At 42.3% G+C, this 60,948-nt stretch overlaps 3 protein-coding genes across 14 annotated transcripts; 2 read left to right on the top strand and 1 right to left on the bottom strand.

Annotated features, from left to right (window-relative positions):
* The first annotated feature begins 5,719 nt into the window (after positions 1–5,719).
* On the top strand, positions 5,720–26,758 carry PCF11 (PCF11 cleavage and polyadenylation factor subunit). 6 transcript variants are annotated; one of them, XM_054002933.1, is made up of 16 exons: positions 5,720–5,995; positions 10,710–10,835; positions 13,091–13,279; positions 13,654–13,845; positions 14,622–15,730; positions 15,991–16,180; positions 16,275–16,908; positions 16,991–18,465; positions 19,845–19,932; positions 20,669–20,788; positions 21,314–21,422; positions 22,583–22,766; positions 23,177–23,332; positions 24,355–24,447; positions 24,993–25,028; positions 25,651–26,758. In XM_054002933.1, exons 1-16 carry the CDS (start codon positions 5,807–5,809, stop codon positions 25,858–25,860), a joined length of 5,100 nt encoding a protein of 1,699 aa, XP_053858908.1. In that variant the 5' UTR covers positions 5,720–5,806; the 3' UTR covers positions 25,861–26,758. The 6 variants fall into 6 exon arrangements, with proteins under 6 accessions (XP_053858908.1, XP_053858917.1, XP_053858933.1 ...); XM_054002951.1 differs by lacking the exon at positions 5,720–5,995 and adding an exon at positions 6,353–10,371; XM_054002942.1 differs by lacking the exon at positions 10,710–10,835.
* A 915-nt stretch (positions 26,759–27,673) lies between these two features.
* On the top strand, positions 27,674–46,250 carry ANKRD42 (ankyrin repeat domain 42). Of its 6 annotated transcripts, XM_054002990.1 has the most exons (14): positions 28,445–28,752; positions 29,523–29,679; positions 30,066–30,229; positions 31,764–31,871; positions 32,188–32,307; positions 32,885–33,020; positions 35,855–36,055; positions 36,375–36,500; positions 38,165–38,270; positions 38,879–39,054; positions 39,430–39,556; positions 42,159–42,303; positions 43,483–43,602; positions 45,779–46,250. In XM_054002990.1, exons 2-14 carry the CDS (start codon positions 29,664–29,666, stop codon positions 45,809–45,811), a joined length of 1,578 nt encoding a protein of 525 aa, XP_053858965.1. In that variant the 5' UTR covers positions 28,445–28,752; positions 29,523–29,663; the 3' UTR covers positions 45,812–46,250. The 6 variants fall into 6 exon arrangements, 5 of the variants coding, with proteins under 5 accessions (XP_053859007.1, XP_053858965.1, XP_053858975.1 ...); XM_054003000.1 differs by lacking the exon at positions 35,855–36,055; XM_054003018.1 differs by lacking the exons at positions 39,430–39,556; positions 43,483–43,602; positions 45,779–46,250 and having other exon boundaries at positions 42,159–42,241.
* CCDC90B (coiled-coil domain containing 90B) lies at positions 44,443–54,691 on the bottom strand. 2 transcript variants are annotated; one of them, XM_054003080.1, is made up of 9 exons: positions 54,393–54,691; positions 52,508–52,627; positions 50,275–50,378; positions 48,859–48,960; positions 48,205–48,246; positions 48,054–48,125; positions 47,919–47,972; positions 46,864–46,978; positions 44,443–45,710 (listed from the first exon to the last, which is right to left on the bottom strand). In XM_054003080.1, the coding sequence occupies exons 1-9, from the start codon at positions 54,484–54,486 to the stop codon at positions 45,655–45,657; spliced, it is 759 nt and encodes a 252-aa protein (XP_053859055.1). In that variant the 5' UTR covers positions 54,487–54,691; the 3' UTR covers positions 44,443–45,654. The 2 variants fall into 2 exon arrangements, with proteins under 2 accessions (XP_053859055.1, XP_053859046.1); XM_054003071.1 differs by lacking the exon at positions 54,393–54,691 and adding an exon at positions 54,190–54,304.
* Between the last annotated feature and the right edge of the window lie 6,257 nt (positions 54,692–60,948).

Here is a 60,948-nt window from a genome sequence, read left to right as displayed (position 1 = left end):
ACACAGCCCCATACCAGCCACTGTGAGAAAAATCAACTCTATTCCTGCCAAAACCAGCACACACTTACATGTTAAAGGACTTTATATCAGACCACACTGTAACACAAAAAAAAAAAACAAAACAGTCCATGACTTGAATAGAGGCTGGGCTAGCTGCAGCCACATTAAACACTAAAACAACCCAAATACTGTTTAACTACATGGAATTTACTCACAACATTCTTGGGTGTATCTTCTTGCTAATGATGGATGAGACTGGCTCATCCAAACACTGCTGTAGACTCCATCTATCCAATATTCAATGATATTTATCCCATACTCCTTAACATCTATCCCGAATTGGTTGACAATCATTGAAAATAGTTGCAAAAGGGGATGTTGTTGTAGGAGGAGGAAGAGTTGAACTCTCAGAACTGAACAGCAGAAGTGCGGCTGAGAAGGGGATGGATTAAACACTGGACAGATAGTTTGCATAGATGGAAGAAGTTGTAGTGAAAAGGGTTTACAACTTGTGCAGAGGGAATCCTCTTGAATTTGTGTGTAGAAACAGCATTTCAGCTCTCCAGCGTAATGCCAAGTTTTAATGAGCACTCGCAGTGCCCTGCGTAAACAGAGCCTTAGCATCACGAGTCCCTCACTGCTATGGGTACCCAGTGCTATCTGTGCCAACAGCTGCTTGTGGGCAGAGGGAGCCAGGCAGATCTGAAACACCAGGGAATCCTTCCTATGTTAATTCCATGGTGTTATATGACTGCGTGCTCCATCTGTGAGAAAGCCAGCTGCCTCCTTGGTGGCTGTACTGCACGAGGGATGGATGGGGGAGTGTGATGCCATGTGATAGGAGCAGGCTTAGTTAAACCAGGAGTCTTTCTCATTATCTTTCTGAAAAACAGTTGACAGAGAGGCACACTGGAGTTGCTCTTCTGAAAAAAAAAAAAAAAAAAACAAAAAAACATTAGTCTCTAAAGCAAAATGTTTCCAAAATACAGTCTACCTTAGTAAACATGCTTTAAAATCTCTAGATATTAGCTCCAGCTAATTGCAGCTTCTTTCCTTGGAGCTGCCAGCCTGTTTGTAGGGAAGGCATGGAGAACTGGCCAGCAAAAATGTGAATTATTTATGTTCTTGCTGAAAGCATGAGTCTTGTCACTAGGGCCTTGTTTGATTGAATGGATCTGTAGAGACAGTTTCTGTAGCAACCCCGAACCTTGCCCAGCAAAATGTCACCCAGTTAACACAGAAAGGTAATAAATATCTCTCTGGGTAGCTGAAGATGACACAGATGTGCCAGAGTAAAATATATCTGGGTTTTGAGTCCTCCAGTTTCCCAAGACCCATGAAGATGTCATTTCAGAAGGTGAGCTGGTGGCATGTCAACTTGGGTGCCAGTAACAATCTAGCTGTGACAACATGGGGTTTCCAAAGATGACAGAAGCCTTCCTGGGGAGGCAGCAAGTCTTTAGCACCAGGAACACAAGGAAAAAAGGTGCTGTCAGCAGGCTTTTAGTGGTAGCCCACATAGTTAAAGTCAGTGTAAATAAGGATGTGCTTCATAAGATTTACTGTCACATCTTTGGGCGCTATGTCCACATACCAAATACTGAGTTTGATAATACTGTACAAAATATTTCAGAGATCTTTTAATTGCCATGGTATTTAGTATAGATTGACAAAGACAGGAATATGTAGATTCAAGAGTTTCTTTCCTGTCTATCCTTAGTCTTTGATCTTGACTCATTGCTGTTTGAGGTCTGTCTGCCTTCCTGTAAAGATGAACCCATCAAGTTGAAAATCTTACATAGATTGCAAGCTGCCATGACTATCTTGCAGAACTTTGAAAGGCAATACAGGTTGTCTAGACAAAACATTTGTCTAGACATACTAAACACCTTTTTCACTATGTCTGTGTTTGAATTTTTCCTAATTATCAACCCAGCAAACGATCTTTTACTAAATATAGACTTCCTAAGGCTAACATATTAGAAAAGTTACAATATCCAGAATTTTGAAAGTAAAGAAATGTTAGTAGGTGGTTCATTCATCATGCATCTCCAGCTCAGGTGTACTCCCCAGAAAAGTAAACTGCAATTTTTTGTGCTTCCACAGATCTGTAATTACAGCATTTCCTACATTTTGACCTTATGAACAAAACTAGGCTCTCCGCATTCAGAACAACCCAAGTGCTTAGCTCTAAACAGGAGATAATCCAGTTAGAAAAAGCTTGTGGTTATTCAGACAGAGGTCACCAAGGTACAACTCTAAAGGTGAATAAAAGTGAGGGAAGCTGCATGTCACCTATGTAACCTGGGCAAGGAGGAATCTGGCTGGCAGAAGACAGGGATTTGGTTTATATTTAAAAGTTTTGCTGATTTAGCAATAGTGGGATGTAACAACACTCACCAATCAATACAGCTTTGCCAGCAAAAACCCACAGGTGTGGTTTCAACAGCAAAACACCCTTTGCAGTTCTGGTATAAGCAAGAGATAATTATTAAAGCAATTTAAATTGGATCCTGTCCCTAGGAGGGTTTACCAGGTCTTCTACTGCAGCTACATCGGCAAACTTTCTAGTCAAGGATGTTCCAGAAATCAACTGCTGGTGACTGCGAGGCTAGAGACAGCAGAGCTGCTTTGGAAGCTTGAGGAGAGTATAAAGCTTTGCACTCCCACCCTCTGGGAAGCCCACCAAGAAACAGGAGAAACACAGCCTGCTTCTTTAAGACAATCTCGGCTGGAGAACAAAGGACTTCAGCTCATACACAGAGGGGTAATTTGCATCTCATTAAACCAATATTTAAAAATCGACACTATGTTTGTTTCTCTTGTGTCTGTCTTTTCCACTTCCAGACATGTTAAAAAGGAAGCATTTTTTAATTAGTTGGGGTTTTTTTCACTTTTCCAAAATCAAAAGCAGCAAGAACTTTTCTGGATCCTCCCCCGCTCAACCCCCCCGATGCTTGTATAGCTATAAAATAGTTTAAAGGAATTTTATAAAACTTCCTAAGAAAATTAATCTCATAACATAAACACATAAACACAAGCATGACTATTCTCAATTATAAATGTTTTGGAATGTAATAAATTCTTAGAAGGTGCTTTACCTTGACATGTTTTCTTATGTACTACAATAATATCACAGCTATCCAGCAAAACTTCCTTAATCACCAATTGCTGGTGATTCTCAAGTCATGTGTGCTATATGTGGGTCTAGTTTAGAGGATTTTTAGCAGTTTTTGTGCCAGCAAAACCCACAGCTGCATCTATAAAAAACCCTCAAATGACCCAAAGATCCAAACTTTATCTGACAGCTATGTCAACCATGATAAGAAGCAGTGGAATACAGCTGCACCAGAGGCATTTCTAGGTGATGCTTTCAGCAAAGCTCTGCTTTTGATAGGAGGTTCAAGAACACATGTATGAAGTGTGCTTTTGTGGGCATAGAGAAACCCTCACTCTGCGCACACTGCTGGCACAACACAATTCCTGTAATTAACAATACAAATAAGACAAATAATAAACAATTCTGTAATAATGATCAACATTTTCATTAAGGAGTCCGAGGATAGACTCAATGGGTATTCCTGTGCCACTCTTAATGAGCCGTTTCAGAAATCGCTTAGAGCATGAAGTGTTCCCATGACTCATCGGCACACAGGGGCTTCTCACCACCAACCAGGTGAGGTGCCACTGGCTTCACGTGAAGACTGGAAAAGGCAAACTTTATAATTATAAAAGGCAAAATATTATTACACTAAAACATGAGATCTGCTCAGGCACTTTGGGTGTACTTGGTCTCAGGAAGGCTCTGCGTTCTGGAGGCAGCAAACTGCTTTGCCTCACAGCAGGCTCGGTCCTTTCCTGGTTAGTGAACAGCAAATCTGGTTTTGAGGGTGGCCTCGGACCACACGGTGTCCTCATCAAGGCTGCTTTGTTTCTATTATTGGTTTTGCTCCTGTAATTAAGAGGAACGAGAATTCTAACTCACAAACACGGACTTTGGAGGAGGAGCTAGATTTCCCCACCCCCACATTTTTCACCTAGCAGCAGAACAGTGTGTTCTGGTTTTGCCAAATAAACTGGGTATACATTATGGCTTGATTCCTGGTACATAATTAACATTCTTCATAGACAGTGTGTCTTCAAACAGCTGGCTAACATTTACTCTGAGAAAAGGTCTTGCGATCTCAGCTTTGGTCAGCCAGGGACGGAAACTTCAGTTTTATTCTCTTATCTTCTGGTGACACACTGTAAAGGCGAAGTGGTGTGTTCAAAGTACAGTGTTCTGAGGCTTACAGGAACAAACACGAACGTGCAATTCAACAGGCAAGTAGAAGATGCCGTTGCATTTCTTGTTCCCTCCTTCTCTGTTTTTCGTAAAGGGGATACAAATGTGAACACACAAACTACATTTTTTAGCCATATAAAACAACAGGCAGCAGTTCTTGTCAGAAATGCATCAGGCTTATGTTTTTACTATATTTCTACAATATTTGCAGAATATATTTATGTCTGTATATATATATATATATATAGACAATTTGCACTTTAAACAAGATCCCACACAATGTGTTTCATGCAGTGTATTTTAATGAAGCATTCACCCCTTGACTGGTTTCAAATGCTGACAGTTCTCCGGTTACCAAGGAATAGGAAGTGTGGGGGGGGAGGAATGGCTACACCTGAAAATGCTTTTCAAGCAACTTCACTTCCAAGAGATACCTTTGGGCAAATCTAATGACCAAGGCAAGGCAGGTTTTGTCACTTTGCTCTCGTCCCCCCTACTCCAGGCTCTGTGTAGACCTGGAAACACTGGTGCGAGGGGTGACTGGTTAAAGGGAGGGCATCAGAGAAACACGCAGGGCAGGGCCGCTTGCTGAGGCGAACGAGTCACAGAATCACGGGACTGTCAGGGTTGGAAGGGACCTCGGAGACCACCTATTCCAATCCTCGCACGCAGGCAGGGTCACTTGAAGCAGGTGACACAGGAACGCGTCCAGGTGGGTTTGGAATGTCTCCAGAGAGGGAGATTCCACAAACCTCCCAGGGCAGGCTGCCACCCTCAACGTAAAAAAAGCTTTTCCTCGCGCTGAGGTGGAACTTCATGTGGTTTTGTTTATGGTCACTGCTCTTCGCCCAGTCGCTTCCCCTGCAGCAGGGCAACCCCAGCGCTCTGGGAGCGGCCGCGGCCGCCGCTCCCGTGTGGGGGCTGAGCCAATGGCGGGCGGGGCGGGCCCGGCAGGAGGCGGGGCTGCGCGAGCCGCGCCGAGCACCAATCAGCGCTCGGGGCAGCGCAGGAAGGCGGGAGGAAGAGGCGGGGCATGACGGGAGATGCGGCCAATGGCGAGTCGGGACGCGCGTGCGAGAGTGGGACTTGACCGCAGGAGCCCGTCAGCGGTGAGGAAGGGCGGTGTCAGCCAATCGGGGGCCACTGTGGTGACGGAGAGCCAATGGCGAGCCGCGCAGGAGGGGCACCAGCCAATCAGGGCGCGTCAGGCGAACAAAAGGGCCTCTCCAACGCGCCGGCCCCTCTCCTGAGCACAATTTCACATGACGCAACGGCTGCGGGAAGCGGTTCGCGAGCCGTGCCCGCCGCCGCCATTTTGTGAGCGCGGAGACTGAGCCGGCGGCGGCCCGAGGAGCGGCGGCACCGGCGGCGAAGCCACCGGGAGCCTCAGCGTGGAGGATGCGGTAGAGGAGCCCAGCGCAGCGGCGGGGGGGCGGCATCGGCATCGCTCGGCGGCGGCGGCGGCGGGGGATCGCGGGGAGGGGGCTGTCGGTCGGTGGGTCGGGTCCTGGTCGGAGCAGCATGTCGGCCCCGGAGAGCAGCGCTGGCAGCAGCGAGGCCCGGGAGGACGCGTGCCGCGATTACCAGTCGTCGCTGGAGGACCTGACGTTCAACAGCAAGCCGCACATCAACATGCTGACCATCCTGGCCGAGGAGAACGTGCCCTTCGCCAAGGACATCGTCTCCCTGATCGAGGCGCAAATCGCCAAGGTTTTTATATTCCACCGACTACTACTCCTACCTATACTGCTGGGGGGACCGGCCGGGGCAGCGGGGTAGGGCGGCCCGGGGGCCCGCAGGATAGGCGCGGGGGGAGCCGAGCGGCGGAGGCGGTTCAGGGGGACACAGCAGGGCCGGGGGACGAGAGGGCCCGAGGGTCGGGAAATGGGGCGAGAGAGAGAGGGAGAGGCTCGGGCGGGGTGGGCATGGCTGGGCTGGGGCTGCGGGGGGGCCTAGGAAGTAGTGCCGGGGGGGTGTTGATAGTGAGGGGCCGAATAGAGCGAGCAGGATTTGGACGGATTTGGGGGAGGATGGGGGTGTAGGAGGCTGGGGGTCGCCGTGGGGGAAACAGGCGGAGGCGGGAAGAGTTTCTGAGCTGGGACCAGGGAGCAACGGGGCGAGGCGGCGGGCGGGGGCTCCTCCTTCCATCGCGAAGCTTAAGGGTGCTGCTGCTGCTTCTATTCCCCCATCGCATAGGGAGCAGGGGACTCGAGGGAGGGGAGCAGCCCCCATATCACCCTGTTGGGAGTAGGGAAGGGTTTGGGACTCGCCCCAGGAAGAGCTGAGGGAGGAGGGCAGCGTGGCTCGCTCTGGGAGCCCCGCGTAAATAGCAAGCACAACATGGCGGCCCGGCAGTGACTGGGCAGCTGCACTTCCTCGCCCTTGGAGCGGGGTTTTCCCCCGACATGCAGCCAGCATTCGATGTCCGAATCTGGTGACTAAACCCTTGCATTTAGGCGATTTCTATAGTAGTTGGATACTGCAACCTTTAGAGAGGACCTGAGTGGGGAGATCTCGTGGAGAGCTGGGTTTTTCTTGGGGGGTGGTCTAAAAGCAAAATAAGGTTAAGTTTCTAGAACGCAAATTGTTCGCCACTGAAGAGCTAAGTATAGTGACCTGTAAGTATAAGTTAAGGCTATTTCCCCAGTGCGGTCCCTGTGAGAGATTAATTGAGGGGTGGAGGCTCCCTTATATCGTAGAAAAGTTTGTGGGTGAAAGGTGATCATCTCTTTCGGTTAGAGAAGTGTGTGTGGTGGTGCTGGGGGTTGTTTTGCTCTGCCTCGCTAGAGAAAATTCTGTGGGCTTAGGGTAATCTGTTTGGATTTCAGGTGAACTGTGCCCCGAGTAGCACTAGTGTTGTGTGCATATTTAATTTATTTTGGCCAGAGAAGTTTATTAGTTGAGGATGTGGTAGAAGAAATTCTCCCTGACTGTAGAAACTACAGCAGCCTGTAGGATCCTAACATGGCGTCTGAAAGGCACATGATATAAAAAGGGAAAGAGGAGGCTCCCTCTGAGCCCAGCCCAGGCAGTTGCTGACATCAGTCAGCCACTGTACATGCATGGGGGTTTGCAGCACCTTTTTAGCGAGCATTTTAGAAGAAAAGGGTTCTTCTTTCAATCCACCCCCCCCCACCCCGTATTCGTGCCAGCCACCCCTCCCCCGTTGTTTCCCTTGCTCCCTCTGATCTCAGGTGTTAAAAGGCTTTTTTTTTTTTTTTCTTTGGCTTTAATCGTGGTTTATAATGGTGAGAATTGTACTATCTAATCATGGGGCTGGGAAACATCTTTTAAGATACTTAATCTATCTTTCTATCAATGCAGGATGTCTTTTTAGTGTGCCACAGACTTCTTCCAGTCTAGTTTTAAATGCTGCCAGTGGCTGAGTTTTGCCATTCCTTGGGGAGGTGACCTCATAATCTAATAGCTCTCACCATTATATCTCCTAAAGGGCAGTGGATGTGTATAAAATGGTTTGTGATTAATAACAATGCTGTCATTTTTTTTTTTTTTCATTTCTGGGTGATTTAGAACCTGCCCTGAAGTATGGGGTTTTTTTAAAAGATGTCTTAAAACCTGTATCAATGGTTAGTTCTGCCTAGTTACTGTTTATGACTGTAGTTTATTCAAGGCAAGTTTTTAGTTGTTTCTGGGAAAGTGATCTCCTTTACTAAGCCACTTTTAAAAAGTGTTGCCTGGAGACAGTTTGTTTAGTGTAAAAATTGAGTGGTCTGCTTTACAATTTAATAAATGGTTCTGAAATGTGTGACTGGTATTATAAAGTTTGTAAATAAAAAGTGTGAAATATGTATTTGTCTTTTTATTTACCATTGTATAGAGCAGAATTTGTTTCCAAGACCCATTTTGTATACAAAGTTGCTTTTTTTTTTTTAACAAAATTTTTCACAAGTTTGTGACTTGGGGTTGAAATGCCAGATTTTATTTTAAACTTGAAATCTTATAGGAAACTAATAAAAAAGAGCCACACATTTCCAACAATAGCTTTCCTACGTTTTTTGAAGGAAGAGCGGGAGTTTTGTAAAGAAGTCTTTAATATCATGCTGATGAGCTCAGAGTTAGTGTTCTTCTGCGTTCCGGTGATTATACGGTGCCTCCCTGCCTTTTGATTAGTGTCGTGCGGGCATCTTTCTTGCTTGGGGGTGTTCAGAGACCTCCTGAAAACAAAATGCATTCCGATGTGGGATTCCCTTTTGTGGTTATTGAAATACGTGCTAGATGCCTTGACATAATAAACACTTCCAGAAGAGAAGATTTAAATATTCCGACCATATTTAAGTCACGTTTCTTAAAATGCGACACCTGAATAGCTTATGTTTGAAGTAGGGTATACTGCTGAGCTGCTAATTGTGCTCCATAGTTGGATGTTGGCTTCCTTACCTAGATGATGGTGTTTCCGTGTGTGATTGCTGTAACAGTCTGATGCATGATGAAAGGGACAGTTAAACTTTTTTCAGTGCTTTTGCTACTAATGGTTCCCCAGCTCAAATTTCCAGCTTAGCAGAGTGTAGTGAGCTACTTTCCTGCATTGGTGAAATGGAAGAATTCAACTTGGGGAGTAGCTCTTGGGCATAGGTACTTCTGGGACAGCTCTTTGTGTGTCTAACACAGCTGACTAAAAGTCAGAAATGGTGCACTGTCATTTTGTTACAAAGGAAGGTGCTCAGAACTGGAGTGTTTTTAATGTGCCATTGTGCAGACTGCTTCAAAGAAGCCAGTATTCCACATTCATTTTAAATAGCTGCAGATCCACAGTCTTCTGACTGAGACTTAAGTGATGCTTTTTTCTAACACGCACATTAGCTTGTTTACAGCTCAGTATTACGTCACAGCATGAAATTGGCTTCTAATGTGCTGCAATCAGTTTTAGCTAACGTAGCTGGGTTTTTGTCTTTTTATGTACAAACTGCATCACCTGCCTTTTTCTACTTTTTTCCAATATGTTCCAAGGCAATGACACCCCCCTCTACCCTCCTGCCCCAACTAACACGGAGTTCTGCCCTCTTCAATAATAAGTTTCAGGTCATGGCAAATTAGTACACTTCTAAGGGTGAGGAAGTCCCATTGCCCATGTTAAAATACTTTTGAGTGGGTGCCCTTCTGTGAACCACCTTAAAGGGGAAGGAATTGAATTTAAAATGGTGAAGCAGTAGCCCTTCACACACTTGTCTGGATAATAGGCCTGCCAAGTAAGGTGTCCTTAATGAATCTAGTAGCCTATTCTGTTTAAAATGAACAGTGAGTGAAGTTGTTCTGCTTTTATCCCGAGCTTACTAGATGGTGAATGGAACTTAAAGTATTACAAGTGGATGCTCTTCAAGGGGTTCATGGTCAACACACACTGCCTGTGTTGTCTTTCATGTCCTCTTCAACAAGTCTGTGTACTTGCTGATGTTTTTTGGAACTTTGCTGTGCCTTCTGCTTTGTGAAAGCTACTGGCAGGCATTAAAATCACTTTTACTGGTCCAGTACTGCTTTCTGTAAATTGGAAGTTGCTATAGCGGTCCAGGGTCACCACACTTTTATTGCATAAACTTGGTATGAGTTTTGAAAAAGGATTTTAAAAAAACCCAACCAAAACCAAACAAAAAAAAAAAAAACTCCGGTAGCAAAACTGTGTCCAGAGTTTGAAGACAACCTTCTATGAAAATGGTCGTTGCAGTTCCTGAGCTTGTCTGTGCATTTATCCAGTCCACCAGATGATTGAGTTTTGACTGGATTTTGAACTCTATTCTGACTGTTTTTGCATGTACTCTGGAAATCAGAACTGTTACCATCTGCAAGTGCCAAGAGAGAATGGGACTCTCTGCTATATCCAGTTGGATTACAGTGAAATAATTGCAACCTTTTCTACATGTAATTTACGAAAAACTGTGATAATCAACATATAATTTACAGCTACGGAAGTTCACTGACTTGGGCTATTTGCCAGAAGTCTGATTTGTGTTCTGTGAAATCCAGAAAAATCCATCCAGGAGGTTTGAATTATAAACGATTTTTAGAAGTTCCTTGAAGTGCTGACAATGGTTTCCTGCTAAGTTGCTTCCTCAGGGAAAAGGTTACACTCGGTACACTAGTGGCAATACTGTCTTGTGGGCTTCTTTTTTCCTCCTTTTTTTTTTTTTGTCCCCCTTTTTCCAAAGCTTTGATACACAAACAAATTAATCTAAGGTGTTCCTTTTTTTTTTTTTTTGGGATAGACCCACTGCATTATACTTTGAACTGAGTGTCCATTTTTCAGACTAAGTTTTTGTATTAAAAAAAAAACCAAACCAAATCCCTTGGTATTTATAGTGGCAACCAAAAAGAGAGGTCTGTATTTCTGGGATTGGTAATCCCTTTATTTGAAAAGGTTGAAGTATGTTTTTGTTGTACTAAACTTCTCAGTTTCTTCTTATTACTCCAGGCTCCTGCATCAGAGAAGCTACCCGTTATGTACCTAATGGATTCCATTGTCAAGAATGTGGGAAGAGAGTATCTCACAGCATTTACTAAAAACCTAGTTGCAACATTTATTTGTGTATTTGAAAAGGTATATACACTTTCAGAAAAGTACTGTATTCTAAGCAAAATTTGTTCCTGGTAAAATTAAGTACGTGATTGCAGGTTTGGGTTTTCTTGTGTCGTGAACTATACAAATTGATTGGTTTTTATAAATATCTATACTGTGAAAGATTATTCCTTCTGCTGTCAAGCATGTAAGTTAGCTGAAAGATGCAAAGTATTACTTAATTTGTTGTGTAAACATCAGTAGCTTTCCAGGCAAGATTTTGCTAACAGGATTTTGATTGTTGATGGCTTAGCTGGATGGACATTTTGTAATGTATAGACCAATTAATTACGAATCATTGGTTTATTTTTAAGATAGTTAATAGTCCTTATGCCAAGAATAGACTGAGAATTGGTTTCTTGTGAATTTTTCAAAGCCTCACTCTCCTCTACTTAGATTTGTTTGATTTGTATAATTTTCATTGTGCAGAATGAGTGCTTAAACTCAAGAGGGAGTAGCACTGACACCTGGTTCTCTCTTGGTGGTCTGTCAGCTGAAAAAAATGCTGTGACTGTGTGAGAGAAGGACCTTAAAATGTGACTGTATTATAAATAAGTTTTAATTTCATTCAACATTGAAAGCTGCTGCCATATATTTTAATTCTGGCTCTTAATCTTGAAGCTCAGTGAAGTAATTGTGCCTACTCCTGAGTGAGAAAAGCATATCAAAGGTTTTGAAAGGCTGGACTTGAATGGGTTTAAGTTGGATCAGAAAAGAAGGGTTAACTTCTGTGGTTTCCTGTATGTTAGAAGAAAGTGGTGTTCCATAAGAATGAGATGAATGATGCTTTTGCATATTTATCATTACATATCAGTGAGGATCTGAAATCCCAGTACGCTTTGTATATGGTTTTCAGATGTAAAGTGCATGATGAAGAAAGGAATAGATTGGGATCGTGACTGTAGAAAACTTAAACTCCTTGTGTGTAGAGCAGATAGAGATAGATTTACTTGGTTTTTCGGTGTTAACTTGTGAACGCTCTTCTACTGAGTTGTGGTTAAAGTTGCAGCTGAATGAAGCTCTGGATAATAACTCACCTTCAGAGTTTTGTATGTTAACTTGCTAGTAAGCTAACTAGAACTATTTATGTGTACTAATTAGATGTGTAAAGTGGCAGTCATTTCTAATAGCTTAGTTGGTCATGTTAAAAAATGCGAGTAGAATTCCAGCACACAGGCATTGTTACAGATTTGGGTTTTATCAGTAAATAGTCACTAAGGTATCTTTAGATACATGAAGTCAGAACTGTTTGCTTAGTCGTTCCTGCACATTTTTGCAGTGAACTTCAGTGAAGCCTCTCATGGAAAATTGTATGGAGGCATCATCCCCCAGTTACTAAGTATTAATTACTTTTATTGAAGTTCCTGCTCTTACCCAAAAAGAATCTACAAACTTTCCAGAACATTCTGTGTCTAGGTGTAAAATTTGAAAATGGCAGCAAAAATCATCTACATGGGCAATGCTTAATGATTGAATTGGGGTTTTGAAATTTGCCAGCTGCATGTATTTTGTCCTTTAATGTTTTTTATTTATTGTTTAATTGAACCATTTAAGTTATGAGATGAACTAAATTTTACTTTATTGTAAATTTCTAATTTAGCTGCCATGAGATAATCCAATTGTTTGTAAAGAGATAAAATGGGCCTCTGGTCTTACAAGTACATTTCTGTGACTCATACATAGATGGGTCTAATTCTGCAGCTGAACTGAAGTAGTAATTGACTTCATTTTAGCTAATACTTGTTTTATTGCATTTGTTGGAAAAAATTCTTTAGTGACTAAACAGCTGAGCAAAACACCTTTTTTTCCATTCAGTTTGTTTTTTCTTGATTTGTTTTTCATTGTTATACTCTGGCACAAACACTTGAATGATGTATTGTCTTAGAGGCGGTTGCCTTTCAATACTTTTGTTACTGTATTTTTTTCCACAGAAGTTGGGCCAGTAAAATGAGAATTTTGCTAATGGAAAAGTTGAAAGAAAATTCTCAGAACATGGTAATACACAATAAAATCTTCAAATGGCCTTGAAACACCAATTGCACATTTGAACTTCTGTTACTGATCCCATTGATAGAGATGTGTTGTCTGCACTGCTTATAAATTTTGTGTAGCAAGTTCTGTATATTGTAATGGCAAGATAGAAGTAGGAAATGAATGAAATCTTAAGTTCTACAGAAAAGTTTAAGAAATTGTTCTATATTAACTTAACAAGCCATAGAATTGTTTTATTGTTTTAGGTGGATGAAAATACTAGGAAAAGTTTATTTAAATTACGCTCCACATGGGATGATATTTTTCCTTTGAAGAAACTATATGCACTTGATGTCAGAGTCAACTCATTAGATCCTGCCTGGCCAATTAAACCTCTGCCCCCAAATGTGAATACTTCTAGCATCCATGTGAATCCTAAGTTTTTAAATAAATCGGTAAGTTTTTCTGCCTTTTGGAAGAACAGATGGTAATACATGTAGTTTTCATTGTTTGTGTGCTGCTTTTTGACAATTTAGAATATTAAGAATGAATTATCTGACCTTTGTAAACAGGTAAGAGAAATTTACAAATTCAGAATATTTGAAGGGTCTGTTTTTTTAATTTACTAATTGAATTCTAGGTTTTGGAACATTAAAGAATTGATATTAAATTCCCTATACCTGTCAAAGTAGGCAAATCACAGTGGGGCAAAAAAAATGCAGTTTATAACTGCTGTATGAACTAAGTCCTGGTACTGCATCATGATAACACTGAAAGGAGTTGATTTCATTAGGATTTTGAATGTAACTGCTCTCTATTTTGTTTTTAGCCAGAGGAATCTAATGCACCTACCTCTGCTGTCACTTCTGGTGCCTCTACTCCTCCAGCTGTTCCTGAAATACAAAAGAATTTGACACAGGAGCAACTGATAAGGCAGCAATTGCTTGCAAAGCAAAAACAGTTGTTAGAACTTCAGCAAAAAAAGCTAGAGCTGGAGCTGGAACAGACTAAAGCACAGTTGGTGAGTAGGATAGTTGATAAAACTTCCATAGTTGGGGTCTCTCTTTTGGAGAATTCTTGACTGTACTGGTAAGTACAGTGCATTGGTTTTTCCCTCATGTTAAACAAGTGTAGCTATTTTAGGACTGTTAGAACAATGCAAGGTGATCTGGGGTTCCTGAACAGTTTTTGTTGTCTTGAAACTTTAAGTATTACTTAAAAAAAAAAGTGAAATTCTTGAGGTTTGGTTTTAATCTCTCTTCAGAATGATACCTGACTCTGATCTGCATCTTTCACCTCTTGCAACTAACAGTAAGATGGGCTGTTTCAAATATGTTTGTTCCTAAGGAACAAGGGAGCCTGATTGTTTGTAAGCAAAATCAATTCCTTGGTTGGCAGTAGTTGAAGTCTTGCTGTGTTAGCAGTTGACAATACAAAATCAAGCATCTTTGAACTGAAGTGTGAAAATAGGATACTTGGCAACTGAGTTGCCTAGAGCATGTGGAATATATAGCAAAGCTGGCACTGCAATTGGAACGTATGCCAAATTTGCATATTTTGCAGGATTTACTTTATATATTGATTTTGCACTGTATTTGAATTTGATTTGTAATGGTACTACATTATTTTCGTGCTTATAATTAGCAATTAGTGGGTCAATTTCTGTTAAATGGCTGAAGCTCATAATTTTCAAGACATGGCTATTACAGTTTTGGTTTTGAGACAGAATATTAGCACCTCTGGGTAGGAGTCGTGGCATACAGATTAATGCTGGATTTTTTTTTTTTCCAATTTCAGGCTGTATCTCTCAGTGTTCAGCAGGGATCATCTAGTATAGCTTCAGTTCCAGCACCTTCCAAGCAACACATGTCTCCCACACCTCATATGACAGTTAAACCACCTCATCAAACTGCTGTGCAATCTGAAAAAAACAAACCATCCCCAAGTCCTCCACTTCATGATATCAAAATAGTGAACAGGGATCCTCGGCTTAATAGGATGGGTCAACATTCTTCTCATACTAAAGATCAGTCTCACAGGAAAGAATTTTCACCAAGTGTGACCAGTCAGTCTGAGACCAAGGGAAACAAAACAGCACAGGCTGAAAAACAGAACTCAACAAAGCCAGAAAAATCAAAAGCAAGTGAAAAAACACAGAAGAAAGAACTTGAACAGTCTAAAGCAAAATCTAAATCACCATCCCCTTTAAAAAATAAGCTGCCCGATACTAAAGACAGTAAAAGCCAGGAATGTGAAAGCACTAAGGTTTCTGACATCAGCAAGCGGGATCCAAGACTGAAAAGACATCTTCAAGATAAGTCAGAGGGGAAGGAAGAGGACGTCAAAGAAAAGAGGAGAAGTACAGAGAAGAAGGAAAAAGAGGAGCATAAGACATGCGAACATAGACCGGTGGGGAGCAGAAATAAAGTGATAAATGGTGCTGTTCAGAAACAAGATGTGATTACGGAGGAGTCAGAAAAACAGGGTGGGAAACAAGGAAGATCAAGTAGTAGAAAACGGTCACGGTCACGCTCTCCTAAGGCAAGATCACCATCTACGCATTCTCCAAAAAGACGGGAGAGGAGATCACCTAAAAGAAGACTTCGGAGTTTATCTCCTACTTCATCGACTCCTAAAATTGGAAAGATACGTCAGATAGGCCCTAAGCAGTCTCATGTTGAAGAAGGCACACAAGCAGCAAGAGATGAAAGAAATTCTAATAAGAGAAATGTTAAACAAGAGGTGCGTGATCCAAGGAGATTGAAAAAAGCCCAAGAAGAACGCCCCCAAGAGACAGCCACCCAACATTCTGCAAAAGCTTCTCCAGATCCAAAGGAGAATGCAGAAAACTGGCAGGGATCCAAATCAGGCAAGAGGTGGAAATCTGGTTGGGAAGAAAGTAAAAAGTAAGTTACTATCTTTTAAACAACTTCTGTGTGAAGTCAGCGGGAATTCTCCTGTTGGCTTCAGTATAGTTGACTTTGAGAGGCAGTGTTCAGATTGTTAAAATTGATAGGTTTAACTTATTTCTATTAGTGAAATACAGAGATGATGCATACTTAGATTCTAAGGTGATAGCAATGTTTTGCCATGATCCGTTCTAGTACAAGCCATTACATCCTGAATAACAAAATAATCCATATTTTACGTATATTCTTGTTTGCAGCTCACAGCAGAATGATGAACACCAAGCAGTTGTTAAATCCCCTCATCAAAGACATCGGGAAAACTGGCCTGCTGGTAAAGGAATTCTATCACCCCGAGCACCAAAGCAGCAACACCGGTTAAGTGTGGATGCCAATTTACAGATTCCCAAAGAATTGACATCTGCAAGTAAAAGAGAATTACTTAAGAAGGTAATACTAATAAATCTGTCTTCATAGAAATGTCCCAGGTGTGGGGTTTTTTTCTTCTCTCTTTGGAAGTCTAAATTTAAACTTTATATTACAGGCTAATGACCGCTTAACATCTGGAGAAATAACACAAGATGAGTTTCTCATGGTAGCTCATCAGATCCGACAGCTGTTCCAGTATCAGGAAGGAAAGCACAGGTGTAATGTCTGGGATAGCCCTACAGAGGAAAAATGTGGTTTAAAAAAGAAACCTCTTCTATCGGATGCAGAATTAACGTATTATGAACATAAAGCTAAACTAAAAAGGACACAAGTTCAGCATTCATTGTCAAGGCTTGATCTGTTGGATCCTGATGATATTTTGGATTATCATATACCTGATGCATTGCTTTCTGGAATAGAATGTGAGCAGGCAAAAGCCAAGCGGGGAGTACAGTTTGATAGAAAAGAACCATTTGCAGAAAGATCAAGGAGACACTCTCCTGTAAGTGGCACTACAAGACCTTTTGCTGAAAACCTGTCGCCACTTGAGAGTCGAAGAAGACTTGAAGACCAGCGTGCTACTAAAGGAGCAAGAGGTTCTGATCCTTATGACAGCTGGGGAGAATCGGATGAATTTAGAGATGCTCTCAGACAACAGGGGAAAAGTACAGCAGAGTTCCAGAAAACAGATGGAGATGCACTCTGTAGGTTTGATAATCGTGAAGAAAGACAGCTTCTTGGGCAAGCTGGTATGTGATTTTACTTTATTTTATATCTGTTAAGTAATTGACAATGTATTAGTGGTTATGTGACTTGTTCTGGTTTTTTTAGGTGGTCGAGAGGAGCCAAGGTCACCATTCACTGAACGTTTCAAAAGAGCTAGGTATGAAGATCCAGAGAAAGCACCGTTTCCAGAAAGTCCAGGATCAAGATTTGGAGGTATTGAAGCAAAGCAGAGGATAAGTGCACTGATGGAAGACAGACCTCTGTTTGATGGCTCACCTAGACCGACTGCTGCAAGGGTTGGGGTAGATGGACAAGGCAGTCCTTTTGTTGATGGTCCTGCTGGTTCAAGTTCCAGAATTGATGGGCCAGCTGGACAGGCTGCTTTGAGATTTGAGGGGCCTTTGGTGGGGACAGGTGCATCTCAGTTTGATGGACCACTGGCAGGAGCAGGGGGAGCTGGAGCCCTAAGATTTGATGGGCCACCGGGGCAGCTGGCAGGGTCCCTGAGATTTGAAGGACCCCCAGGCCAGGTTGGTGGAGGAGGTCCACTGCGGTTTGAGGGACCTCTTGGGCCTTTGAGGTTTGAGGGGCCTGCAGGGCAGCCTGTGGGTGGTGCTAGATTTGAAGGTCCTGGAGTTGGTCTCAGGTTTGAGGGTCCTCATGGTCAGCCTTCAGGTGGTCTCAGGTTTGAGGGACCTCATGGTCAACCTATGGGGCCTCGGGGTCAACCAGGGGGTGGTCTCAGGTTTGAGGGACCCCATGGTCAGCCCTTGGGGCCTCATGGTCAACCAGGGGGTAGCCTCAGGTTTGAGGGGCCACATTTGCAGCCATTGGGGCCCCATGGACAACTTGGAGGTGGCCTCAGATTTGAGGGGCCACATGGTCAGCCCATGGGGCCACATGGGCCATCAGGTGGTGGGCTCAGGTTTGAGGGGCCACATGGACCGTCGGGTGGTGGGCTGAGACTGGAAGGACCACGTGGTCAGCCGGGTCTAGGCCCTAGGTTGATTGATGGACCAGTACACCAGGGAGCTGGTGGACTTAGATTTGATGGTCCTCTTGGTCGGGCTGGTCCAAGATTTGATGGCTGCCATGGAGCTGGATTTGATGGTCAGCCTGGACAGCTGTCTCTCCTGCAAAGATTTGATGGAATTCATGGACAGCCTGGTCCAAGGTTGGCACCTGGCCAACAGGCACAAGCAAGATTTGAAACAGCCATACCTCAAAGATTTGATGGACCTCACCAGCCAGCCTCTAGGTTCGACTTGCCCCTTGGCCTTCAGGGTGCACGGTTTGAAAATGTAGCTAACCATCCTGCCTCAAGACTAGAAATGTCACCATATGGACAAGGTGGTCCGTTTGTTGAACATCCTGGCCAGGGCTACAATGGACCAGCTCATGGAATGCAGTTCCAGAGACCTGATATATTTGATGGTTCGCCTGGACCAAATTTCAATGGGCCAGCTGGCCCAGGAGCACAGAACTTCCCACTGAGAGCAGCTGGACATTACTTTGAAGAAAAAGGTCTCCAGGGTCCTCAGTATGGAAATTTCAGTAATATGCCAATGGGAAGTAATCAGGTAAGAGCTGATTGCATCAAATACTTCGCTTGCAGAAGTGTTTTTGTTAGAGAATTAGTAGGATTTCTTCTTGTAAAAATGGAATATTTTTCTGAAGGGTTGGTAGGCAGAGAGTCACTTTCAAACTAAAAAAGTCACTAGATAGTTTAAGAAGGACATGCATTGCTGTGTTTCAAGAGTCTTTTTTTAAGTATTAAAATACTGGATCTTTGCAATCACTTCATAGTTCAGAATATGTCTTTGAAATCATTATTTTCAACATCAATACAAAACCAGGTTATTGGAAGCCTTTGGTATTCTCATTAAATTTCAACAAAAGTGTATTCTGTATAAAGCATGAAAGATAATGTAAGTGATTACATGATACATGTTTAATTTTTCTAAGAAGTGTGAAGTTAGGACCAAAAATTGAGTTTTGGACCAAAATAGTAATTGTCTTTTTGCAGCTGGTAGTACTGGTTACAAGTAAAGAGATACCCATAACTTGGGGAAATTGAGGAAGACAGGGCCATTGTTGAACTTTCTTGCTCAACTGCGTTGTTGTCTTTTAAAATTCTTTTGGCACCATCTTGCTTTGTCAGTTCAGTTGTCTTTGCTGTTGTCTCTTGGAAACACTCTCTTCAAAAGGAGTAAATGATACTTTACAGTGGTGAAACGGATGTAATTTCTTGCAGTAGATGAGAGATTTTAAAAAGCATTTTTAATATTAGGGGATAAAAAGTGAATGTGAAGAGTTAACTGATTGTACAAAAGCAGGTAATGTGTCCTGCAGACCTCTAATGGGATAAAATCTTAAATGGTGTGTAAATCCAGAAAACAGCCAGTTAAGGAAAAAATTCTAAACCTTTTAATTACAAATGTGTTATAAAGACATGTTTTTCTACCTACAGCTTATTGTAGTGATGTGCTGAAAAGTCTTGCTTTTGAGATGTATGTCTGTACTGAACGCTCGTTCAGTTCCTGATAGGAATTAATTGTGGCGTTTATTAATAGACATTTACAGGTTACTTGAATTTCTTGAGGAGCTCTGTTCTGGTGAACATGAGCAATTTAAAAGGAAGTACTGTGTTTGGAAAATGTGATTATTAAGTAGAAGGAAAGGTGTTGTGGTAGGGGTTGGTTTGTTTGTTTATTTTTTTAATATTAGGCAAAATGAGGATGTGATCTGAATTTTCCTAGTGGAAAATGAAAATGGGGAAAGATTATTTATTAGGACTGTGGTCCTTTTCAATACCAAATTGATAAGGTTTATTCCTGGAAGGAGTCCAATATATGTGAAATTATTCAGAAACATCTAGAAGTTAATAATAAAATAATGTGAAAAGTAAGTTTATAATCACATAATTATACAAAGTATGCATAAGTGTTTACTTTCACAGGTTTCTCTCATGTCTGCTCAACCAGGACCTTATGGCCAAGGTCAGCAGTATTTGCCAAATCCTGGAAGTTTTGTCCAGAACCCTGCAGGTGTGTTACAGTAGAATTCCTTCTATTTCTTTTGGATTGTTCATTTGGTGGTAGCCACAAAAATGACCTTTTTTAATGTCCCAATTTCCTGGGTCTGTGTGGATCAAGGGAAGCCTCCTCAGTGAAGTGGCTGTGTAAATATGATGTCTGTAGCACCTTCATCTCTTAAGGAACTTTTATCAAACTCTGGAGGCTTTTGTTAGTTTTCATTTAACCATGTGGTTTGGGTATAAAGTTGTGCTGAAAAAACAAAAAAAATAGTTTTGATCTGTTTTTGTGGAAAGCATCAGTCTGCAGGTCTAGCTTGCTGTGCTGGGGTGTGCAAACATTTCCAGTGTATGAGTGGTTAGTAGTGAAAAACTTCAATAACATCGTAAAAAGTTAAACTGGGTGATGAAGTAGCTTGAGTGTGGGGAAATATCTATGTATGAATCCAGGATAGTCCTGCATTTCAAGAACCACCATCCAGTAGAGATCTGTGTATGAACAACCAGCTTAGATAGCAGTTCAGAATACATGATGAAGGAAGGGAAAATCTTGTTACGAAAATTCCCTGTTTCAAGGGGAAAAAATAGCCAAACACTAGATAAAGCAGAGACTTGGTAAATAATTTGTAACAAAGAATTAAAGAAATGGGAGGCAACAGGAAAATTGTGTTGGGAGATACACAGATAAAAATGAAGTTGATTTCTGATACTAACCTTTTGCCACCTTGAATGTCTATGTTCTTACCCAGGAGCCCTTTCCCATTCATATCCTGATAACCACCTTGGACAGGTTGATGTGAATGAATTGTTTGCTAAACTGCTGAAAACAGGGATCCTCAAATTGTCTAAAACTGATTCAACTTCAGCGCGTATGTAGATTTATTATGTTCTAACTATCAAGTCGATCCACAGCTCAAGTGTAAATCTGAGTATACAAACTACTGTGAACTCCTGTATAGGTTTTCTTAAACTGAACTCTATTTCTGGGAAGGAATTTAGTGCATGTGATTGGGTAAATTCTTAGTATCTTGTTTAATTTACATTTCAGCTATCCAGAGCAGTCAGTTTTGTCTTTGGTGTTGTGCTTTCGTAACTTGTTCTTGATTATAATCAGGGTCTTTTCATCTTCTGAAATATTTCTGTATCTGTGAACACTGAATTTTAAAGCCAAATACTGAGGTGAAAATTGTTTTCCTCATTTGAAATTCTGGCTTATTTTCTTTTATGCTTTTTTAAAATGGTGTCAGAAGATAACTTATTTAGCTCTTACACACTTGTGTTTGACCATAGTCAGATTGTCTTAATAATGCACGAAAAAAAAAAACTTTTAGGAGCACATAATTTCTTTCTGATGATGTATTGAAATTTTGATAAAATATCTTCATGGTTTCTAGAAGCGAATGAAACATCGGCTCAGCCGACTGCTGAAGAAGAAGATGATGATCAGAATGAAGATCAAAATGTTCCAGACCTCACTAACTTCATAGTCGAAGAACTTAGACAGTGCGTATAGTAGAATGGGCTTACAGTAGGAATAACAATGTGGCATTAGCTAGATAGCTCATTCAAGACAGTTAAAAGCTTTTAAAATATTATCTGTCACTTTGTGGTTCCGAGGAGGTTAACCTGCATTGTTTGATGTCAGCCTTGTTGGAGTTGAGAAAGGAGAAAGATGGAAATTTAACATGGGAAAACTTACCTTTACGCAAATATGCGTGTTGTTACTTCAGCGCTAAGGTTGTGATAGGCAGTGAAGCCCAGGCCTGGGCTGCATCAAAAGCTGTGTGACAAGGAAGTCAAGGGAGGTGATTTTCCCCCTCTGCTCTGGTGAGACCCCACCTGCAATGCCTCTCTGGGGCCCTAACACAAGGACGACATGGACCTTTTAGGAGTGACTCCAGAGGAGGCCATAAAGATCATGAGAGGGCTGGAGCACCTCTGCTATGGAGATAGGCTGACATTTGGGGTGGTTCAGTCTGGAGGGGAAAGGGCTCCAGGGAGGCCTTACCGTAGCCTTCCAGTACCTAAAGGGGGACTATGAGAAAAGCTGGAGAGGGGCTTTTCACAAGGCCATGAAGTGATAGGACAAGGGCAAATGGCCTCAGGCTGAAGAGCAGATTTACTGTATAGTAGGAGGAAATTCTTTACCTTGAGAGGATGACCAGGCACGGGGATAGATTGCTCGAGAAGCTCTGGATGTCCCATCCTTGCAAGTGTTCAAGGCCAGATTGGATGGGGCCCTGAGCAACCTGGTGGAAGGTGTCCCTGCCCATGGCAGGGGGGTTGGAAGTAGATGGTCTTCTAAGATCCACTCCAACCCAAACCATTCTATGATTTTAATTTTACTGCTTTGGTGGTGCTTTGTAAAGCTGGGCCAAATGAAGGCATTGCTATTTGTGCATTATTAGGTGAGAAAAGCTAGTAGGAATGAAACACAACACTAGCATGTTTCTCATGAATTGTTAATAAGAGCCCATTGTTTTTTGAATTGTTTAGGTTGATTGTGCTATGAAAATCAGGATGAAATGTAGTCATATTGCATACTTTTAACTTGGAGCAGATCCATGCTTTTTCCCGACTACTGTAGGCAAATGGAGCAATTTACTGAGACTTCTTAGTGTCTCTTTTTAAAGAAGTGCTAAGATTTTTCTCTCTTTTTGTAGGCGTTATGATAGTGTTATAAATCGACTGTACACTGGAATTCAGTGTTACTCCTGTGGAATGAGATTCACTACTTCACAGACAGATGTTTATGCAGATCATTTAGATTGGCATTATCGCCAGAACCGGACAGAAAAAGATGTTAGCAGAAAAATAACACACAGGAGATGGTACTACAGTTTAACAGTAAGTAATGCAGTATTTGTGTGGATAAATTACAGGCTGGATTCTGTGTTTTACTCCTACACGTGCTGTAGGATTGCAGCTGAAATTTGCATCATCACAGGAGTTGGTTGTGATAAACAGTGATGTCTTAGATAATTCAATAGTCCGCAAATGCCTGTCAGAATACAAAAGGCAGTTGTGTGATGAACAATGAACAGTTTAAAGCTGCTTACTGCACTGTTTTCATTCCACTGCAAATGGAATTTGAAGGATAGTGATTTTTTTGGTAAAAGAGTTTTTGAAGTGTTGCACTGTGAGAAAGAGTACACTGTGCTTATTCTGCATGTGGGAAATATTTCAGTTTTAACAAAGTAACATTTATTAAATATGATACTTTGGGATGTCTGAGTGAGAATGAACACTTTCCTTAGGACTGGATTGAATTCGAAGAAATAGCAGATCTAGAGGAGCGTGCTAAAAGCCAGTTCTTTGAAAAAGCTCATGAAGAGGTTGTGTTGAAGACACAGGAAGCTGCGAAAGAGAAGGAGTTTCAGAGTGTCCCAGCTGGACCAGCTGGAGCAGTGGAGGTAAGTTTCAGCTTGCCAGATAGCAAGAATGTAGTCTTTTAAAGGCTTGTACTGTATTCTTCTTATTAAATGTAAACTGGAATATTGTACTTGGGCCTTTGTGCAGCCCCTGCATAGGTTGTGTGTTTGTGTAATGGTTGCTTCCCAGGGGCAGGAGTAGTAGAAACCTGTAGTTAAAAAAAATCCACAGCCATTGGCATTGTGTGGTTTTAGCAAAATTGAAATGGGCAAAGTGTGTTAATTTGCTGAATGTTTATGTAGAGAAAATAGCGTAGGCGATTTGTCCTTTGATGGCTGTTTGTCATTCAGATAACTACAGGATTTACGGGGGTTTTGGTACTTTCAAACACAAAAATTTCTTTTTTGGTAGCAGATAGGCCTTAGAAGAAAGAAATACCACAATTTGAATCTCTAACCAGTAGAGCTGTATTTTGATAGATGGTGTCGTAATCAAATACAAATGTTAGAATTACAATTTAGTTTTATGTGCTAAGTCTCTAAGAAACTACCTATGAAACCAGAAAGGCCTTTTTTAAAAATTTTAAAAAGCACCTTTTGTGCTGTAGTCTCTGGGTTGATAATTTTTCACAAAAGCACTAAAAAACTTCTGCCTTGTTTGACTTGAAATTGCAGGTTAAGGGGGAAGAATTAAGAAATACTGCCATAAATAAAACTAGTTAAATTGCTGTAATGGATTGTCTTACATGACAGTAAGACAGCATTACACTGTTACAAAGTGCTTTGCAGACTAACTAGCTAAAGTAGTAAAGCTTGCCTTTCTCAAGTAACAAACAGTATTCAGGGCCAGAGGGTGATCCTGTCTCTGCAAACCATACTCAATTTTTAATTAAGGTTTACTAATTATTAAAGTGATTTTTAAAGTGTAGAGGAAAGATCATGTTCTAGGCTTAATATACTTAATTTAAAAGAACCTTATTTGACTCCTACTAGGTTCTTGCATTTCATGTGTTCAGCAAATGGCAATAACATGATTTATCTCTGTTACTCCAATAAATTTTCAGAGCTGTGAAATTTGCCAAGAACAATTTGAACAGTATTGGGATGAGGAAGAGGAAGAGTGGCACCTGAAGAATGCTATCAGGGTAGATGAAAAGGTAATTTGATCTTATTTACATGTGATGCTAATTTATAGTAAAACCCCTGAAGAATTACAGAAAAAAAAACCTAGGAGGAGGTGGCAAGTGCTCTTTTTCTCTTGAAGGATTCCTACTGTAGTTTTTCTGGCTTCCAAATACACAAACATCTCTGCTTTTGGAAGTGCCTGAAATCCTGGTGTCATTGATATGGGCTCACCAACTCTCCCTTACACTGCAGTGCTCAAAGAAAAATGGATGTCTCTGTGTATGGGTGTAGGTATGGGTTCAGTTCTTCCTGCATGCAGCTGTGCACAGATAATTCCCAGCACTCACCAGGCATCTGTAATTCCCACCACTTAACAGCCTTCTGTATGATAACATTTCCTAAATAAACATCACAAAATCTTGTCACAGGTATAGTTGACACCATACTTAGCCTGTTCAGACCGTAGTTTCTCTAGATGAATTATGTGATAATGTGTACTAGACACTGTTCAATTCATTATCAGTGATCCTGCTATAATTTATTTTTACATATTTAAATGTATAACTTTTTTTTTCAGATTTACCATCCATCTTGTTATGAAGATTACCAGAATGTAAGTGAATCCTTCATATTTTTGGAAGCATTTTGCTTTCAGTTTGTTTGCTTCATCTCTTGACTTTGCAGGGAGCAGATGTGTTCAGAATGGGCCGCTCATTTCTCTTGCCAAAGACTTGGAGGCCTTGGGCATGGCAAGTTTATAATACAGAATTAGCTGAGATGCATTTCTGGTAGTGATGTACCATGACAGCTTGTGTGCCATAAAGCAAAGTTGTGGTTTGATGGATTTATTGTGGCGTAACGTGTGTAATCTTAGGAATTTGTAACAATGGGGTAGATGGGTATTGGTGTGTGTAACAAAATGTATTTATTTATTGTATTTATTATTGTATTTATTGGTGTGTGTGACATTTTTAATGCTTTGGGAGTTACACCAGTTCATGGTAATGTGTTAAGCATTTCATCACTTCTTGTGATACTTTTCAAAGGAATTGGAAAAAAAAGTAATGCTATTAAAAAAATGAATTTGTTTTCTTAAAAGCTTGACAGAGTAGAAGTTTGGATTTTTTGAGTGCCTGACCATCAACATATTTGGCATTTTGAAAACAGGCAAAAGAATAGGAGGCTAAAAGTGGTTATTTTAGTGTGCTAATGCTATGTTGACTTTAACTTTGCAGACATCATCATTTGATTGCACACCGTCTCCCAGCAAGACTCCTTCAGAAAATCCACTGAATATAATGTTGGACATTGTTAAACAAGAAACAGAAGAGTCCTGTGACTCACCTAAAATCAAAGAAGAACCTGATGACACCCCTCCTGCCTGTGCGGAAGAGAGCACACCTGCATCTACAGAAATCAAAACAGAACCTGAGGAGTCTGTTTAAATGAACTGCGGTATGATTTTTTTTTTTTTTTTTTTTTTTTTTTACAGAAGAGCTGCTGTGTTAATTCTGGAAGGCGGATACTTTTTATATGAATAAAATGTCCAATTGAGGCAGGGCCTCAACTACTGTTTGGTTAATAAATACATTTTTGTATTTGAAATTTCTTATTGCCTGCACAGTTTCAGGTGTCATTGTGTGAAAGTTCTGTAGATGCGTGAAAATTTAATGGTATATGTAAAAATGTAAAATTTTCACTTGTTGAAATGTAAATTATAAATAAAAGATATTTTTGCTATGTATGGAGTGTAATGTTTATGCACACCATCAAATAAATACAGTGTTTCTGTACTTTTTTCAGTTTAAAATTAATTAAAATGAATTTTTGCTTAATAAGATTCAGAAAAATGAAAGCAAGTCTCTTCCTTCAGTTTCCCATAGGTGGGTTATCAAGGGAAGGTGCTTCTCAGACAGGCCTAGATTCCTTGTCTTTTTAAAGTTATTTGAACAACCTTACATACCCAGATGTTTAAAAAACCAATTACAATAACAAAAGAATAAATCCACAGAAAAACTCACAAAAAAATTCTCGGTAGAAGGGGAAAATTTAACAAACCAACTGGAGTGCTTGATTGTGGTGAACACAAGTGCCAACAAAAAAAAATTAACAAACCAGGATGCCTGGTAGTTAAGACATTTTTAATGATACTTTTCCATTAGTCAAACAAATTTAATAAAGCTGAATTTTCTTCACGTTACAGGGGGGAATGAATGTAAGAATGCTCATTTGAAACATGGTTAACATTTTCTTTTTTGTTGCTTATGACTGGACTTAGATGGTAAACCAGATATCCTGAGATGTTAATATTTCTTAAATGTTATAAATAAAATGAAGCATATATTTGAGTGTGAGTCTCTTCCTTTCAGTGATGGGTCTGTGAGGCTGGTACATCTGTGGGAATTGAAATAAAGCTGTTTGTTTCAATATGCATTTGATGTTTTATTCACTCTGCTAGTTACAGTGTGTATTTTTAACTTGCTGGGAGCAAGACAGAAGCAAGACAGTGTACTGTCCTAGCATGTTACTCTTGCAGTGGGAATACCTGGGAGACAGAATTCCCCCTTAGTTTGTAAGTAGAAATAATCAGCAGTGCAGATGCTAGCTGCAAAAACTTAATGCAGTTTTTAAGATTTAATACTTGATTCTTCTGTTAAGGTTGGAGCTGTAGTTGTGAGCTTGTCCTGTTCTAGATACCAGACTTTAAAATGCTGTTTAATTAGAGACAGTCCAGAGGAACAAAAATACAATGGATCAGGGTAATGTAAGTCCATGCAGTGGTGTGTACGGCTGCTGGTGGTGTAGTGGGGTGTGTTAGTTATTGCAGCCTCTTCCTGGAGCAGGGATGTAGCCTGGTTCCCTGGCCCAAATATGATGCTTTGTGTCCTGGAATACTGTGAACTTCTAAATCACACCAACTGAAGTTCAGAGGAGACTGAGCAGAGATGTGATGTCTTTAAATATGTAGAAAGTTGTTCAGAAAAGGGAACAAATTACTCTGTCTACTGGAGATGGAACAAAAATGAGACCTGTAAGTTGCAGAAATAGGCCTTATGACAGCTCTTTAATGACAAAGATAATTAAACCCTAAATGGTTCATTAAACTCACTTGGTCCATGTAATTATCACTGCACACCTGTAAATCTGGAATCCTGGAAGCAGGATTCTGGAAATACAGCGTCCTTTTTATCCCCCCATCAAAGGAACCCGGCTTACCCCCAGGGTGCCAGCTGGTATTGACTAAGGGAATTGAGGAGCAGGATCACGTCACTGCAGGAAAGAAAAGAGGGTTAAAGATTCCCATAACGTGACTGGAGTCCGATCATCCAGAACACAAGCTGGTTCAATACCTCTTGCTCCGAGCATCACTGGGGAGTTCCGAGATGACAATTGGTACTTGTTACATTTCTCCGTGAGGGCTGTAGCCCGGGGCTGCCTAAAGGTGCGGAAAGCCGCGGGTAGCTGTAGCGCAGCCCGTGCGGCGGAGCCGGGCCCGCACCTCTCCCGCCCCGCCCGCCATTTTCCTCCGCGGGAAGGGCGAGCCCGGGGCTCATGGCAACGCCGGGGCGGGGAGCAGCAGCAGCTGGAGGGAGCTGCTCCAGGCGACAGCGCTCTGCCGGCCCCCTGTGCTGCGAGGGGCGGCTGTGCCCCGCTCCGGCCGGTGAGACCGCTCCGCCCGCCCCTCCTCCGCCTGCTCTTTCCCCCGGCCCCTCGCCGCGGGTGGCCGGCGGTCCTGTGGCGCGGGGCGGGACGGGCTCTCCCGAACCTCCGGGTCTGTAACACGGGGCTCCGCCGGGATCCACACACTGTACTGAGGAGGCTCCATATCCGCCAAAAGCGCGGGGAAAGGCGGTGTTTGAGGCCGGCCGGCCGGGCTCTCCCCCTGTCCCGGGCCTGGCAGCTCCGCCTCCGCCCCGGCGGGACGGGCCGGGTCGGGTCGGCGGCTCCTGCGGCCCTGCGGCTGCTGCCAACGCCGAGCTCCGAGGGATTGGGCTTGTGTTTTATGGAAACATCGCAGCACCTAAACTGTGCCTTTCCCTATTCCGAGCCATATCCTTCTTCACTTAATCTCTTTAATTGGATTTTGGGCAGGTATCGATCTCAGTGCTTTTACTGAATTATTTCTGCACATTGAACGAGTGTTTGATACCAGTTTTTGGTTAAAAAAAAATTGCACTAGAATTATGGAGCCTGCCCTTCGCTTTGAACATCAATGTATCTTCTTACAAAACTGATATTCACAGCTTTTTCTGAGCTTCAGTCCCAGGCTGCTGCCTATGTCTTGTGCCAAGAAGCCAGTGCAGCCACCCACCCTTGGCATTCGTCTCCATGCAGTAGTAAGTATCCAGAGGGAGAGGGGAGACAAAATTCTTTCTGCTGGTGGGCCTTGTTGTTTGCTTTTCCTCTGGGTTAAGGGAAAAAAAAACAAAAAAAGTTGCTTTGAACTTGCTGTACCGAAACATTGTGTTAAACACATTAGAACTTTGCCGAGCAGTGTAATCAGTACACAACTGTGATGTTGTGTAATTCGGCTGAAGTCTGTAACCCTCACTTGGTATAATGAGCAATTACATCCTTGGGGGAAAATTATGTCCTGGTGAAACTGTTCTTTAAAATAACCTAAACAACTCAAACCTCAAAAAATTAACTAGATGACCTCTTGAGGCCCCTTCCCGCTGGAATTATTCTGTGTTTCTGTGCTGCTGCTGTTTGTTTGTACAGTGTTTTGCAGGATGCAGTCCTGGTTTTGAAGTTTTCTAGGCTTCGTGCAGGGCAGTGATGCAGCCTGCCATGCTGGGGAGGTGGAGGTGGATCCAGCGGTGTGTTACAGCACAGACAGGGTGTGTTGCTGTCAGACTGGAGAGCTGGAGCTTCACTCCCTGCTCCTCTCTGTGGCAACCCTGAATCTGCCCGAGCTCTACTATCACACTACAGATTACATGAAAATAGGCACGGGTAAACTGCAGAGGATGGTTTTAATTATATCTAATGCTTTTTTACAAATATGACAAACACATCCGTGCAATATCTCTTTTATATTCTTTAATATTTTTTTACCTTGAATTGTGCAACAGTGCTAACTGCTACTACCATTTCTTCTCCACAGGTGGAGGCGGAGCTGAGGCACTAATACCTTGAGACTTTCAATTTTATGCTTTCTTGGCTTACTAAACAGTAGCCCAATTCTTCAGGAGTTCCAGCAGTGTGAAATGTAATCATAGCGTTAGTGCATTTTGGTACCGGAACGATGACTACTGCCGAAGGTGAATACTAATTGGTTTAGGTTCCTTTCATGTTTGACTATCTAAAGTTATCCCCCTTGGCCATTAAATCTACTTACATCTCATATTTCTGTTTACAAGTTTTGTCCAGGTATCAAGATGTTGCAAGGGGTTTGGATATGTAATTCTCATTGTTTCCAGTCATGTAGTTAATCAGTGAAAAGGCCTGAAGGGAGGACACAGGTTATTTGATTCCATGGCCTGGTGACAGAAGATTTTTCTTTTATCCTGCTGCTTCTACATTTTGAGTTTGATTCTGTGCCATGAATGCCAACTCTGATATTTCTTTGATTCATCACACATTCTCTATCTCTTAAATGTTGCTGATTTAAGCAGTGGACTAATGCCCTTTTATTACTCCTCACTAGTTGTCAAGAAGAAGCAAAATTACACTAGTGTGCATGAAGCAGTGAAAGCTGGGGATGTAGAACAGCTTGCATCGATGATAAGAAGTGGAGCCAGTATTAATGAGGTGGATGTAGTTCACAAATTCACACCCTTGCAGTGTGCGGCCCACTCGGGAAGTCTGGAGGTAAAACATTACCTTAATAGGCATAGCTGGGCTTTGATAAGTCCATATTTCCTTCTTTGGGAGAGGCTGAACATAGCATTACTTTGATCAGACTGAATCAATAATCTCTGCTTGTTTTTCGTATTAAATATATTCACCAAGTGCAGGAGTACAGGGTTTTTGATTTTATTTTTTTTCTTTCTGAAGACCCAGGCAATTTACCTAATCAACTACGCCATATTTTATGAAATCATTGCGTTTCTTACTCTGAGCAAAATGTGCCTTATGGCCTCCCTTTCAGACTCATGACCTTCTTTTGTGTCTACTGCATTTTCTCCTTCTCTTGAGACACCTATAAAATCCTGTAGGATGTGTAAAATGTTCTGAAGGTGCCTGAAACAGGTGAGAAGTGACATGAAAATATGTTCATTCTGCTTACCAATGTCCCATGCCTCATTCTCTGTAGAAATAGTCCTAATACATTATATTTTAATAAATGAAAATGTTGAATAGTGGTAGAGAAATCATCAGGTAATTGCATTAATATTTTAAACTTCCAGAAGGACCGAATTGCTGTGTTCAGCACAACATTCTCCTTCTTCTTGGAGCCTCCTTGTTCATTGTTCATGGCAGTCTAAACTTGAAGCAGCAAGGCCATTCATGTCCCAAAAGAAAAAATGTGAAGTTCTTGCTAGACTCAAGAATTGCTAAGTGCAAAGCTGCTTCTGGAATGCAGAGACACTGTCAAGAAAATGCTAATCATCATGTCAGCCCCAAAACCAGATTGCTTACCTACCCTTTCTGCCTCTATAAGTTCTGCCATTTTTCATTTGACTCTCCTACTTTGCAGTCAGTCTGTTGGACTTTATTGAATTACTGTCATCTGTTTGTCACTAAGCTCATTGGCAGAAATAGTGGAGGAAGCTGTAAGATGGCCTGAAAGAAGATAATAAATCATAGTAATATGTAATAAAAAGTTCTAACTGTTCCTCTAGCTGTCTTTGGATAGTTCATGAAGCTTTCCATTGCAAGCAATGATATCTGCTGGAAAAAGATGAATAAAACAAAACTAGGCCATGGAAGGATGAGAAGAGAGATGGGATTACATATGCCTAAGAAGCCTAATAAATTAAATGAGGCTTTAAATTTAGTACATGATCTTTTTCCTGCCAGTAATTTTAGCTGGAATTCATGTGAGCATGTTTGCATTGTTTTTTCCAAAGCTTTTACCTCATGCCATATGGATACTGTCACAGATTACATTTTAAATCTGGAAGAGTAAAATGATACTGTAACATTGATGCTAGGATCTGAATTAGTAGGTTATTTGCACATTTTGTACCCTTGGGTGAAACCTGGGAAGTGTAACTTACCCATAACTTCCTAATGCACAAATACCTGTTTAAGGCAGTATCTCTGGGGTCTCCTATTTCCATAAGGAAGTATTCCAACACTGTTTTTAAATGTAACTTTGATGGATAAATTCTAGTTGAAACGTGCCTTAGAGACAGGATGTGAATAATTAAGTAAAAAGCCCTTTGGTTTTGTTGAGCAGTGCCTTCAGTGGCTGCTCTGGCATGGAGCTGACACCGCACGTGTGACTGTGAGAGGCTGGACAGCGGCTCACCTTGCGGCCATCCGAGGCCAGGACGCCTGCATGCAGGTACTGCAAGTACTCTCAAGCCAAAGTTAGTAGGGCAGACCTTAAGACTGGACAAATTCATTATGAAAATCAGCTGAGGGAACCCCTCAGGGAGCTATGAGTAGCTCATCTCGATGTCTTGACATGTCAAATTAAATTAGTCATTTTCAAACCAGAGCACTCATTTGTGCTGTCTGTGCAAACAGATCTGTTTCGTGCAATACCAGACCCCTGAGGTCAGCCCAGAGTTATCCTGCTGGTCATCATAAACCATCCTTCTAGGAAATGTTTGCTTTTTCAGCTTGTGAAATGAACGTGTGCTTTGCATTTCTTTCAGGCCTTGTTACTGAACGGAGCGGACGCAGCAGCTCGGGACGAGCGCGGGTGCACGGCCTCGCACCTGGCTGCAGCCCACGGGCACTCGTACACCCTGCAGACCCTGCTGCGCACTGGGGCGGTGAGACTCCTGCCGGCCGTCCTGCTGCACTGCCAGAGCCCGGCGGCTTCTCCCAAGCAAAACTCTCCCTCGCTTAAACTGAGATTTAGGGCTGTAAATTAATTACTGTGGGGGAATTTATTCCGTGGGTAAATTTCCGGTTTTTTAGATTGTGATATACATTTAGGGACATGATGAAAAAATGTAGAATCAATATTGTGAGTAAATCACCTTTATCTGAGGATGTCATTAAATGAACATCAGGTACTGGGGTGATGGTAATTTTTTGCAGATGTAAAGGAGATATAAACTTAAATAAAGGTGCATATCTAAGGAATAATGACCAATGCAAGTCATTATGATGATAAAAACATGCCTAAAATGCACCTTTTCTAAGTGTATTAAGTAAAAGCAAGAACCTGTGAAAAGTACCTGTCTTGAAACTGGAACTGCATATAATGCATGAACTTTGAAAAATGTTATTTGGTTTCATTTAAATAATTTAACATAAAGAATATATATGGATTCCCATATATAAAATTTGTCTTGTGTCTTAGGATTCAGAAGTGAGTGAATTAACCTGCTACTTTCATTTTAGGATGTAAATGTTTCGGACAGGAATGACTGGAAACCTGTTCATTATGCTGCTTTTCATGGTCGCTTGGGGTGTTTGCAGCTTCTTGTTCGATGGGGAGCATGTGTAGATGATGTGGATAACAATGGAAACCTTCCAGGTATGTCAGGATAAATCAGATGTTTTTAAACCTTTGGTTTATTGTTGTTGTGAAATGTGATGATTGAACAAATTATAACTAATGCACAGCAGCAACATTTGCTATTTGATTCCATGCAATCAACATAGATAGCCCATTTTTCTAATGATGGGAGGTACTCTGTTGGTGACAGTATCCCATTCACTTCCTGCTGCTGCTAGCAAGGATGAGAGCTCACAAATGCTGGGATGGGGAGCAGGCTGAGCCTGACTGGGAGCAGGTGAGCAGCATCTCCTGTGTGTGTGATAGAGCTCGTGTGCCAGTGGAGGTCACAGGAGAAGGATAGGTGGAGGGAGAGGCAGTTTCATCTGCTAGGTGTTACTTTTTAACTTTGATAGTATGATGAGGTTCTGGTGTGTTTGCATGCAAGTTTTTGTATCCCACTGTTTCTTAATTGATTTTGTAGAACAGTTGTTTTCATTTTCCTGTGATTTCTTCATCTTGATTTCTGGAATACTGCTTTTTCTGGATTATCTGTACTTTCTTTTCATAATTATCAGTGTATTCACTTCAGCATAAAAATTTGCCAGTAATCGTTCCTTGCTTTTTGTATTTTCTCCAGTATCCCTCTCCCTAGCATACCACTGTATCCCTCTCCCTAATATACCACTCAATATCCTCTGTAAACTCAATGGTATTGTTCCTGTCTTGGATTCTCCTTGTATCCTTTTCCTTTTAGCATTTTCCTTCTTATGGTTTGTCACATTATTTGTTCCAAAGAGCATATGTTTTTCTCTATAACTTGTATAGAGTTAACTGTATAAATCCCTTCTTAAAACCTTTTACCCTCTACTAAGAACTACTTACCTAGGAAACAGATAGCCATGCTGTGTTTTCAAACCCGGGTCTTGTTAAGGATGTGAGGCTCCTGCATCCCAGCAGGAGATCTGGTGCACTAGCAATAAGGGGTCATGATGTGAGGCACCCTGGGGGGCAGCATGGAAGGCAGCTTTATTTGCGTTTGGGAACACTTCCCTGATAACAGACTTCTGTGGAGAGAAAGAAAGTGCCAGCACAGTTCTGCTTAAATGCTCTGTATAAAATGGTTAGTAGAAAACTGGTTTTGTTGTATTTTGACATCTACAGAAACTTGATTGTCCAACCTTTGTTCTGTTTCATTTGATCATATTATCTTCCAAAGGAAAGAGGACATTTTGGGACATGGCTAGTAACAGATTAGTAGAAGTACTGTGCAAACCAGCTTGTCTGCTTATGTAACAAAAGTGAACTTACTTAAATTATCTTTACACACTTCAGCTTCAAGATTAGCTGAACCGTGCAATAATTTTTCCTAAGAGAATACTGAAAGAAATTTTTTGAGGTTGCTGTGTCAGGCACCTGAAACTTAAAAATTGGCTTCATCTTTTGTATATGTGTGTTACAGCAAGGGGTATAACTATCTTTGCTAATTTCCTTGCTAATATTCTGGAAGAAAAAACAATTCTGTGGCTCATTCAATGTACAGAATGGGTTGTGCTTATTAACTGAACATTTCAATTTGCTTTCTCTCTGTATTCATTTTGGGCCATGTCCATGCTTCTTTTATTGTTCACTAGTCAAACTTATTCTAAATATTTTTCACAGACACAATTTTTTGACTTGTTAGTCTGGTTTTATAAAAGACAAGATGAAACACAGAAGTTGGTATCCCAACAGATTTTAGGTATCTGAAAATGGATTCATAAGGGTTGAGTCAGTTTTTCACTAGCTGACTTACCTTTAGTACCCTTCTTTTCCCTTCTCCCTGAGAACCTAACTCACTGACTAAAATTCAGACAATGGCAAAATCTGCCCTTATTTCAGTGAAGCTCAGATTTTAACAATCATCTGTACAGGGGTATTGTCATCTTGCTGTAAAACCAATGTCCATGACCTTTTAGAGCAGTTATGCTCTGGAAAGCTGTGGATGGTTTGGTTTGCTATTGAGAACTTGTGTGTGCCAGAAATGAAGTGACATGGGTTTTTTGAGTCCTGGGTACATTTTTTGTTGACTATGAAGATAGTGAGATTCTTACCTGGAGACAAATGAATCCTTTTGCCTCTAGAACATCAACCAGCTGTTACAGAGCATTTTCATGGAGTGATAGATCATAATAAGCATTTATTTGGCAAATTCTTCTCATTAATGGGATTAGAGGATATTACTTACATCAAACGAGTCAGCATGTGTTTGGTACCTCTTACTTTGTTGTAGGCCCAGCACTGTAGTAATATTAAATAAGTAAGCCTCTGCATAGCCTGAAGGTCAGGTGAGGAATGTACCTTCAAATATTTTGTCCAGTAAAACACCTATCCTCACTGTCCTCATTTTATAGGTGAGGTAACCGAGGGTGTGATGCAACTTGTTTGTGGTGGCACAGTAGAGCCTAAAGCAGAAATGGCCTTAGCTCCTAATCAAGGACACTGCTTGCTGTCCACCTACAAGGAATATCCCTGGGACAGCAGGGTCAGCGAGATCCATGTTCCTGGGGAAGTGAGGCCCCAGCAGTGCACTCTCTGAGCTAGGCCTCAGTGCTCTGTTGGGAGTCTGTTTTGTCTCCTGCAGTCAGCTCCACCAGGGAAACATCTTTGCAGATCCCATCCTTGGCAGCTTTACCTCCTTTGCCTAGAGCTGAACTCTGTCCTGGGTGGGAGCTGAACATCCACAGTTCAGCTGAGGCTGCTTTTCCCCTTGTGCAGTATTGGATGGCTCACGTGCTGGTAGATGAACCAGCTCTAACCAGTGGTGAGGGCATTGCTTTCTCAGTGGGCAGCAGGGCTCAGCTCTAGCACCCTTTGTTTCATTTGTGCTGTAGCACATCTGGCAGCAGTGGAAGGACACTTGCATTGCTTTAAGTTCTTGGTCGGGAAAATGGTCAGTGTTACGCACACTCTGAAAGCCAGGAATGACCATGGAGAGACTCCAAGGGACTTGGCTGAACGGTTCTACAAAGATAATATTCTGCGATATATTGATGGTGTGGAAAATGAGGAGGAACATCCAGAGACACAGGAAGGTGAGTATGGATCAAGATACACTTAAAAAAGGCATTATGTATAATTCTGTAGAAGTGCACAAAGGTGTACTTGTTATTTCAGGTCTGTGAAATTAATCTCTTCACTGTATGAGATACCTGTAGCCATAACGAAGACTTGTTTAGTCAAGTGTCTGGTGAGCACTGATGGTTACACAGCTGCATTTCAGCTGATTAAGGAGCATTATCCTTGCTACTTCTGAAGTGTCCATATATAAGTTGCTATGAGAGAGGTGAGCTGTGAGACATGTTCAGTAGAACTGCTGGTATCTGCTTGGAAACATGTGCCTTTTATTTTCAGTTTTAGCTTTCCCAGCTCATGATGCTGCTTTTAACGGGGACTTGTTACTGGTTAGAAGACTAGTGAGAAGTGGAGTAGTCAATATTAATGAGAGGAACAATAAGGGATCCACTCTCCTGCACAAAGGTCAGTAAATATGATCTGTGTTTCAGCTTGTTACTCTTTGTTGCTGATTCATTTACTTTGTTTTTCAAGTGGCTGCTTATCAGATAAATTTAATGACAAACAGCATCTCATTTCTTGAGGGCTTGGAAAGGCAGCCCCAAACCCCGTATTTTGTAATGTAGGTGTGCCTGGGTCACTTTGAAAACAATATAACCAAGCTCAAGTCAAGGAAAAAGAGCTTACAATGAAGAGAAATCAGCATCTAAACTGAAAACTAAGTAGCTCTGACATTTATTTACTATTTGTATATCGATATCATGTCAGGTTTGTTGGAATTAATCCTGATTTTCAGTGATGGAGAAAGAACAGATCAAGCACATGGATTCCAGCTTTGAGTGATAAGCAAGGTTGTATTCTAGCTATAAAAGTTTTTAATTTTCACTTAATTTAATGTAACTAAATAGTTATGATTTTTTTTTTTAATCAGGCAAGATGTTGCTTTTAGAAACATCTGGCTGGCTAAGTATAAGAATTATCTGTACTGTGGCCTGGGCCTTTATTTACTGAACACATCGGTACTGTGGGGATATATTGTAAAAACCACAACAAAGTCATTTGGTAGGATGCTGTGAAGAAAGGTAAACTTCTGGTTGACACTTTGACATGTAGTGGACTGCTGAACCAGAAAAAATGGTTCTTTTGTGTTTGGGGTTTCACAGTATTGTCTGAAAGAAGAAACAAAAGATTTAAGAAAGAGGGAAGCATATTTGTAATATGCTTTTAGCACATTTCTTACATTTCTTTTTGACTAGATATATAGTAGAATTTTACAAAACATAATTGAAGTTCCTATTAAAATAACTGATATGTAGCAATTTAAAAATTCCACTTTCTCTTCTCGGAATGATGCTGACCTACAGTTGTTTCATCCCCAGTGTTTACATGCTGATGATGTAACTTCATTTTCTTATCTCAGTAAGAAAACAAATATAAAAGATATCCAGAAGGGAGTGCTGTCAAGAAATGGATTTATTCTTCCTTGAGAAAATCAGTGTACAGTTTCATCTAGTCTTGCCAAATACCATCTTCCATAAGTGAGACATTGTTTCTGGCACCACGTGGTGGGAGCAGTGGCCATGGCACATCATATGTGTTAGGATGCTGCTGAGAGGTGCTGCCTTGAGTGTGTGCCCCAAGAAATGCTGTACCTTTGGCTCCAGCACAAAGCCCTGCTCTCTCTCCTGAGACAGCAGCACACACCATAGGCTGGGGCAGCCAGCTGTGTCTGACACCTGGGAACCCAAAGCCAGGGAGAGGTGACAGCTCTTGGCTGCCAAACTGTGACATGCAGGTCTTTCTTACTAGGGCAGCAGTTATTTGTGTGTCTTGTGCTCTGTACATGAGACTGGGCAAGTTTAATTTAGCTTGTGTTCAGCAAGAGCTGCCAGTGCATTTCTAGAACTAGAAAGAGTCACCAAACCACACTGCATGTTCTTCCCCAAAAGTCTGTGTACCCAAGTGATTGTCAGCATCTTGACACAGGTTCCTCTTGAAATAGTATCTCCCTTGTGGTGTCTTACTGAACCCAATTTCTGACATGTCAAATAATGGCAAGAGGAGGACATTTTAGGTTTGAAACACTTCAGTTGTATATAATTGACTTGTGTATGCCTTCCTTCCCTTAGCTGCTGAACAGGGGCATATCCATTGCTTACAGTGGTTGGTTGAAATGGGAGCTGACTGTGACATTACAAATGATGCTGGAGAGACTCCAAAGGATGTAGCCAAGAGGTAGCAGTACATATCCTGTAGCTCTGACACTTATTTACTTACTACTTGTGTATCAATATCATGTCAGCTTTGTTGGAATTAATCCTGATTTTCAGTGATGGAGAAAAAACAGATCAAGACCATGAATTCCAGCTCTGAGTGATAAGCAAGACTTTATTGTAGCTATAACCTTGTAACTATAAAAGCTTTTAATTTTCACTTAATTTAATTTTCTTTTTAGTGAGCTCAGACACAAAAGAGGAAAACTAGCTCATTTGCAAGAGGACAGTTTTGAGCCCGTATGCTCACAGTTTGCTGTAGAAAGTAAATGAGAAGTAGCAAAGGCCAGCTGATTTTTGCATTAATAAAAATAATGCAGATTCTAATGAGATTCAATTAAGAAACCCTGCAAAGGAAAGAGATGCCTGTGATGTAGGAGCCATTGTCATAAGATTCCATCGAGGCAGAGCTCATGCCATAAGAATACTACAAAAAGTAGATAGATAGTTGTAGTGTGTGTACAGTGCTTCCTTTAGTCCTGAAACCCCTCAGATAAATGGGAGGAGCATGGACAGTTTGAGAGTTTCTACCACATGTGTTTTTCCAGATTTTAACTCTTGTCTGTGCAGATTTGGCCATCTGGCAGCTGTGGAACTTTTGACACCAAAAACTGGAAACAGTAACTCTAGTGATGAAGAACTAGATGCAAACAACATCAAGTTTTTTGAAATACATGGTGTGGAAGGGAGTACAGATAGCAAAGAAGATTTAACCCTGGATAAAGCAGAGAAAAGGAATGCACGCGGTAAGCACTCTATATTCATCATTCCTTGTTTGCAAAAGTTATCAAGACATTATAGTCCTAACTAGGATAGTTCCTGCCAACTGCTCTGATCTTTTTCTTATGAGATGGTTGACAGGATATCAAACAAATTGAAATAGAAAGCACACAGAAGGCAATCAGATCATAATTGTTAGACCATTTTAATCCATGTTGGTGCAACAGTGTTGGATTGCTATTTCTTTTTTACATGTTTGCTGTGTAGGTGTCAGGTGTAGCTCAGTGTTTGCTGAACAGTGATTTCTGCTCTTATGTTTGTGAGACTTATTTTCCAGATTATTGGATTTCAGCATGACTGTCTTCTTGCATTTTACCTACCTAGAGAACTCTGTCTTACAGTAAGGGCCTATCACAAGATTAAAGAGCTTCAGCGACTTCTAGAAATTGCCTACAGCAACTACAGACAGCTGGGGGGAGTAACTGAAGAGGACAGGAAGATGAGAAAAGAAGAAAGGAAAGTTGAGAAGTAAGGTCATTCTGCCCTGCTAATGTTTAACTCTGTGGGGCCCATTTTAAATCCTCCTTTAAAGCTGATTTACACTCAAATTTGCATTTGGCCATTCTGTCTTTTCCACTTACCAACTTCAACCAGGCCAAAAGAAATGAACTGCAGCAATTTGCCTGGCCATTTCTAAACTTCTACTACCAGGATCAGCCCCATAACACAATTGCTTGATAGGTCCATGATTCTTGTGCAAGATCATCTGTTCAGTTATCAGGTTTTTCTGCAGATGCGTGCAGTAGGTCTGCTAGCTTCTGGCTGTTTTATTTCCTCTGAGGATGCCAAAGACATGTATGCCCTTCAGGAAATCTGAAAATAGGCAATAGTCTTAGGATGGTTTGGATGGAAGTGCATATGCAGCAGAGATTATTCAGTGACTTGCTAAAATTTCTGTTCATTGGCAATATGTTTCTGTGCTCAAGAAAGGATTAGCTTGTATCCAGACCACAGGAAAAAAACTATCAGCAAACCTGCCTTTGCATGTGAAGCATTGTTCATAAGATCTAATTCTCAATGTCTCTATTAAATCAATGGTTCTGTTAGGCTGGTCAGGTGATTTGATGGACAGACTGTCTACATTTCAAAGAAAAGGCTATCAAAGATATAGAGATTTAACAGTACTGCAGCCTCCAAAGACAGGCCTGTCTCCAACTCTGCCAAAGATTTGGCTGTTCTCAGTCTCTGTAGATAACCACTTCCATCATGTGTTTGGGCCAACCCAAACCACTGTCTTTATTTGGTCACTGAGAGAATACTGTCTGGGGGGCTTATATGCCATCAAGAAGACAGCAGACTTAGGAGTCTGTGGATCTGGAGCAGATAATATGTGTCACAGATTGCAATTAAGTACTTTGTTTTACAGCCATATCTGAGCCAGGAAATTGAGGTCAGAATTTCATTTGGTTCCAGGTCACTCTTTGACTCAGCTCATGCTGAAAGTCCATCTTGCTTAATTTGATATGTATACAGTAGGTAACAGACGCCTCTGTCTGAGTTAGTTATCATAAGCTCCTTTTTCAACTTCTTGGAGAGATGTAGGCACTTCCAGGGCATAATTAGACATATTTCAGGATGAGATTCATCACTTCTAGAAGTGTCTCTCCTGGTTTTAGAGAGGGTGACCAGCTTAGATGTTGATGCCCACATTGAAAAGTCAGAGCAATCTGGTTTTAATGATAGAAAAGTTACTGTTGAATACTGACAGGAAAGATCATTTTGGATAGAGCAGCTGCTCAAAAACTAGCAATGTCTATTAGAAGGCTCTGCTGGGGCTCTTTAAGGGGTGTTGCTTTTTGTGGCATGTGTGGCTAAACTAGAAAAATGGTGAGGTTCTCTGAAGGGTTTCTCCCACCTGTGAAGGCTAGAAAGCATCCCTAGCCCCACACTCTTCTTTTGAAAAGAAATGGGGCTTCTCAGAATACCTGCCTACCCTTCTCAGGGTACCTATCTGTAGATAAACCCCAAGGTGCTTGTATCATAGGCCAGAAAACCACATTATTGATAAAATACTTAATGACAACACTATTTTGCTAGATTAAATGCAGGAGTTGCCACTTGGGAAGGCCACTGTAGCAGATTTTGAAGATTTCTGCTTTAGTCCAGGTTTTTTGGCTGTAAGAGGCCTGGTGTGAATCACTTCACAGTGCTTTAACCAGGGCTCGTTGCAGGAAATTGTCATCATGTGTGTGCCACACGGTTTGGGAGCTGTGCCTCTTTAATTGGAAGCATGGAAAGAAGTCAACTGTCCCCTGAGCACAGGCCATTCTTGCAGTGTCAGTAAGGCTGACTGGTAGCTCAAAGGGCCCGAGTCAGGAATTCCTCACTCTGGGAAACATGGAAACATGGTAGGTCTTGCTGAGAGCTTTCCTCCTGTGCTGTTTGAATGCATAGGACAGATTTCTCCCCTTTCCTTTTACTGATCTTCCATCCTTTTGTAGCTGTGATAATTCATCCTGATACATGAGAGAGCCAGCTCAACTCCAGAGACTCAGTTTATGTGTGAATTACGTGTCAGCTAAACAGTTCCAGGAATCTCAAATAATTTAGGAGCCGCTGAGGGTGTAACCAGTGAGATCTTGTGCAACTGTGTATAAGCCAGTCATGCAAGCTGTCATCTGAGTATTCCTCATCCGTGCCTAAGCCAATCAATAGGAAGGATGTAGAAGTACCAGATGTGAATGAGAAGGCTGCCCCTGACCTTTCCAGAATGCTGTCGGCTTTGTGCTTTTTCACTGTTTCATAATTTCGTTGCTGCTCGGGCACTTCTCCCTCCCCCGCAGCTGGAGCTTGGCCTGGTCACAGGCAGCGCGGCCCGGGCTCGGTGTGTGGGCAGACGGCTCCATCTCGTGGTCCCATCGCGCTGAGCACCGCTGGCAGCCGAGGAAGGAAAGCTGCTGCTCAGCGCTGTCACCAAGGGTCCGGAGCCTGAGCACAGCTGGCGTGAGGCGTGCTGCGCTGCTTTCTGCGTGACTGACCTGTTCCCTGGCAAAGGCACTGCGCCACGTGGAGCAGCCGGGGCAGGTTTGGATGTACTTCATGCTCTGCTTGTCTCCTTTGCTTTTGGCAGGGCTGTGAGGGAGCTGGAGGCCCAGCTTGAATATGAGCGAGTCAGGCGGGAGAAGCTGGAGAGCCAGCTGGATGATTACCGTGCTGAGATAAACCAGCTCCGAGAGGGCCGAGGGAAGACACGCCCCGCCTCTGCTGCCTCCGCGGTGAGTGCCACAGCAGCTCCCCGGGCGTGGCACAGAGGCCACTGCCTGTTGCTTGTGTGCGTTTGTTCCCTCTACTAGAGGGCACAGTGCTAGGAAATACTAGAGAAGATGTGCTACAGCTTTCAGCTCGGGATGCTGAAGTGAGCAGGAGCCCTTGTCTGGCCTTGACCCTGTCGCTGCTGTGAAAGGGTATCGGTTTCTTTCTGTACCCTGGCAGAGAAGCACTGCTGTTCACCTAAGGAGTGGGCTGATCCCAAGTACTTCCATACTGCATATCCAGTGACTGGCAGTTCCCCTTGGCTGAGACCTGGTGTCTGAGATTGAAATGGTGCTTCAGGAGAGGTGTTGTCACCACCTAAAGGGCTACCCAGCCTGCATGGGTGTAGAGATCGCTGCCATGGGTCCCCAGAGAGGGACAAAGTCAATAACAGGGACTTGATCCATGTCACAGTGTCTGGAGTCAGTCAGGCATACTGAATGAGAGCCCAAGATCTCATAGAAAATTCATGGAGAGAATTCAGTCTGTTTGGGAAAGGAACAGTACGTGCAGCACTAGAAGTTCTCAGACAGAGGTTCTATTTTGAATTAAAAATTAAGCTCTTATGATAGAGACATAAGAGGGAAGAGGACACCAACACTGCAAGCAGCTAATAGATGATGATGTTTCTAATTTTCTAATTTTTTACTTTTCACCTGTACAGGCAATAGATGATGGTACTTCTGTTCTTTCAGAGCATTTTTTATTTCCCAGACTATTTTCACCTTTTCAGTCAATTGCCTCTGCAGTCCCTTGTTTTTGTGCTTCTTGGTGGAATCTCGGTCTCTGATGCTAGGTGCCGCAGCTGTATTTCATAGAGGCCAGCTGCACTTTTTCAAGGATGTTTCTGCTTCTCAGCCTTGTGATTGCCAGGCTGGCAAACATTTTCTTTGTCAGTATTTTTCATTAGGCAGGTTTGTGTTTTTTTTTTTTTTGTAATTTTCCCCTTCTAACCAAGCAGCCTTTCTGACTGAGTGACTGCTACAGCCAAGGGACCTTCAAGTCTCACACTGCTGTGCTGCCATCCCATGCCCTGGGACTATGCTCTGCCCTCAGCTTCAACTCAGTATTCTGTGGTTACTCCCAGATTTTCACATCCTTTCAGTGGTTGCTGTTAATAGCTGCAATGTTCCTTGTTTCAGGAAGCTGAGACAATGGCCAAGTCTTGCAAAGATGAAAATAAAGAAGCAGTCAGCGTGCAGCCCAGGAGGAGTGCGACTACACTGAGGAACGAACCTCAAAGGAGGGGCAGCAGACTGGAGGTACAAAAGCAATATTCCAGATAATGTGAAGTGTTTGCACAGCCTAGCTCCACCGATGAGCTGTGGGTCTCTACCTTTCACTGAACTGCTTTTAGTTCTCTAGTTCTCTGGCTTAACAACAGGAAAGTCACAGGCCCTCATAATTCTGAGGAAAGTATCTCCATTCACTGGTCTATTTTGTACTGCCACCTTAGGATGGAAAAAGTGCACATTACCTCCTAGCATATTTGGTGTGGAAGCTGAATAGTGGATGCGAAAATTACTTCTCAGCTGCAGAGAGGTGCCAGGCCCCTTGATTTTCATCTTTAGTCATTCCTAAAGAACGCAGGAAGTGACTCCTTTGTGAGGTGCCAGATGACCTGCAGCAGTCAGTCTCTTGAGTCTAACTCATGACTGAAGGGTTTACTAAGTTATGGGGCAGCTTGTAGTTAGAAATAGCAACCCTGACCTCTCCTCCAGACCTAAAAACCATTTAATGACTACACATATAAAAGCTTTTCTAACAGCTGTCTGCTCTTGTGAAATTGTTTTCCCTCTGGAACCCCAATTTTGAGACTTACAAGGTAATTATTTTAGTGTGTCGGTCCTGATCTGTCCTCTCCCTAGTACCAAAGAAAACTTAATCCCTGAGAATTTCAAAGATACTGAAAAATAAAAATCCATGGTTTTGTGTGCACCATGAAGGAGAGGCGTGTTGACTTACCATATGTCTTGTATCAAGACCCTAGTTCAGGGTGTGTGAAATGATGGTTGTGACAAGCTGCACCAGATGAGCTATTTCCTGCATCACCATTGGTGCTAAACTTTCATGCAGAAATTCTCAGATAGCCAGACAGCAAATATAAGAAATTAATTTTATTTTCTTGAATTATGATAAATAATTTAATACAGAGAATATATATATTGGCAGAATACCAGCAAGTTCAACTGTAAACAGAATAAAACAGCGATAAAAAAAAATTGCCAGTAGTCAATACTACAATAGTTGTTAGCCCATAAAAGGCCTATTCTTACTTCAAAGTTAATCCAGAAAGACTTAAAAAAATATTATTATACTAAAAGAATCAAACCAAGCATATGCATTTGTACTCAACAATATGGAACTGCTTCAGTTTTGGAAGGCATCCACCTGTGCTGCAACTCTGCAACAGGAGCTGTCAAGTCCTTGCAGAAGGCAGAGTGGTCAGGAGGGTCAGTGTGTCCCACAGGATTACTAAAGAGCCTGGAGGCGGATCACGACCACCACCACCCTGGCACCAGTGATATTTTGAGTATTTCCGTATTAAAAGCCAGATGCTAGGCCCAGAAAATATGTGCAGGTTTCTTAGAAATACTCTGCACTACTTGAGGGGGGAAGTTAAGAGCATTTATCTGCCCCAGGGCTGTGCATTTTCCCTTGGAAAGGCAAAGACAGAGAAGTTTTCCCATTCTTTTGACCTCTGGGCTTACAGAAATTGCAGGACATACTAAAGAAAATCTATAGAGACATTCTCTACATGAGATTTTGAATTAATGTAAATCACTTTTCAAGGAAAAAAAAGGGTTCTTTAGTAAAGGCTCAGGAGTGTAGATAAAAAACCCAAAGGGCCAAGCTTCAACTCATCAAAAAAGTGAGGCAAAATCCTGAACCTATGTTCAAGATTAATTTACCTCGCTCAGTTTAGGTAGGTTGAATCTGGTATTAGCATACCCATACTGGGAGCTCTAATTTGGGAATTGTATTCCCATTTCAAGGGAAAATGTTTAATATTTCCAGTTTGAAATGAACTGGGAGTGAGAATTTTCCAGAAAGAAAACAAATTTAATTCTAAAAGATATTAGAATAGCTTAAGAAATACTTTGAAATAAATACAGTATTGAATAGGAGGCAATGAAATATTACTGTTTGGCTGCTTCCCCCCATTTATTTTGATCTTTATTATTACATATTCAGAAAACACTTTTATTATACAGGAAGAATATCAAAACCAAAAGGTGCCAAGGTTATTGTCAAAGCAGTGTTGCCTGGGTGGCCTTTTCTGTCTGTATTTAGTGCAGTCATTCCAAGCAGATCTATTTCCAGAACCTGTAAAACCCCAGTGCTATTGCCAGGCAAGTGAACACTGAAGCTGTTAAAAAAACCAAACAAAACACAAAGAATAATTAGCTGAATGCTGTTTTACCACTTTATCCATAGAGGAAATTAGCTGCAAACAGATGGAAGAATTAACAGCTCTAGAGCAGAGCCTCCTAAACCTCCCAGATTGCTGCAGGTGCGACAGAACAATTCCAGAAGCCAATGGCTGGTCTCAGATGCCGTACCCTGCACAGCAGCAGTGCTGAGATGGAAGGCCCAGTGCAGCAGCCTGAGGAGCCATGTTTTCAGGGACACATCCCAACTATGCTGAATACCTCAGAGCACCACAGGCTACAGGGGCTTGTACTATTGTCACCCAGCTACTGGAAACTGCACTACAGCAGAGCTGGCTACACCAGGGCTCACATTAGACATTCCAGATTTCCCATGGAACCAAAATGACAATGAATTTGAAAATAAGCTGTCAAACACGGCAGCAGTCCTGAAGCTTGATGAGGTGTCTTTTGGATTTGTTATGCTGCTGTTTCAATTAGAGTTAGAATAAAGCTAATTACATTTTCCTTTGAACTTATTCTCACTTCCAAATATAATGCATTACTCTTTTTATCCAGCTCCTACACAAAAAAAACTTCACTGGTTATGTACATACTGAGAAGACTCATCTCAAATTATGTTTCTGAACAAGCAAAACAAGCATTCTGAAATTAGCTCTGCTTGGCAGGGGAAAGTACAAGTCCTGCCACACAGAAACTGTGTGTCTGTGGAGACACAATGGGAGGCAGAACTGGTCACTCTCAAGACCAGTCCTGAAAGACAGCAAACCTTCAGGGTAACGTAAATGACCTCAGCAAAACTTCTGTAGCAACTCCATCACGTCAGTGGCTGCTGCAGCAAGCAGAGGTACTGTCAAACTGGGTAAGGTATTTAGGCTTTTTTTTTTTAAACCATGTCCATATTTGTCCTTATCCCAGTTCTGGGCACAATCCTAGTCCTACTGTGGCATGCCCCCAACTCTTCTGTGTTCTCTGTCACGTTTCTTCCAGCTAGAGAGGGAAAGAGAGATCTCCTCTACCCAATCCCAGTCGTCTGCTGCTACAGCTGACCTCATTTAGCATATACCCCTGCACAGAATTTTATACAGCCACAATCCAGTATCAGTACTCACCTCTTTGCCTGTCACATACCTGCCAAATAGCGAATGGTATCAAGTTTATTCGATTCCATGAGTGTTTTTAAGGAAGCTATTTCAGTGTCAATTTTATTACTGATTTCTGAGATAATGCTGTTGGTATTTGCATCCTGAAATATTAGAAGACAGCATATATTTGACAATGGTCTCTAGCCCCTTCACCTTTCCAAAGCTGAACTAAAATACCATGCTACCAGCAACAAGAAAATTTCCAACCTATCACTGCTAAGAGACATTAGAAGACAGAGAAACTTGCTTCATACAATCTTGGAAGATTGCTGAAGGGATAGAGACAGACAAGAGAAAACTTCAGTGATCATAGAATCACAGACTGGCTTGGGTTGGAAGGGACCTTAAAAACCATCTCGTTCCTACTCCCCTGCCATGGGCAGGGACACCTTTCACTAGAGCAGGTTACTCAGATCCCCTTCCAGTCTGGCCTTGAACACTGCCATGGATGGGGAATCCACAACTTCTCTGGGCAATCATATAGTGCCACTGTCTTGCCACTGTCATGACAGACTTTTGTTTCTGATGTGCCAGTGCCTCCTGAAAGAGATATTCTACAGTACACAGAACAGTATTCCTGCATTTCTGAAAAACAAAGTTTTAAGCATTCACAAGGCATATCGCAAAAATGGAAGATATGCTCAAGTTAGGACATGGTCCCTCTTCAGCCCCTTAGACTTTGGTGTCCTCTAGCTGCTTTGGGACTTCCAGCCCTTGAATTGCTTGGCTGTAGGCACCTGCACCATCCCTGTGGTACAGCACATCAGCTGACACTGGGAAAAAGGAAGCTTGATAGCTCACATCCCAGCTGTGCCAGCCTGTGACAAGGTACTTGGGAAGTGAGGGACAAGACTGGAATGCCTCCCTCTGCTGATTGGAGTTTAGTGTGGATCCCACAGGCAAGAAACACCTGCAACAGCCCTGAGTGATAGAGCCTGGCTTTTTGCTTTACCACACCCATAAACGTATTAGCTTTCAGCAAAGTTTGGGGTTTACATAACACGCAATGCATAACTATATCCTGCTTTGTTCAATACTTACTTTTTTATGAAACTCTGTAGTTGCTTCCATCAGTTTCCTCTCCTGATCTGTAAACTGCGAATAAAAAATAAATCACAGCTATACCAACAGAAACACAACACAAAGCTAATAAGGGCATCTCACAGACCAACTTACCATATCTGTCACCCTGCTCCTCTCCAGGTTTATGTCTAGCTTGCTGTCAGCTCGGATTTTACCGGTTTCAGTCTTTAAAACAAATTAAGATTATGAAAATAGCTATTTATTCTCCCTAATGGGAGTGTGTAGGTACTTGCTGTTTACTTACCATTAGCTGCTGTTTAACTTGATCTAATTCAATTTTCATTTTCTAAGGGCAGAGGAGAAAAAAGATTCTTACAAATTCAGGAAACATAACCAAATGAATCAGTGATGTGTTATCACTGCATCCATGCATTTTTCCCCACAATGGGGAAATTTGTTCTTGATTAAATATCCTAACTAATGTATTTGGATGCACAGGCATATATAATCTGCTGGGATTTTGTTCAAAATAAAGGAATTATTTTGTAAGAATTATGATCTTGTTACTCGGAGTCTAAAGACAGCAGAGAAATACCAAAATACCATGAAGTAAAAGCAAAATGTGTCTCAATCACCAAATTAATTAAATTGCTGCAAAGGAATGGCTGATTCCTCTACCTGCACTATATGGTTAATGGCCAGAAACTAGCAGTTACCCTTAAATAAAGTTACAGAAGATGAAAAAAATGTACACATCTTAGAATCCTTTACAGAATATCTGAGCAGGTCATAGCACGTGAAACATATTTTTATGTGATCTCTGAAGTTGTAGCATACAGACTCTTCAATTCTGATTAAAGCATCCAGAATTACTTTTACATTTATATTTTGTTCACAAAACTGTACATCAGGTAAAATGCAACAAAGTAAATTGCTTAATGAAAATATGTATTAGTACCTCATTTTCTGCTCTCAAGTTTGCAAATTCACTTTTCTCCAGGATAACCATATCTTTTCGAATCGAGTCCAAATGTGCCATTATCTGCTGTAAAGTTATTTCCTTTAAAAATAAAACATGCCATTGATTAAGGTGCATTCTTTCTGTCAAGTAAAGAAAAAATGTTTAGGTCTGAAATGATGAAATTAGCTACTGCAAAGCACAAAAGTGGGGAGTCTCCCTAAGAAGAATGTGAAAGAAACAGACAATTTAATACCAGCAGTTTGTTTGAATGACTCAAGTTTTCTGCTTTTTCTGTTGCTTTAATACACCAACTCTGCACTTAAGCAAAAAGGTCAGAGGTGTTAGTCCAAGTAGGGATGAAATGAAATGTACCTGAAACTACAGGTCAGTCCTGCAGTCTCTTCCACTTTCAATGAACATTCAGTAGCCTCAGAAGCATTAATTGTTGATCTGAATGCAGCTCTTACTAACCACTTCCATTTCTTGCCTACAAACCCAGTGAAAGCCAAAGACTTAATGATATGAGTATTATACTGCCAGCTTCAAAGTCTGATGGACAGAAGTAAAACACTGCTGAAATGCACTGAGAAAGCTTTCCTGGGGTTCGAACTAACAAGTTCAGAATTCAACCACTACATATAAAAACAGGAAGAAACCCAAACCAGAAAATAAAGGAAGAAGCTCAGTATTTTAAAATGGTGAAAGCAATATCCTTCACCCAGCATATGGAAGTTACCCTACTATTTAGCATGGAAAAGACACATTGCTGTGGGATTCTCTGATGCACAGTGATGGTTTTGATCATTGCTCCAGAAGGCTATGCAGGCTGAAATTATGTGCTATTCTTCTTCAATTACTTAATGTAATTAAGCATTCATTGCTATTTTATTTGAACTGCTGAGCCTTTCTTCTAAGATTTTTATCTTACTGGCATTTACTTGTAATAAAAGTTGTCTAACTTTTTTTCCCCTTCTAAATCACAGAAGAAAACAAGAATTTCTGTCTCTGTGATTTTCTTTCATCAGAATGAAAACCTTTCTTTTTGAAAATCCTATTACATGCAAAGCATCCTGAACAGAATTGGCATGGAATTGCATTAGACAGAAACACTGATTTTTATAGTGTAGTTAGTATTGATAATGAATATTTTAAGATGGCATGAGGCATATTAGCTCCTCCGTGTAAATGCAACCAAAGTTTTCCCAGGAATGGTAAAAACTTCTTTGTGTTCAATTAAGTAGTCAGACTTCAGTGGAAGCAGGTCAGGCCCTATAACTATCTGTTAAAATCCCAAGTGAAACTTAGGAACACCTGGCACAGGGAGGTATTTATAGTACTAGAGAGAGCTGCTCACTTGTGTTTTAAAGATGCAACACAAGCCTTTACAGCTACACAGCACAGATGAGGTTTTACCTGCTGGGCCTGTGTAACCATGTCCTTGTAGACGGTGTCTAAGCTGACATTAGACAAGGTCATCAACGCTGACACGATGGTCTGTGCTTGCTCCTTCCCAAAGCCTAGGGGATAATTGAAGGACGACAAGTTAAGGTGGTATTAAAATCTGTATTAGGAGCAAGAAATGCTCAAGTGCCAGACCTAACCACAGCAGCACATGGGAATTCACACAATGACTGGGAACTGACAGCCAGGAGCCAGGCACTATGACTTCAGCTAGAAAAAACTTAATGCTGCAAAAATCTGAAGCACAGCACCTTTTAATGTACTGGAAGTCTAGACATGCAGCTGAAAGAAAGACCAAATTTCTTCATACAAGATCCAGCCGTTCATGCATTATAAAAATAATTCAGCAAAACTTTACTTCATAATGACCTTTCACAAATTCTGTTAAAACCGAACTTACCTTGAGCTACAAAGCATGCATTCTATAGAGTAATAACAAGTAATTCTGCATATATTGGAACTGTCCTGCAGAGATTTTTATAGTGATCATAGGCAAAACTGATTTTTAAACTGCTGCATCCATTGCCTGCAGAATTAACTCAAACTGGGATTTTTGCTTTCTGATGATAAAAAGTACACTTTGTCTGTAGCTTGGTGTAAATCTGAAGTGCTACAGATGATGCATGGTGAATAATGGGGAAGAAAAATTGCTCTCATTTTAGTCAGATCTGGTCAAGTGCTGAGAGCTTTTGCCCTAGAGATTTATTTCCAGCACTCTGACTGATATGTTGTGTTTCAACTACCCCATTCTATAAAGTGGGGTCAATTAACATCGAAAAATGCTTTTAAGGTACGTTATTTAGAGAACTATGCCACTGCACCCTTCTAAAATACTGGTACTGTATCTGGTTTACATGTCTAAAAAAGCTACATGTGTTTTACAACAGCTTCTTTCCACTACAAAGTGTGATAGTATTGCTTCAGTTTGTCTGAATTTTCAGGGCTACTTAAGCTCTTGCCAATTTCTGATGTTGTTCTTCCTCCACAGCAAGAAATTACTGTGTTTTGTGAAAGTTTAGAAAATGAGGAAAAATATATGTAAGTAAGAGACTGAAGCCTGAAAACTGCCCAAAGCTTGGGAAAAATTAAATGGCTCTCTTATTTTTGTGGTTTTACCTATAAAGACCTGTCACCATGGTAGAAGTATTTGAAGAAGTTATAGAACAAATTAAACTGAATAACAACTGGCACCAGACTTCACCCCACAAGTTCTAAAGGAACTTGAAGAAGAAATTGCTGAATCAGTCTCTGGGACAAGTAACATTTCACAGCCTACTGTGGAAAATAAAAGTGCCAGTTTTAAAAAGCAGTTCTAGAGAGATGTAGGGAAGTGCAGGCTGTCAAGTCTGACAAGCATGATAAAAATAAACATAGTTAGCAGATTACTCTGTGTCTTTTAACTACTAACACATATTATTATTAGACCCAAATAGTGGAAACAATCCTAACCTCTGACAGTACAAAGCTTCTACTGTCACTTGGTATTTTAAAAGATAGTTGCTAGTCTGATGAAGAGATCAGCTCAAAGCTCAGCAGGGATGAATAAAGCAAACCAGACCCTTTGAATGACTAGGAAAAGGAACTGAGAACACAACAGTGGACACAACATTACTTTACTATGCAAATCCATAGGACATTCAGGTGTCAAGTAATGCCAGCACTGTTCCCTGAAAACATGAAATGGAAAGGAATGTGACAGAAGCAGAAAATATTAACAGAAGGTCATAGTGAATAATCAAAAATATGGAAAATCTACTGCTTCAGGAAAAAAGCAACAAGCTAGGATTCTTCTGTTTGGAAAACGATGGGGCAGTATGACAGAAGTTTGCATAATCCTGAGTGACACGAGAGATTCAATGTTCACTCCTTCCCACAGAAGAGCTGAGTGGGCATCAAATTCACCTCACAGATGCCAGATTCTGCATAAACAGACCACATGGATGTCTGAAGTTCCATGAGAAAGGATGTTCTGGATAGTAATCAGTTTACAGTGGCTCAGGGACTGCATAAACTTGTGAAAAGATTTTCACTGAAGGTTACTAGAACTCTCAACTGATTTAAAGTAAAACTCCACGTAAAGTAAAACTCCATGTTTTTTTTTTTCCGGGGGAAACTGACAGCACTCAAAGTTACACTACTTAATATTAAAAGTTTTCCTTTGAATTATTTACCTGATATCACTTACCATGGGCTTCCAGATCCTGCACTAAAGCATGGGTATCAAAAGTCACCTTCCTCTGCTCCAGGGGAGTGATATCAACTCTTCTGACATCATATGACTTCCTGACGAACGTGGCAGCAAAACCTGGAAATAACCAAACATGCCTTAATCTTACCTTGATTGGCTTATTATGCAATACACTTATTTTAATTTCTTTCATCACAGAAAAGCTGCATGGATGTTGCAACAAAAAGCTGGGTTACAGCACACACTAGAAACCATCAACCCTTTTCCACACGGAATTTACATTAAATGGGACTTACAGATCTGTCTGAAGTGTGTTCACGTAACTGTACAACAGACAAGCATCCTGATACAGCACAAATAAACCCCACAGCCAATTATTTTATAATCTTTGGGAAACATCACTTAAATAATTTTCATACTTGTAAAACACTAAATGACTTTATGCAGTTAAGTATTCATTGCTATTTTATTTAAATTGCTGAGCCTTAATTCCAACAGCTTTTTATTTTATCACAGAATCATAGAATGGTTTGGTTTGGAAGGGACCTTAAAGATCATCTAGTTCCAACCCCCTGCCAGTAGGGACACCTTCCACCAGATCAGGTTGGTCAAAGCCCCACCCAACCTGGCCTTGAACCCTTCCAGGGATGGGGCATCCACAACTTCCCTGGGCAGCCTGTGCCAGTGCCTCCCCACCCTCACAGTAAAGAATTTCTTCCTTATATCTAATCCAAATACCTAATTTTCAGTGGCTTGTGTGAACATAAAGCTACAATTAAAAAAAAAATATGCAAGTGTTATTTTCATGATGAATTAATTTCTTGGTTCACCAGGAAAGTAACTGGGCAATAAAGGGATACAATGTTTGTATGTAATACCTCAGAGATTAGGAATACCTAATCTCTACAGAGGTATTAGTTAACCTCAAGTATTAGTTAAATATCCACTCTATTTATGATGTGCCCTCCCACGAGCAAGTTTCACTGCTGCTCCTACTTTTACTTCAAGCATGTGTTTCTCTTCACCTTATGTCTGTGTGCCTTCATGTATTACAGATTCTGCTCTGATTAATTCTTTGTTATCTAAGCAGCCCTGTTACTTCTTCATCTGTTTATCTGAAACTATATGCACTGCTGTCTCTCTTCCTTAACCAAATTGTTCTGTGTCTTACCCAGATCTTTACTCAAAAGCTTTATAACATTTAAATGACAGGGAATTTATAATTTTGTGCCATAAATCAAGTTATGTGCCATCTTACAAATACTATAAAGATCTGACTATAACTAAACCAGCCACAGCACTGTATTATTAATGACAATATTAGAGTTAAGATGCACCAAATGCTACATACAAATAACGAAAACCAATTTAAAACATTGTTTTTATGGAGCTGTCCCAGCTTTTAAACACACGGCTCTTGTCTTCTAAACGCATAGGCTGGGTTGAACAGCTACATTGCACAGACAACATCTCAAGAAAGCTGATATTACAGTTCTGGTTGCTCGTGGCCATACTGCTCCACTCCTGCAGTCTCGAGTGGATGCTCCTCTCCCAGGCCGGAGCTGAGAAAACCACTCCAGAAACGCGCACCTGAGACACCGGTGGGTGACGCCCTTCTGCACCCCGGTAACTCCTCCCGTCCCGAACACCACCCGGCTGCCCCCGCCCGTGGAACTCACCCCTTGTTCCAGCCCCGAGGGAAGGCGCTCAGCGCTCCCTCACACAGCGCCTCAGGGACGGGCCCCGCGGCCGCTCCCACACACCGAGTCCGGCCAGCGCCCCGTGCAGCCCCGGCGCCGCTCACAGACGCGGCCCGGGCTCACCCGACACCGGCAGCCACCCACCCCGAGGGGCCGCAGCACGGCGCTGCGGCGCCTCTCACCTCTGCGAGGAGCCGGGGGCAGCCGGGCCGGCATCGGGAGCAGGAGCGGGCCGGCCCAGGCGCGGATGGCACCGCTGCTCCCGACGCCCCTCATGGCGCCCCAGCCCTCCACTTCCGCCCGCTCACTGCCGCTTCCGGTCGGCCCCGCGGGGCATGCTGGGTACTGTAGTGCGCGGCCGCACGGCAGGGCTCGGCCGGAGGTGACGGCGCAGCGCCCCCGTGCGGATGGGAGGAGCCTAGCGCTCTGGGCGCCGTGTCCGCCCTCAGCCAGCGCCGCGCCGTGGGGGCTGCTCCGCTCTGTGGCGGGAGAAGATCACAGTTCCAAACCCCTGCCATGGGCAGAGACACCTTCCACTAGACCAGCTCGCTCAAAGCCCTATCCCTGGCCTTGAACACTTCTAGGGATGGGACATCCACAGCTTCTCTGGGCAACTTGTGCCAGTGCCTCCCCACCCTCACAATAAAGAATTTCTTCTTTATATCTAATCCAAATCTCAGTGGCTTGTGTGAACATAAAGCTACATTTATTTATTTTTTTTTTTTTAAATGCATACAAGTCTAATTTTCATGATGAATTAATTTCTTGGTTCACCAGGAAAGGAACTGGGCAGTATAAGGGATATGATGTTTGTATCTTAACACCTCAGAGATACCTTTTCTGGGCAACCAGTGCCAATGACTGGCCCCCCTCACAATAAAGAATTTCTTAGTAATATCTAATCTAAACCTGTTCTCTTTTAGTTTAAAACCCTTGTCCCATGTCCCATCACTATTGCTCGTTTAAAAAGTCTCTGGCTTTTCACAAGCACCCTCAAGGTGCTGGAAGGCTGCAGTGAGGTTTCCCCTTAAGCCTTTGATGAATGTGCTCTACTTTCTCAGCCTTTGTAGGAGAGGTGCTCCAGCCCTTTGATTATCTTTGTGGCCTCTCCTGGACCTGCTCCAACAGATCCACATCCTTCTTCTTGTGTTGAGGTCCCAAGAGCTGGACACAGCACTGTGGGTGAGATCTCACAAGAGCAGAGCAGAGGGGCAGAATCCCTTCCATCGCCCTGCTGCCCATGCTGCTTTTGCTGTAGCTCAGGACACAATTGGCTTTCTGGGCTGTGAGCACACGCTGCCAGGTTGTGTTCAGCTTTTTATACATGAGAGTCCCCAAGTCATTCTCCTCAGAGCTGCTCTCAGTAAGTTCCCCTTGCAGTCTGTGCTCATATATGGGATTGTCCCACCAGATGCAGCCCCCTGCACTTGTTGAACTTCATGAGGGTCTCATGGGCCCACGAATCAACAGCTCCTGTGTTGCCGAAATACAGACATTAAAAACAAACCCCAGCAATGGCAACAAAGAGCTGTCACTAAGGGAGAAGAGCCGCAGATCCGCGCCTTCTCTGCAGGGATGTTTTTGTTCAATGCTAACAGTGTCACACGCAGGCTCAGGATGGCAAATGCTCCTTGAGCAGCACACAGTTCTCTCCATCCACAAAAGCTTCCCTGGCGGCGCAGAAAGGCTGCGTGCCCCAGGCTGTTGATTTTCTACTTCAGACAAACAGCGAGATGGCAAACTGGGTGTTTGGAAGCTGTGATTTCTGTCAGCCGGAACCAGCAGCTGAACTCGGTACGCTTCAGCAATCCAGAGAGCCGCTCCGGGCACCAGGACTGCTGTCCCAGTTTGCCATAGGAGGGCAGCAGCCTACAGCCGGATCGGCTGGCGACGGGAGTGTCTGTTCTGACCAGGTCACCCTTCATCTCTATTTTATTCTCATTTGTACGCATTCAGTGGAGGAGAGCCATTCCCATGCTCTCAGCTGGCTATTCTACAGCTTTTGCACGCACACAACTCACACATCTCGATATTATCAGTCCGTTTGTCTGGGTGAGGGCCTGCAGCAGGGATTACTTTCATGCTGCCATACTCTGCAAGGATGTAGAGTAGAGCTGTAGGGTAGAAGGCTCTCCTCTGAAACAGATGAAAATAGGGAAGGCAAGTGGATGTGGGCCACCAAGAGAAAAGTGTTGAAACCAGTGAGATGGTTGGAAAGAGGGGAAATAACAAGACACATCCTCTGTCTGGTGTTGGGACCATCTGTCTATTATCCCCGCCTCAGCATCCACCAGCACACCTCCCTCCCAGCTCTGTTCTGCTTCACCTCAGGGAGTAAGAGGAAAGTATTCCTGGAATCTGATCCCTCTCTTACCACACTGGTGAGACAAAGCCAAAGTGCAAGATACACTTGGGAGCTTGGGAGGCAAAGCTCAGCAAGATGCAACTGCCTGGAGTGAGACAGAAGATAGCTTGCATCTAGAAGATGCTATTAATCATAATTTTGTCCTCTAATTGTTTCAGCACTGGTTGGTATTGTATATATTTAGGAACATGAGACCTCCAGTGTTTCTTACTCAGGTTAATGTGTTGTGCTGTGACTCTTCTGCGTTACATAGCCAGGCTATGCCACTGTTGGCTACTCAGTGGGCTCTTGTGCTTCAGCATCATGCTAGCAAACATCTCTCAGGATTTCACTCTCATTTGCTAAAGGTACCTTGCAGGTGGGAGGTTGTTACCCAGCAGCTCTCCAGAGTTGCTTAAACTTTCTTTATGGGAAACCCAGAGAGAAGGGCTGGTGCATTCTATCCAGTTTTGAACTGACTGGAGCTTAGGAGCTTAACTGTGCTTCACAAATATATGGAGACAAAGAGCGGGGAGCAGGTGAATAATGCCAGTGCAGATCAACAACAACAGTACAATAGATTCTGTATTCCTCATACAATTTCACTGAGGCATGCATCCTGGAAAGCTTTCTTCCTCCTAAGGTACCTATCACAGTTTGCTTTCCACCTAGATAAGCACATTTGCAGCAAATTAGATTACCTTCTAAATAAACATGCAGGGTGGGGCATAGTAGCCTGGGGTAGGATAGGTCAGTGCTCTGCATGATTAATTTACTTACATCAGGCTCAGATAAATCTTACTAAATTAAATTTAGATAGAGTATGGGCTGTGGACAGACAGATTTTGAAGCTGTGGTCGACATGATGTTGATTTTCATCCTTGTCGGTGTCTTGAATAACACTGAGACCCCAGTGGGAAGGAATAATAGAAGAGTGATGACAGATGTATTTGATTAAGTCTTGTCTAAGTCAGTGAGGTGGCTGCAGTCGATGGAACCCTGCTGACTTGTATCAGCAGAGGCTACTGCTTGTTCTTTGTAATCTTGTAGTACTGAGAAGCCCAAACCATGCATCAGCATCTCACTATTGTGAAATCTCAGTATGTAGATCCTGCATGCAGACAAAGTCAATTCAATTACAGTGTGGAAATTAGTTAGGGAAAAAAGACTTTGGTGCTTGTTACCTGATGGTCCTCTTGCCCATCTTTCTGAATTACCCTCTCCTGCCCTTCACAGAACTTCCATCTACCACCTGTCTGATACTTTGGTGGTCAGATGCACCCGTCAAGCATAAGCCCACCCACATATTGCATCTTTCCCTAGATGTCGTGATGTTTCTTGGGCTCACTAAGCTATGGATAACTGACCCTGACATTCCCAGTCTAGGTCACTCCAGAAATCCAGATGGATTCTGCTCCCTTGTAATCTGATGATGTCAGGGTACGCTGTGCAGCAGTGTCCAACAAAGCCTTCTGCTTCTGTGGATCACATCCCAGGCCGTCAAACCAGTGTTCTTGGATGGGTGCTTTGTACAGTGGTTTTCCTTGTAGTCTGTGCATGTGGGCTTCTAGATTTGAGGTGGGCACATTGTTCCACTTCTTCATCCTCCTGATTGTGCAGGAGGAACCACAGGCTGGCATGGCATGCCCTGGATACCCCTTTCCCTTTGACAGGACAGAGACAACTCTGAGGGGCATCTCTGGCAGCTGAGACCTAGACCTTTGGTCAGGGGGAGGAGGGGAAGGTCTTTTTGAATCATGGGAGTTAGTGGTTCAGGGTCTGTCCAGCACATCAGCCCCACGGTGTTGGCATTGAACACTGGTGAATTATGTGCACCTTCTGCATATGGACTGGGTGCAGTCCCACCACCTCTACTTCCCTCAAGCATTGGGTGCCTTTTACAGTGGTGGTTCACTTGCCCAGGCATCATACCAAGTCATCCTTGAGGGAGTAACTGACTTTCATTGTCAACAGGAATTATGTCCAAAGGCTTCCCTTTGCCAGTCCCGCTGTCTCTCCTTAGGGATCCCAGCTGCCTGGCTTGCTGGCTAACTCCTGGCACCAGACCCCAGTATCCTGACATTGGAGCAACTAGGCAGCTATCTGCTCACCTGGCTTGTGGCTGTAATTTTTCCACAGATCTTGCAGCTCCTTTAAAACTTGGGGTTTATGGCCTGAGTGATTTCTGCCTCGGTCTCTTTGTCACTCCCTCATCCTGCCTTCTCTGATGGTGCTGGGCTGAGGCTCAGTAGGCACAGGCCAAGCCGTAAAATATTGTCAAAAATTGTTGGGTCTCATTGATTTAGGCAAGGCACCTTCCTTCTAGTGGTGACCCAGTTCAACAGGTTTATGTGCCTGTTCAAGTGTAAAATCTCAGACTATTGAAGGTGATAACTGCTCTAGGCACTGGCTCTAGGCACCTTCCCAAATCCTCCCACAAACCTTGCCAACAACAGCTGGCCATCTTGGTGCACATTTCTTTGCCACCTCACCAACAATGGTTTATGCTTTGTTTACTCTTGTGCCAGGACCAAGTCAGGTTCTGCAAGCCCAACAGCAATCCAATAATGCTTGAGAACATAATCAAACAGCATGCATGATCACGTACAGGGAATTTGGGAGCCCATCCAAAAAAGCTGGACACATCCATCCCAGAGGAGCAGATGATCCATCCCAGGGGAGCAGAGGGAGGTGTAATCCCTAATGCTTCCCACAAGGGAGCTCACACAGCACAAGAGAAGCATCAGTGCCAGTCCTGGCACACGGCCATTGCCTTTTTCAAAAGGTGTCCAGGCACAGTGAAGTAAAGCAATATGCACCACAGCAAACAGCAGAAATGGCCTTGGACTGTAATATACAGTAAAGAACACAAGCTGCATGATCAGCACAGGACCTGCCTCTAACAACTCTAGCTGCTGATAGAATGCTCAAATGGAACCCGTTATCTCAGGCCCCATGCTGCGCTTGGAACAGACTGTTGTGGCCAACAGACACCTACCCAGCTGCTCACTGATTCCCCTCCCTCATGGGATGGGGAGAAAACAGAAAGAAGGTGAGGAGATTTGTGGTTTGAGCTAATGATAGTTTAATGGGGAGAGCAAAAGCTGCATGCACAGGCAAAGAAGGGAAAAAAAAAAGAATTTATTACTACTTCCCACTGGCAGCCAAAGGTTTTGCTACTTCTTGAAAGGAGGACCTCAGCTTTAATCGAGAAGACAAATGCCATAACCACAAACATAACTGCACAGAATCACAGAATCACAGACTGGCTTGGGTTGGGAGGGACCTTAAAGACCATCCAGTTCCAACCCCCTGCCATGGACAGGGACACCTTCCACTAGAGCAGGTTGCTCAGAGCCCCATTGAGCCTGGCCTTGAACACTTCCAGGAATGAGGCAACCTGTTTCAGTGCCTCAGTACCCTCACAGTGAAGAATTTCTTTTTAACATGCTCTGTTCTTCCTCCTTCCTCTGAGCTTTTACTGCTAAGCATGATGTCATATGGCATGGAATATCCATTTTGTCAGCTAGAATCAACTGTCCTGACTGGGTCCCCTTTCAACCCTTTGCCAATCCCCAGCCAACTTGCTGGGTGAGGTGGGCAGAGGAGGAAAGAGAGAAAACCACAGATGCTTTATAAGCTCTGTGCAGCAACAGCCAAAATACTGTTGTGTTACCAACACCATTTCAGCCACAGCTTCAAAGCACTGCTCCACACAGGCTGTTAAGAAAAAAAGGTAATTCCCCCTCAGCCAGGCCCAGTACACTTGTCTAGCAAAGATCCTGAAGGACACAGTTGTACTGGAGAAGCTGGCACAACTTCATAAACAGGTTCGTAAAAGTCACTATAATCTTATTTACAAGTTATTGTGGAAATGGCTGGCAGCTCCCAGGGAGAGTTTTTCACATCTCCTGATGTTGCTCTGAAATTCTGATGGAGTCCAAAATGCTTTGACTTAGATTGCACAGTGGGGTTTTAGTGTTTTGAGACCACACAGACATTGATGCATTGCCACATAGGCATGAAGAGCACCCACTCAATCCCAGTGCTCTCTATCATGGGAACAGCTTGCAGACCATTGTTTTCACAGATCTTCTTGCTTGAATAGGTTATATGAAAACTAAGAGCTTTTTGCAAAGCGATCAAGTGTTTATGAGCCAGGAAACAGAGCAAAAATATTTCTTTGCAGGTTAATGTAAATCCAGCTGGAATCTTAAAAAATTTAACAGATGAGATTCAGAAAGGTACACTGCTTGCTTCAAGACAAGTGGAGACATGGCAACATCTCCACTTAGAGCTCCCTCACACGCAGAGGGTACTGTCATCCTGGCTTGGCGAGGTTGTGTCAAGGGATACGTGTCACTGTAGCAGCTGCTCATTTCTAGATGCTCATT

This window comes from Vidua macroura, chromosome 2 (assembly GCF_024509145.1).
Source record: "Vidua macroura isolate BioBank_ID:100142 chromosome 2, ASM2450914v1, whole genome shotgun sequence".
In the NCBI taxonomy this organism is placed as follows: domain Eukaryota; kingdom Metazoa; phylum Chordata; class Aves; order Passeriformes; family Viduidae; genus Vidua; species Vidua macroura.
The sequence above is the reverse complement of the archived record's forward strand: the minus strand, read 5'-3'. Positions and strand labels throughout refer to the sequence as shown.

Excerpts from the sequence above, each read along its gene's own strand:
- CCDC90B (XM_054003080.1), bottom strand. The coding sequence starts at position 54,486 with ATGAGGGGCGTCGGGAGCAGCGGTGCCATCCGCGCCTGGGCCGGCCCG. Across the intron at positions 48,247-48,858 it reads ACTTGAGAGCAGAAAATGAG|AAAATGAAAATTGAATTAGA; the intron begins GTACTAATACAT and ends CTCTGCCCTTAG. Across the intron at positions 48,126-48,204 it reads AAGTTAAACAGCAGCTAATG|ACTGAAACCGGTAAAATCCG; the intron begins GTAAGTAAACAG and ends TTTGTTTTAAAG.
- PCF11 (XM_054002933.1), top strand. The coding sequence starts at position 5,807 with ATGTCGGCCCCGGAGAGCAGCGCTGGCAGCAGCGAGGCCCGGGAGGAC. Across the intron at positions 10,836-13,090 it reads TTATTTGTGTATTTGAAAAG|GTGGATGAAAATACTAGGAA; the intron begins GTATATACACTT and ends TTATTGTTTTAG. Across the intron at positions 23,333-24,354 it reads GACCAGCTGGAGCAGTGGAG|AGCTGTGAAATTTGCCAAGA; the intron begins GTAAGTTTCAGC and ends ATAAATTTTCAG.
- ANKRD42 (XM_054002990.1), top strand. Across the intron at positions 33,021-35,854 it reads TAACAATGGAAACCTTCCAG|CACATCTGGCAGCAGTGGAA; the intron begins GTATGTCAGGAT and ends TTTGTGCTGTAG. Across the intron at positions 36,501-38,164 it reads ATCCACTCTCCTGCACAAAG|CTGCTGAACAGGGGCATATC; the intron begins GTCAGTAAATAT and ends TCCTTCCCTTAG.